The following is a 72,089-nucleotide window of genomic DNA, read 5'->3' as shown; positions in this document are numbered from 1 at the left end:
GCATTCATATTAATAACATTCCCATTAGCATGCATATAAAGTTCCATGTGTTTTGTAATTCTCTCTTCAAACACATCATGTCCTAATTCAAGATAAAGTTCATAAAGATCTCCCATATTTTTGTTGTTTTCCATTATGCCAAACTAGTGTAAAACAAGAAACAAAAAGATGCAATTGCAGGATCTAAAGGAAATAGCTTCGAGTACTTACAACGGCGCCAGAAAATAGCTTAGTAGCCGAGATCCGGAGTGTGAGTACCTTTTACCTTTCCTCCCCGGCAACGGCGCCAGAAAAGTGCTTGACTGCCCAGGACTGGCGCGTAGTTGACGAGGGAGGAAATGGTGTAGCTTTCCTTCGTTCCCCAGCAACGGTGCCAGAAAAGTGCTTGATGTCTACGGGTGCTTCTATTCTTGTAGACAGTGTTGGGCCTCCAAGAGCAGAGGTTTGTAGAACAGCAGCAAGTTTCCCTTAAGTGGATCACCCAAGGTTTATCGAACTCAGGGAGGAAGAGGTCAAAGATATCCCTCTCATGCAACCCTGCAACCACAAAGCAAGAAGTCTCTTGTGTCCCCAACACACCTAATACACTTGTCAGATGTATAGGTGCACTAGTTCGGCGAAGAGATAGTGAAATACAGGTGGTATGAATAAATATGAGCAGTAGTAACGGCACCAGAAAATAGCTTGATGCTACAACTGGCGTGTGGTTGATGGTGGTAATATTGCAGGCAATACAGATGCAGTAAAACAGTAAACAAGCAGCGATTTCAGTATTTGAGAACAAGGCCTAGGGATTATACTTTCACTAGTGGACACTCTCAACATTGATCACATAACAGAATAAATAGATAAATGCTATACTCTACACTCTCTTGTTGGATGATGAACACCACTAATTGTGTAGGATTACACGAACCCTCAATGCCGGAGTTAACAAGCTCCACAATATTCGATATTCATGTTTAAATAACCTTAGAGTGCACGATAGATCAACACAACTAAACCAAGTACTAACATAGCATGCACACTGTCACCTTCACACTATGAAAGGAGGAATAGACCACATCAATACTATCATAGCAATAGTTAACTTCATAATCTACAAGAGATTACAATCATAACCTACGCCAAGTACTACACGATGCACACACTGTCACCATTACACCGTGCAGGAGGAATAGACTACTTTAATAACATCACTAGAGTAGCACATAGATGAATAGTGATACAAAACTCATATGAATCTCAATCATGTAAGGCAGCTCATGAGATCATTGTATTGAAGTACATAGGAGAGAGATTAACCACATAGCTACCGGTACAGCCCCTTAGCCTCGATGGAGAACTACTCCCTCCTCATGGGAGACAGCAGCGGTGATGAAGATGGTGGTGGTGTCGATGGAGATGCCTTCCGGGGGCACTTCCCTGTCCCGGCGGCGTGCCGGAACAGAGACTCCTGTCTCCCAGATCTTGGCTTCGCGATGGCAGCGGCTCTGGAAGGTTTCTCGTACCGTGGCTTTTCCGTATCGATGTTTTAGGTCAGGGATCTTTATATAGGTGAAGAGGCGGAGTCGGAGGGCTGACGAGGCGATGACACAACAGGGGGGCGCGGCCCCCCTCTGGCCGCGCCGGCCTACTGTTTGGTGGGCCTGTGGCCCCCCTCTGGCGGCTCTCGGGTGTTCTGGAAGCTTCGTGGGATTTTAAGATCTTGGGCGTTGATTTCGTCCAATTCCGAGAATATTTCCTTACTAGGATTTCTGAAACCAAAAACAACAGAAAACAGGAACTGGCACTTCGGCATCTCGTCAATAGGTTAGTTTCGAAAACGCATAAAATCATCATAAAGTGTGAACAAAACATGTAGGTATTGTCATAAAACAAGCATGGAACATAAGAAATTATCGATACGTCGGAGACGTATCACCCCATATAAAAAAGATATCGGATGATTATGACAGCTTGCAGAAAATATCGACAACGAAAACATTCGAGTAGTACAACTTGAGTCTACACACGGTTGCAAGCATCCGTGCCTAGACTCGAGGGGCAACTCCCATCGGGAGTGCTGGGCGCGCACCCGATAAATATGAGATTTTGGTTTCAAAAGATCAAGACCTTCTGGTAATTATGAAGTTATACAGAAGACAATTTTAGTCCCTGCCCGAAACTTTACTTCGGCCAGTCACTCGGGGGCTACTGATGTGGGAATTTCCCTTCGGGTAACCAAAGTTATGCTACCTCCTACGACCCAACCAGGGGCCCATGAAGATCATCCATCGATCAAGGTGGGCCGATACGTCGGTTCCAGAGAAGGATTCTTGATGAACAAGGCAAGAAGACGAAGAACAAGGAAAATTTAGACATATAACTCTTTGTAAACTAGTCGATCCTATATAGAACTCTCGAGACCGAGGGACACACAATCACCACAGCCAGATTGACCGCAAGTCTAGAGCTAGGTCATTAGAAATCTTAGCCTCTCGATGAGATCTTAGTCTTAGCCTTTGGCTACCCCATTGTAACCCGATAATTTTGATAATCAAGATCAGACAAGCAGGAAGTAAGGGTTTTACCTCATCAAGGGCCCCGAACCTGGGTAAATATCTCTCCCTGTCTGTTTGGTATCCGATGTCTCGTGTCAGCCTGCAGGATTCCATCAACCCTATGCCTCAAAAGGTGGGCATTGCCGAGGAGCACCCTCGTCAAAGGGTGTGGTCAAGAAGCCAATTAAATGAAATTTGCAAGGTAGACAATGTAACAAGTAACCTTGCAGAGAGTTTCAATTCAAGGTCCAGTAATTGAAAGGGCTTATGTTGTGGAAAATATTTGATAAGATCAGGCAGATAACCATGATAAAGATCGATTTGCATCAAAGAATTGCACCAACAAGATATGTTGGCCATATCTCATGCTCCCATATTTGATTAAGGCTTTGCATCCCAGGGCAAAACAATTGAAGATGAAATGCATTAGAAAAGGAATGGAGGCTGAGGTAACATATACTGATAGTAAAAACAGGTAGTGGAGGTTTCCAGTGAATTTGTTGATTGGATATGCCATTGTAGGCAATGGAAGATCCGCGGGAAACCTGTAGACATGCATTATTTTCATGGGAATTATAGGGGGTGATGAACGTGAAGTTGATCCGTACGTGTCACAGTATTTCTCCATTGCCAAATTTAGAGCAACATATGCTCAGAATGTTCCTACCTTCTTGGGAAAAGACCAGGATGCAAGTCGATCTAGGCTTCAAGCTATACGCTCCAGTTTTGACTAGACCAGTAGGTACACCAAGGAAGAATAGGACCAGAGCTAGTTCAGAGGATGGTGCACCACCTCACGTAAGTCCAAACATTATGTAACCCTAGGGCACATTGATAGGCTTTGTACAAATGAAGTGGACACAACTTTTGGAATGGATGTTCAGGCGGGAGCAGCAAATGCAGAGGAGAATGAAGCAATTGAACGAGAGGAGATAGAAGCAATGCAACAACAAGAGATTGAACTACTGGACCGAGTGGAGATTAAACCATTGGATCAAGAGGAGATTGGACCAAATGTACATTAGATTGAAGCAATGGATTCATTGCACATTGAACCAATGGAACGAGAGGAGATTGAGCCAAATATACATCACATTTAAGCAATAATGGATTCATTGCAAATTGAACCAGTGGAAATTGAAGCAAATGCAGAAATTGAAGAAAATGCATGGGATATCGAAGAAAATACAGAGGGGATTGAAACATAGGACATGCACGAAAAGTGTATGTCGATCTTGGTCAAGAAGTCTAGAGTTGAACCCATAGATGATCGTCAGTTCATCATCATGTTGGCACCTCCACCACCACAAATCGAAGAGAATAAGAACAAAAGGAATAAGCTGCTGGTGGACTCCAATATCCCAGCGAGGATCACCCGGAGCAAGAACCCAGGAAAAAACACCAGGACTAAGAAAAAGATTTAAATTTGAACTATTAATTTTAACTTGTATGATGGATTGGAACTATTTTCAATGTTTATATTCAATTCGAACTAGTGTGACGCTCCCACGTTCGTATGTTGAATAATCCCAATAATGTATGTGTTATTGCAAGTTTTCTATGGTCATGCACCTGGTTGCTTAGCACTTATCAGTTTTACCCTCGACGGGTGGTCAACGGATGGTGTTTAGCTAGTTCATGGCTTAAACCATAGCAAACGTCGACCAATATATCCAAATTTTGGCACACACGTGTATCTTGGATTGATCCACCGTATGATATTGGAAATTTTGGATTTACTTGTAATCAGTGTAACAACCCAACTTTTTGCACTTAGGTTTAATTTTTGGAATGCAAAATTTAAGGCCAACAATTTTTTTCTATCTTTATTTCTTGCATGCATGATTGATCTTGCACTTGTTTGTTGAGTGTTTGTGTGTTTGCTTTGTGAGAGTCTCCACTTAGGGGCAAGTCCTGAAAACCCTAAAACCCTATTTACATTGGACCCCTCTTTTATTTCTTGTTTCCTTGAGGGAAACCATGCTAAACCCTAGGACTTGATTTATTCCTAGATCTTGTTTGGATCTTGTAAGATCAATTTCTACTCCTTCTTGTTTTTGGCTTTTCTTTCTCTTCCCTCAACAAAATTTTATTCTGAAAAATTCCATAGCCTTGTGCTAACGACCTCATCCCATCTTTATCCTTGTTTTGACCTATATCACATGAGGTTTGTCGAGCCATAAATCCAAAACTTGGCTTTGAGTAAGAAATGGTCACATAGACCATGTGCTAGCTATTTTGTTCCTCGCTCCTATTCTTTCTTTTTTTTCTTTTCGGCATATCCTTCCCTCTCAACTCCCTCACTCTCCACACCCCTGCACACATGGGCTTGCATGCTATTTTTCCATCGGGTGAGTGAGAGAGAAGTGGAGAGAAGGGGATGACCGGGGCTGGTTGGAGGCATGTAGCTCCTGGGCTCGGTTCCATCCAGATGAAGCCAAAACCCCGAACCCCTGCACCAGGCCTTCTCTCCCTAACCTTCCACCCTTTCTCCCTCTCACGTGCCCTCCTTCTGGCATCACCTAGCAACCTAGAACTCCCTCTTGTCCCCTCCTTTTTCTTGGAAACATGCGGGGAACCTGAGCACCTCCCTCTTGCCCTCTCACCCTAGCCGGCCATCCCTCGAACATGGAGTGTCTCCACGCCCTTCCCTCACTTCCAGACACACGCGCACGAGCTCCCCTTTGCAGACCCGCACCTAGGGACCCCCTATGGCCGCCGAACACGTCCTTTTGGACACGGCCAGGTGGATGACTCCACGGTGCCTTGCGGTGCCCATTGTTGTCGTGCGGTGGATGAGGAGGCTGCTATCCTCTCACCCACGCGTGGACGAGCGCCTCCCTGAACCCCACTGCACTCACGTGAGCTAGCCCTATGATGTCTACGCACGCTTCTATTCCTGTAGACAGTGTTGGGCCTCCAAGAGCAGAGGTTTGTAGAACAGCACCAAGTTTCCCTTAAGTGAATCACCCAAGGTTTATCGAACTCAAGGAGGTAGAGGTCAAAGATATCCCTCTCAAGCAACCCTGCAATTAAGATACAAGAAGTCTCTTGTGTCCCCAACACACCTAATACACTTGTCAGATGTATAGGTGCACTAGTTCGGCGAAGAGATAGTGAAATACAAGTAATATGGATGATTGTAAGTAGTAATTGCAATCTGAAATAAAGATGGCAGCAAGCGAACATGTAGCAGAACTTGTTGGAAATGGTGTTTCAATGCTTAGAAACAAGGCCTAGGGATCATACTTTCACTAGTGGACACTCTCAACATTGATACATAACTGAATAATAAATGCTACTTTCTACACTCTCTTGTTGGATAACAAACACCATTCATTGTGTAGGGCTACAAAAGCACACCTCAAGCCGGAGTAAACAAGCTCCACAACATCCAGAGTTCATATTTAAGTAACCTCTAGAGTGCATAATAGACCGTTGCAATTTAGACCGAGTACTAACATAGCATACACACTGTCAACAATAGCTATGAAAGGAGGAATAGATCGCATCAATACCATCATAGTAATAGTTAACTTCATAATCTACAAGAGATTACAATCATAACCTACGCCAAGTACTACATGATGCACACACTGTCAACATTACATCATGGAGGAGGAATAGAATACTTTAATAACATCACTAGAGTAGCACATAGATTAATAGTGATACAAAGCTCATGATCACATAAAGATCACACCATGGGAGAGAGATGAACCACATAGATACCGGTAGAGCCCTCAGCCTCGGGGGAGAACTACTCCCTCCTCATCATGGGAGACAGCAACGACGATGAAGATGGCGGTGGTGTCGATGGAGATGACTCCGGGGGCAATTCCCCGTCCCGGCGGCGTGCCGGAACAGAGACTTTTGTCCCCCGAAATGGAGTTTCGCGATGGCGGCGGCGCCCCTGGAGTCTTTTTGGAGTTTCGTCAATTGGTATAGGGTTTTTTACGTCGCGAGGGGTTATATAGGCGAAGAGGCGGCGCAAGGGGGTGTCTGGGGGGCCCACACCATAGGCTGGCGCGCCCCCCTTCCAGGCCGCGCCGCCCTGTGGACTGGAGCCCTAGGCCTCGCCTCCGGCTCTCCATCGGTATTCTGGTCCGTCTCGGTGAAATATGATGTTTGGCCTTTGTTTCATCGAATTCCGAGAATATTGCCCGAACAGCCTTTCTGGAACCAAAAATAGCAGAAAACAGGAACTGGCACTTCGGCATCTTGTTAATAGGTTAGTTCTGGAAAATGCATAAAAATGATATAAAGTGTATATAAAACATGTGAGTATTGTCATAAAACTAGCATGGAACATAAGAAATTATAGATATGCTTGAGACGTATCACCCTACCACTAGCATTTCATCGAGCAGTTGGCATACTGACGCGAACCAACCGTGCATGCCAATTCTCTCCCGCTCCCGATGCCCACATCCCTCCAAAATCCTAAACCACTGCTAGAATGAGCGGAAGCATAGCGCCTCTCCACCAGTCCGTGGCTGCCGCCCCTTATCCACCCACGCAAGGACGCGGTGCACCCGTGCGCCGGCTATAAAAAGGGCACCGGCCCTTTCCCTTAGTTCCCCTTCGCACAACACTTCCCATCCACCTCCACGCCATCTCTAGATCGGAGAGGAGCTCCCCCTCCTCCATGCTGCCCGAGCTCCACCTCACCGCCCATAACCCACGGTGGAGGTTGACGTTGCTACAGATCACCGCACCCCTCCTCTTTTCCCACCTCTGGATGCACCCCATCATGCTGTTTCTGACAACCCTTTTTCCATGTCATAGGTCGCTCAGAAACCATCGCTAGCCGTTCCTCGCCGACACCGATGAACTCGTCCGCACCGTCGCCTGAGGCCACCGCTGCCGGAGTTGTAGCTGCTGATCCGTTACCCCGGACCGCCGCCTCTACCTCGACCACTTAGAGCCTTCCCCGAGCACACCTCGGTGAGCACCGCACACTCCCAGTAGATAGGGTTCCCCCGCTACCCATCCACGACGCGAGGAGGAAGAAATCCCGCGTGCCGTTGGATCTTGATCCAACGCATGCATGCGGGACTCCTCCGGGCCCGCGAGCCAGCGTGGACGCCACGCCGGGCCGTTTTCAAACGGCGAATTCCCGCGCGCGTCCGCGGAGAACTTGGGCCGGCCCATGATTACTCCAGCTAGCTAGGGTTTCGGCCCGAATCTTTTTCTTGTTTAAATCTGCTGTATCAGACCAACTTTGTTAATCAAATAATGTTGCTAAGTTGTCATGTGCATGCATGCATTTGCATTTAAAATTTTGAGAAACTTTGCACTAAAATATGTTGAAACAATGTTGCAAATAGTGGTAGTTTGCTCTAATAAAAATTTGTGCAAAAATCCCCTCAAATTTTGGGTCAAAACACCCCAAAAATCATCAAAGTTGGCCCTGTTTTTCTTTTTCTGGGAAAACCCTGAAGACCAGGGGGGTTTTCGCAAAACCGCCCCTTGTCTTCTTCCCCCACGCAGGCAGCCAGGCAGCTGCCTGTCGCTGCCGTGGCCGTGGATGGAGCCGGCCGCCCGGATGCCTCCCGCCGCCCCCGGCGGCTTATAAAGCGCCGCCGCGCCAGGGGAGAACCCCCATTTCGCCACCGCCCCTCCTCCCCTCTCCTTCTCTGCAAGCCGGAGGAAACCCTAGCCCCGGCCAACTCGCCGTCGCCGCCGTTCTGCGCCGCCCCGCGCCAAGCCGACGCCACCATCCACTCCGCCGTGATCCCCTCGTTCTTCTCCACCCTGCAGCAACCGCCGGGGAGCTCCCAACCGGCCCAATCGACGGGAGCCCGACCCGCCGGCCTCCGCCGCTCGCCGGAGCTCCGAGCCCCCCCTCGCCTCGCCGTCGACACGAGGAGCTTCGCGGTGAGCTCCTGAGTCGATTGATGCCCTCCTCCTCCCCGGATTCTTCCCCTAGCTCCGCCTCCACGCGAGCCTGCACGCGCGGCCGTCGGACGTCGTCGCCGGCGACGCTCCGGCGACAGTTGGTGGGCGGCGCAACCACCATTTGGCTCGCCACGTCGAGCCGAGCCCGTTGCCCCCACGCGCGCGCCCTAACTCGGCCCGAGTCGGCCGATTGATTCTCCACCAGCGAGCTCAAGGTCGTGCTGACGTCATCATGACGTCAGCATGACGCAATAAATCCTTTTATGTTTTCTGTTTATTTCAGTAATTCATAAGTAATTCATATTAATTCAGAAAAATACAAATTTATATATCGTTTCGATCAGAAAAACATTTCCTATTTACCTATCCATGTTTCATACATGTTTGAAACAATTAAATGTGGAGCTTAGTAGAAAACCCTAATACACCCCTCTCATATGGCGGTGTCCGATGTCGGAACCCCCTTTAATTTGACGATGCACCTAGGGTTGCTCAATTCCATTCACATGACATGTCATTCATATTATATGCGCATTGCATTATGCCATGTCGTGAATGTTTGTTTCCCTTTCCGGTATTTGGTTCTTCGCGATAGGATCTGAGTCGGAGACCGACGTCAACGCCACCGAAGAACAGTACTCGTCAGCTGAGGGACAAGGCAAGCCCTAACCTGGTTCATCTATGTTTTCAAAATGCTTTTATCTGTGGTTCCTACATATCTCATACGATTCAACTGTCTTTTATCGATAGATAGAGTTACCCTATCTGTTGCATGTCCGACCTTTGTAGCCTCGATACCCTGATCCACTGCTCCTAGCATAACTAGGTTTGGCATGTGTGCGTCGCGAGAGCCTTTATCTCTTATGCTTAGCCATGCTTAGTTTGTTACGCTACTACTCCGGTATTCGGACTGGAGCCTCACAGTGAAATGAATCTAGCATGACAGGTTGATGTGGTAAGTATAGAGATGATGATAAACATGATTAAAGGCTCAGACGAGAGGCCACATTGGGATGTGGTGGGTTGTTTCGTTTCTGCCGACCCTAGGAACCGAGTTCTCGCCTCTTGAACCAAGACCGAGCGTACAACCACACAAGGCCCTATTATGGTACCCTCTCGACTCACTAACTTGCCTAGTAGATTCCATGAGTCACATAGTTTGCGTGTTACCTGGTCATATGCATTGCATTTTGCTTGGGGTTCAAGGTACATAACAGGTAGGTAAGCGTGGCCGTGGTGGCTGGGGGTTGCGGCCTCTGGGGAAACCCACCTCGCCTCACATCGTTAAGGACCGACTTCGGGACTTGACCCGTTACGGCGGAACAATCCTTAGCGCGTGACTCATGGTCTCGGCGACAGCAAGGTAAAGGTCGTGGTCGACCACCCTCTGCCGGCTCTCCAAGGAAGAGAGCTAATATATATTGGCATTAAGAGTCGGTTGGCACGTGTGGGTAAAGTTGTGCACCCCTGCAGGGTTAAATCTTTTCGAAAAGCCGTGTCCACGGTTATGGACGACTTGGGAATGGATTCTGTGATCATAGACAACTTTAACCTGATCGTAAAACTTGGCAAACAATGTGTGCTTACGGACACCTTCTTCGGGTGTTGAGGGGGTGATCCAAGGATAGTGGTTCGAGATGATGAAGTTTGGTGGATACAATATGATGATCAATAGAGATAGAGATGTCGCTCTCTTATCCCCTTTCAAAGGTTCTGAGTAGTCGAGCTTCTCTTCTCTCTTATCTTACAAAGGAAAACTGGCTTTACGCAAAAGAAGATCTACCAGAAAGCCCGCATACCCGCTTTGCTAAAAGGTTGTACTAAGTCTTGCTGAGTCCCTGTACTCAGCTTTGCATGCTTTTGTTTCAGATGAAGTCGCTACAGCCGAAGGTGGTTTCTACGTTAACATCGACGGTTAGTTTGGAGTTCCCAGGCAGCAGCCTGCGACTTATGGGCTGGGACGTCGCTTTATGTTATGGCTTCTTAAGCCCTTTGCTATCTTGTTATTTAGAATAACATAATTTGCTTCCGTTGCTTGTTGAATGTTGGATCAGTGACCTCTGCGTGTAATAATTTGGATCTTACTCTGCTAAGAGTTGTAATATATTCTTTTGAGTCGTAGAGTCACTGTTGTGTTACCGATTCCCTCACTGTAGTCTCTCGAGCTCGAGGTTAGGCTTATGTCAGACGAAGATCTGGTATTTGTCTAACCCTGATCCCGGGGGTGCCACAGGTTTTGGTATCAGAGCAGGACTGACTGTAGGAAACCCTTGGTAACTGGTCGATGTTGAGTCTAGTGGTTGCGAAAACTATTTGAAAGCTAAAGTTTACTTGCAAAACTCTGAATAGGATTCTTTTTACTCCTTACCTGGTGTCACTCTAATGCTGAGTCATCTTACCTGGTTTTGATTGGAAAAAGATTTCACTTCTTTCCTCTCAATTCAAATCTCTAGGATACACGGGTTTGGGTTATTTTTCTCCAGTACTCCGTATCTGGTTGCTTGTCTCAGAGTTTCCAGAATGCCTAAGTTAATCTGAAGCATTGTTCCTTTACTCTTGTTTCGGGTGCTTAGCATCCAATTGTTTGCCTTTGTGTGACATGGTGATTGTATGTCATCTTTGCATTCCATCTTCATGGTTTGTGAGTCGGTTAGTAGTGTGTACATTTTGTATGCTTGTTCAACTACTATGATCGATACGATGATATATCCTCATATCACATGTCTTGTCCTTCAGCACGCACATTGCATTCGGTACATGCTATCCTTTTGTTAAATCCTTCTGGTGAATCCATGTCTCATGGTTTTTGTTTCCTCCTCAGGATGTCAGGCGGTACTAGAAGTGGTGCTGGCCGTGGTCGTGGTCATGGCCGTGGCAATGGTCGTGGAGATGGCCACGAGGAGAATCCTGACCTTCCTCCTCCTCCTTCTATGGTCCAACTTATGGCCATGTATGAAGCCAATCGCGCAGACAACATTAGGCTCCTTGAAAGGATTGAGCGTAACACAGCTCAGCGTCATGAGGAACAAGTGGGGATCCGAAGCTTCATCCGCCTCACCCCACCAGTGTTCAGTTATTCCACTGAGCCACTTGATGCTGACTACTGGCTCCGCACCATCGAGCGCAAGCTTGAGGTTGCCCACGCTGCTCAAGCAGATTGGGTGAACTTTGCCACCTACCATCTTGAAGGAGCTGCTGGTTCATGGTGGGAAAATTTCCTGTTGATGCAGCCTGCTGGTCATGTCGTAACTTGGCCAGAGTTCAAAGCTGCTTTCCGTGCATATCATATCCCAGAGGGTCTGATGGATGAGAAAAGAGAAGAGTTTCTGAAGCTGACGCCGGGCAGTGGTTCTATCTGTGATTATCAAGGTAATTTCTATCGTCTTGCTCGCTATGCTCCCCGAAGAAACTTCCACTGATGCCAAGAAGCAAGCCTTGTTCCGCAAGGGACTTGATCCTGATCTTCGTCGAGATCTTCATCTCCTGGACTTCCCAACCTGCCAAGATCTTGTCAACAAGGCTATGAAGGCAGAAAGAGGAAAGGTGGAGTATGAGGAAAGTCGCAAGCGCCCTCGAGATAATTCTCAGTCTTCTGGATCAGGCAATCAGCGTCGTCGTGTTTTCATTCCATACGATCTTTGTGCCTCGTGCTCCTAATGCACCGAAGTCTTCTGGTTATGCTCCTCGCCCACAAGCTCCAAACAATGTCGGCGGAACAAACTATCGTCCCGCTATGGGTACTCCAGGCAGTGGTGCGTGCTTCACTTGTGGTCAACCTGGTCACTACATGAAGGAGTGCCCCCACAATACTTCTGTTCGTGGTGCTCCACCACCAAAGAAGTTTACTAAGCCTCCAGTTGCTGGTCATGGTCGTCTGACCCATGTCATCGGCTTGAAGAGGTGAAGCAGATCCAAGCGTCATAATGGGTACGCTTCGAATCAACTCCATTATAGCTACGGTTGTTTGATTACGGAGCATCGCATTCATTCATATCCCAAGAGTTTGCCCAATTGCATGGGATAACCTTTGTGAAGTTGCCTACTACTCTAATGGTTCAGTCCCCGGGTTCCACTTGGCGAACCAATATGGTTAGTCATGGGAATAAAATCGAGATTGGATATCTTCTTTTTCCAATTCCCCTCATTGCCCTCAAGTCAACCGACATTGATATCATTTTGGGCATGGATTGGCTAGCTAAATATCAGGCTGTCCTTGATTGTGCAGCCAGGTCTCTTACTCTGACCGATCTTTCCGGAAGCTCCATTCTGTATTGGTCTTCGGCAGCAACATCTCCATCAGCAGTACACATTCCTGATGCTGAGTTGTATGCCCTTGATGTCTTACCTCCGCTTGAAATTTCTGATGTTCCGATGGTTTGTGACTTCCCTGATGTCTTTCCGGAAGAATTACCTGGCATGCCACCTGATCGAAGCGTGGAGTTTGTCATCGAGCTGGTTCCTGGAACTGCTCCTGTTTCTCGACGACCTTATCGTATGCCTCGAGAAGAGTTGGTTGAACTGAAGAAGCAGTTGGAAGAGTTAGAAGGGAAAAGGTACATCCAACCTAGTACTTCTTCTTGGGGATGTCCTGCACTTTTTGTCAAGAAGAGGGATACCAATGTTCCGCGTCTGGTTGTTGATTACCGGCCGCTCAACGCAGTAACCATCAAGAACAAGTATCCTCTACCTCGAATCAATGATCTTTTTGATCAATTGAGTGGTGCCACAGTCTTTTCTAAGATGGATTTGAGATCAGGCTACCATCAAATCAAAATCCGAACGGAGGACATTCCAAAAACGGCGTTCATGACTTGTTATGGTCTTTACGAGTACACCATCATGTCCTTTGGCCTCACAAATGCTCCAGCCACTTTTATGCGACTCATGAACTCAGTGTTTATGGAGTATCTTGACAAATTCGTCATTATCTACATTGATGATATTCTGGTCTACTCCAAAACCGAAGAAGAACACACCGAACACTTGCGTTTGGTGCTGACCAAGCTTCGTGAACATCGTCTCTATGCCAAGTTTTCTAAATGTGAGTTCTGGCTACAAGAGCTCATCTTCCTAGGCCATGTGGTCTCTGCAAAAGGTGTTGCAGTCATTCCAGATAAAGTTCAATCCGTTCTTGACTGGAAGACTCCTAAGTCAGCCAAAGAGATTCGGAGTTTTCTTGGATTGGCGGGTTATTACCGTCGATACATCGAGAATTTCTCCAAGATCGCCAAACCAATGACTGATCTTCTGAAGAAAGATAAGAAGTTTGAGTGGTCAGAAAAGGCTGAAGAAAGTTTTCAGACACTGAAAGTAAAGCTGACTACCGCTCCGGTACTTGTCCTTCCAGACACAAGCAAAGACTTTGTCATCTTCTGTGATGCCTCTCTTCAAGGGCTCGGATGTGTGTTGATGCAAGATGGCCATGTAGTGGCTTATGCCTCTCGACAATTGAAGCCACATGAGCTCAATTATCCAACTCATGATCTAGAGCTTGCAGCTGTGGTCCATGCTCTTAAGCAATGGCGACCTTACCTTTACGGTAATCGTTGCGAGTTATACTCGGATCATCAAAGCCTGAAGTATCTCTTTACCCAACCGGATCTGAATCTCAGGCAGACAAGATGGTTGGAACTCATCAAGGACTATGATTTGGGTCTTAACTATCAGCCCGGCAAGGCCAACGTCGTTGCTGACGCGCTAAGTCGGAAGTCATATTGCAACAATCTGATGCTCAAGCAATGTCAACCTGCCCTCCATGAGGAATTTGCAAGACTCAATCTTGAAGTTGTTCCTCAGGGATTCCTTGCTAACTTAGAGGTAAAACCCTCTCTTGAAGACCAGATCAAAGCCGCTCAGAAGCGTGATTTGGGTATCACTAAGATCAAAGAGAACATTGCTAGCGGAGATACTAAATGTTTCTCCGTCAACGATCAAGGTGTTGTCTACTTTGGTAACCGCTTGGTGGTGCCGAAGAAAAAGAATCTGAGAGAGCTTATCCTCCGAGAAGCTCATGAGTCTCCTCTTTCTATTCATCCTGGAAGTACAAAGATGTATCAGGATCTTCGCCAAAGGTTCTGGTGGACCCGGATGAAAAGAGAAATTGCTCGCTTCGTAGCTGAATGCGACGTTTGCCGTCGTGTGAAAGCTGAGCATCAAAGACCAGCTGGTACTCTTCAACCTCTATCTACTCCTGAATGGAAATGGGATGAAATTGGTATGGATTTCATTACCGGACTTCCCAAAACTCAGAAAGGAAGCAATGCTATATGGGTAATTGTTGATCGCCTATCCAAGGTTGCTCACTTCCTTCCTATCCGAGAAGACATTACTGCTAGCAAGTTGGCAGATCTGTATGTTTCTCGAATAGTATCTCTTCATGGTGTTCCAAAGAAGATTATCTCTGACCGAGGAAGCTTGTTTACTTCCAAGTTCTGGGCCAGTTTCCAACAAGCTATGGGAACTCGTCTTTCCTTCAGCACGGCCTATCATCCTCAAACCGGTGGTCAAACCGAGAGGGTGAATCAAATCCTTGAAGATATGCTCAGGGCCTGTGTTATATCCTTCGGCAAGAATTGGGAAAAGTGCCTTCCATTTGCTGAATTCTCCTATAACAACAGTTTTCAATCTAGCCTGGGCATGGCGCCTTTTGAAGCTCTATACGGACGGAAATGTCGAACCCCTCTGAATTGGTCAGAAACCGGTGAAAGACAGTTCTTTGGACCGGACATGATCAAGGAAGCAGAAGATCAAGTTGGCATTATCCGAGAGCGTTTGAAAGCTGCTCAGTCTCGTCAAAAGAGCAATTACAATCGTCATCATCAAGAAGTTCGCTATGAAGTTGGCGAGCAAGCTTATCTTCGAGTCACTCCTTTAAGAGGTGTCCATCGTTTCGGTATAAAAGGAAAACTAGCTCCTCGCTATGTTGGTCCTTTCCGCATCCTTGCAAAACGAGGTGCACTTGCTTACAAGTTGGAACTCCCTCCAACTTTTCCTGAAGTTCATGACGTCTTCCATGTCTCCCAACTCAAACGTTGCTTCAAAGATCCCATCCGTGGTGTTGATCACGAAACACTTGATCTTCAAGAGGATCTGACTTATCGAGAACATCCTGTTCGTATCCTTGATGAAGCCGAGCGTAAAACTCGACGTCAGAGCATCAAGTTCCTGAAAGTTCAGTGGTCTAATCATTCTGAGCAAGAAGCAACCTGGGAACGAGAAGATCGTCTCCGATCTGAGTACCCTGCCTTCTTTTCTAAAACTTAGGAATCTCGGGGACGAGATTCTTGTAAGGGGGGTAGAGTTGTATCAGACCAACTTTGTTAATCAAATAATGTTGCTAAGTTGTCATGTGCATGCATGCATTTGCATTTAAAATTTTGAGAAACTTTGCACTAAAATATGTTGAAACAATGTTGCAAATAGTGGTAGTTTGCTCTAATAAAAATTTGTGCAAAAATCCCCTCAAATTTTGGGTCAAAACACCCCAAAAATCATCAAAGTTGGCCCTGTTTTTCTTTTTCTGGGAAAACCCTGAAGACCAGGGGGGTTTTCGCAAAACCGCCCCTTGTCTTCTTCCCCCACGCAGGCAGCCAGGCAGCTGCCTGTCGCTGCCGTGGCCGTGGATGGAGCCGGCCGCCCGGATGCCTCCCGCCGCCCCCGGCGGCTTATAAAGCGCCGCCGCGCCAGGGGAGAACCCCCATTTCGCCACCGCCCCTCCTCCCCTCTCCTTCTCTGCAAGCCGGAGGAAACCCTAGCCCCGGCCAACTCGCCGTCGCCGCCGTTCTGCGCCGCCCCGCGCCAAGCCGACGCCACCATCCGCTCCGCCGTGATCCCCTCGTTCTTCTCCACCCTGCAGCAACCGCCGGGAGCTCCCCAACCGGCCCAATCGACGGAGCCCGACCCGCCGGCCTCCGCCGCTCGCCGGAGCTCCGAGCCCCCCCTCGCCTCGCCGTCGACACGAGGAGCTTCGCGGTGAGCTCCTGAGTCGATTGATGCCCTCCTCCTCCCCGGATTCTTCCCCTAGCTCCGCCTCCACGCGAGCCTGCACGCGCGGCCGTCGGACGTCGTCGCCGGCGACGCTCCGGCGACAGTTGGTGGGCGGCGCCACCACCATTTGGCTCGCCACGTCGAGCCGAGCCCGTTGCCCCCACGCGCGCGCCCTAACTCGGCCCGAGTCGGCCGATTGATTCTCCACCAGCGAGCTCAAGGTCGTGCTGACGTCATCATGACGTCAGCATGACGCAATAAATCCTTTTATGTTTTCTGTTTATTTCAGTAATTCATAAGTAATTTATATTAATTCAGAAAAATACAAATTTATATATCGTTTCGATCAGAAAAACATTTCCTATTTACCTATCCATGTTTCATACATGTTTGAAACAATTAAATGTGGAGCTTAGTAGAAAACCCTAATACACCCCTCTCATATGGCGGTGTCCGATGTCGGAACCCCCTTTAATTTGACGATGCACCTAGGGTTGCTCAATTCCATTCACATGACATGTCATTCATATTATATGCGCATTGCATTATGCCATGTCGTGAATGTTTGTTTCCCTTTCCGGTATTTGGTTCTTCGCGATAGGATCTGAGCCGGAGACCGACGTCAACGCCACCGAAGAACAGTACTCGTCAGCTGAGGGACAAGGCAAGCCCTAACCTGGTTCATCTATGTTTTCAAAATGCTTTTATCTGTGGTTCCTACATATCTCATACGATTCAACTGTCTTTTATCGATAGATAGAGTTACCCTATCTGTTGCATGTCCGACCTTTGTAGCCTCGATACCCTGATCCACTGCTCCTAGCATAACTAGGTTTGGCATGTGTGCGTCGCGAGAGCCTTTATCTCTTATGCTTAGCCATGCTTAGTTTGTTACGCTACTACTCCGGTATTCGGACTGGAGCCTCACAGTGAAATGAATCTAGCATGACAGGTTGATGTGGTAAGTATAGAGATGATGATAAACATGATTAAAGGCTCAGACGAGAGGCCACATTGGGATGTGGTGGGTTGTTTCGTTTCTGCCGACCCTAGGAACCGAGTTCTCGCCTCTTGAACCAAGACCGAGCGTACAACCACACAAGGCCCTATTATGGTACCCTCTCGACTCACTAACTTGCCTAGTAGATTCCATGAGTCACATAGTTTGCGCGTTACCTGGTCATATGCATTGCATTTTGCTTGGGGTTCAAGGTACATAACAGGTAGGTAAGCGTGGCCGTGGTGGCTGGGGTTGCGGCCTGCGGGAAACCCACCTCGCCTCACATCGTTAAGGACCGACTTCGGGACTTGACCCGTTACGGCGGAACAATCCTTAGCACGTGACTCATGGTCTCGGCGACAGCAAGGTAAAGGTCGTGGTCGACCACCCTCTGCCGGCTCTCCAAGGAAGAGAGCTAATATATATTGGCATTAAGAGTCGGTTGGCACGTGTGGGTAAAGTTGTGCACCCCTGCAGGGTTAAATCTTTTCGAAAAGCCGTGTCCACGGTTATGGACGACTTGGGAATGGATTCTGTGATCATAGACAACTTTAACCTGATCGTAAAACTTGGCAAACAATGTGTGCTTACGGACACCTTCTTCGGGTGTTGAGGGGGTGATCCAAGGATAGTGGTTCGAGATGATGAAGTTTGGTGGATACAATATGATGATCAATAGAGATAGAGATGTCGCTCTCTTATCCCCTTTCAAAGGTTCTGAGTAGTCGAGCTTCTCTTCTCTCTTATCTTACAAAGGAAAACTGGCTTTACGCAAAAGAAGATCTACCAGAAAGCCCGCATACCCGCTTTGCTAAAAGGTTGTACTAAGTCTTGCTGAGTCCCTGTACTCAGCTTTGCATGCTTTTGTTTCAGATGAAGTCGCTACAGCCGAAGGTGGTTTCTACGTTAACATCGACGGTTAGTTTGGAGTTCCTGAGCGGCAGCACTGCGACTTATGGGCTGGGACGTCGCTTTATGTTATGGCTTCTTAAGCCCTTTGCTATCTTGTTATTTAGAATAACATAATTTGCTTCCGTTGCTTGTTGAATGTTGGGTCAGTGACCTCTGCGTGTAATAATTTGGATCTTACTCTGCTAAGAGTTGTAATATATTCTTTTGAGCCGTAGAGTCACTGTTGTGTTACCGATTCCCTCACTGTAGTCTCTCGAGCTCGAGGTTAGGCTTATGTCAGACGAAGATCTGGTATTTGTCTAACCCTGATCCCGGGGTGCCACATCTGCCAGATGTTACTACTGTAGGTTTTGTAATAATGTAAATTCATCTCTTATCCAAATTTGCTGATTCAAAATCCTGGGTGCTCCAATACAAAAGCGTGACCACATAAAAATGCTTGCATGTGATGTATTGTTATAGATATGTGCTGATAAATCAAACCCTAGAATGTTACTGTATTGGTATTTTATTTAGTGTGTGTTTTGTATAAATCCTGTTTGCATGAGGTAAATTTTTCTGTGCAGTAGATGTAAATACACTTCTTTTGGCATAGGCCCACATGTTGATCTGCAAATCAAATATTGTCCAGAGAGCTCTTCCTTGAATTTTATTTTGAAAACTATAATTATTTTTCGAGCAGACCAAAGTGCTACTGGTAGATACCATGATAGGGTACTTTTGAGCCAAAGGAAATAAGTTTTTGAGTGGTAGTTTATCTCTGAGGATTTTAGTACTGAAGCAAGGTAACTTTTCAGTATCTGATTTTTGTAAATTATTTTACAAGTCAGAAAAATGCAAACCAGTTTTTCTAGATCACATTTAGTAGCAAATATACATTGGTATGGTTGTCTCTGGTTGGTTGTGCTCTGGTGCTTGTGTGCTTAGGAATTGGATTGGTCTAGCTTCTGTGTTGTTTAGTTATTTAAAATTATTTAAAAATTTATTTGTGTATGATTCCAGTGCAAGTGTATTCTGTATGTTGATAGCTTCCAGTAGGTATGCTGCATGCATTTTTGTAACTCACATAAAGCTTTAGGCCATTTAATTGGTTCCTAAGTCATTTCTGGTTGTATACAAATCGTAACTTTTGTTTTAAAAACCCTAAATTAGTAAATCCACTTGCAGCAGCTTCTTAAAGTAAATATATATACTCTGGGAATTTATAGAAAAATGTGTGAACTATTCTGGAATGTCTTGTTGATTTGGTATGGTTTGTTTCTTTTATTTTGCGACGCCAGATTCAAACGCCGCCGGAAACGAAGGAGGAGGTGACTTTGGGGGATTTGAAGAGGAAGACCTGGGACACTTTGCTGATCAAAACAAAGCTAACTCTTGATGCATATCTCACACTAAATTATCTTGCTCTTGCATTATTAGTTGTTTTACAAAATTGCATGGTTTATTTATTTATGTGGGTGGTTATTGCCACCCGAAGTTTTATTATTCCACCCTTTGGTGCAATCTCATTGGTACCTACTGATCAAACCCCTAGTAGTGATATGGTGCTTACCACCCTATCATCCTTGTCGCCAATTTTCAAGAAAAGATGGACTTTAGGTTGGGATTCCTTTCAGAAAGGTTTTGGGAAAATGTTTCCGAGAAAGAAGTTTTTCGAAAACCTTTGGAATGGGGTAACCCTTCCCAAGTGGGAGTTTTTGAAATAAAAAGTGTGTTGAAACAGAGAGTTTTGCTGGAGGCAAGTGGAGATAATTTTTTTTTGAAAACTTCGGTGCATTGGGTACTTAACCTGACCAATTAGACAGTGCAACCATATTTCCCCAAAGTGGGCACGGGGCGTAGCGTAGTAGTTTCGCTCGCCTTAGTTTGAGTCCTGCAAGTCTAGTGGCAGTCCGACCATGGACGCTTCGACCGAGGTTCTTCCCATGAGAAGGGACGCAACCCATTTGCCTGTTTAGGTATGTGGGGTACAACTTATGAGCTCCCATTGAAAGATGCCTAAGAGGTTGGATGGAATTCCGGAGGGTCGGGTGTGCTGGGGACCTTGCTACTCCTGGACAGCCCCCAGCCTCTGGTGTTGGGAGTTATATCTCATTCATCATGTCTTAGACTAAGGCGAGCAAGCGAAAAACTGCGATCGATTATCCGAGCCTCCCGTTTTGACGCTTGGTGAACCAGGGATGATTGATACGTCCAATTTGCATCACCATTTTATATCATAATTTGCTGTTATTCATTGATATATTTCATATTTGGAGATGATACTTATGTTATTTCATCTATTTTGCATGTTTCATGATTATTGGAGGATCGCGCACCGGAGTCAGGATTCTGCTGGAAAAAGCGCCGTCAGAATGCAATATTTCGGAAGATCAACAATTGACGAAAGTTATATGAAAAATCCTATTTTTCCAGAAGATGACGAGAGCCAGAAGGAGGAGCCGAGGAGGGCCACCATGGGCTCCCCTCACAGGCCGGCGCGGGCCCTGCCCTGGCCGCGCCGCCTTGTGAGGAGGGGGCCCACAGCCCCCTCTGGCCTCCTCTCCTTCGCGTATTTCTTCGTCCCGAAAACCTAAGCCCGAGGGAGTTAGTCGCGAAGAGTCACAGCCGCCTCTGCGGGGCGGAGAACACCAGAGAGAAAAGAGCTCTTCGGCAGGCTGAGATCCGCCGGGGAAATTCCCTCCCGGAGGGGGAAATCGACGCCATCGTCACCATCATCGAGCTGGACATCATCTCCATCACCATCGTCATCATCTACATCATCATCACCGCCGTCTCCACCGCTGCACATCGCCACCACCGTAACAATTTGGGTTGGATCTTGATTGTTTGATAGGGGAAACTCTCCCGGTGTTGATTTCTACTTGTTATTGATGCTATTGAGTGAAACCGTTGAACCAAGGTTTACGTTCAGATTGTTATTCATCATCATATCACCTCTGATCATGTTCCATATGATTTCTTGTGAGTAGTTCGTTTAGTTCTTGAGGACATGGGTGAAGTCTAAATGTTAGTAGTGCAGTATGGTTGAGTAATATTCAATGTTATGAAATTTAAGTTGTGGTGTTATTCTTCTAGTGGTGTCGTGTGAACGTCGACTACATGACACTTCACCTTTATGGGCCTAGGGGAATGCATCTTGTGCTCGTTTGCCAATTGCGGGGTTGCCGGAGTGACAGAAACCTGAACCCCCGTTGGTATATCGATGCAGGAGGGATAGCAGGATCTCAGAGTTTAAGGCTGTGGTTAGATTTATCTTAATTACTTTCTTGTAGTTGCGGATGCTTGCAAGGGGTATAATCACAAGTATGTATTAGTCCTAGGAAGGGCGGTACATTAGCATAGGTTCACCCACACAACACTTATCAAAACAATGAAGATTAATTAGCCGTATGTAGCGAAAGCACTAGACTAAAATCCCGTGTGTCCTCGAGAACGTTTGGTCATTATAAGTAAACAAACCGGCTTGTCCTTTGTGCTAAAAAGGATTGGGCCACTCGCTGCAATTGTTACTCGCGCACTTTACTTACTCGTACTTTATTCAACTGTTACATCAAAACCCCCTGAATACTTGTCTGTGAGCATTTACAGCGAATCCTTCATCGAAACTGCTTGTCAACACCTTCTGCTCCTCGTTGGGATCGACATTCTTACTTATCAAAAATACTACGATACACCCCCTATACTTGTGGGTCATCAAGACTATTTTCTGGCGCCGTTGCCGGGGAGTGAAGCGCTATTGGTAAGTGGAATTGGTAAGGGAAACTTTTACTGTTTGTGCTGATTTTATTTCTGCCTGCTGCCATAATTCATTAGGGAGAGATCTTCTCTTGAGTTTTTATTTGGAAAATCTACTACTACTGCAAAGGTAGTGGATGAGGCGCCAGGTGAGGAAGAAATACCATACAAAATACCTATGAAAATTATTGAACGTGTAGTGGATAACCGTTATACAGGGGATGGAACTGTCCACCCTGGAGATCATTTACTGTTCTTACATGAATTATGCGGTTTATTCAAGTGTGCAGGTATTGCTATGGATGAAGTAAGGAAGAAATTATTCTCTATATCGCTGTCTGGTAAAGCGGCGCATTGGTATAAATTACTGGATAATGGGGATTCTCTTGAATGGAATGATATTGTGCCCCGGTTTTATTCTAAGTTCTGTCCTCCAAGTGAAATTCACAAGGATCGGAACCGCATATATAACTTTTGGCCTCATGATGGAGAGAGTATTGCCCAAGCGTGGGGGAGATTGAAGTCTTTAATGCTCAAATGCCGCATTCATGAGCTTCCTGGTAATGTTATTATTGATAATTTCTATGCAAGACTTTCTTTTCAAGACAAGACCTTGCTGGATACTTCTTGTTCTGGATCATTAACACGCAACAAAGAAGAGTTTAAAAGGAACCTTCTTAATCGGATCCAGGAGAATACTGAAGGATGGGAAAATGACAATGATAGAGAATCAGGTATAAATTATGATTATAAATGCATTGAAGCTTTTATGGATACTGATAAATTTCGTAATATGAGTGCTACTTATGGTCTTGATTCTCAAGTTGCTGCAAATCTTTATAAAGCTTTTGCCTCTCATTATGAATTGCCTAAGAAGAACTTTGATAAGTATCATGAACCGTATAAAGATAAAATTGATTCATCTATAAATAAATGTGTTGTAGTTGAAACTGTTGATCATGTTATTCCTGAAGCTTATATTGAAAAAACTCCTTTTCCTGCTAAAATGAAGGAGTACTCTGTTATAAATAGTGCGGTTCATAAAAGTGAAAAGAAACCTATAGAACCTGAAGAACAAATAAAAGTTGAACCTGCTGTTGCAATTGTTAAAGATCTTGTGACTGAAAATGTGGAAGATGGTCATATTATTTTCTGTGAAGATGCTTCTAATATTGTTTCACATCCTAATAAGTCTAGGAAAGCTAGTGTTCCTATGCTATCTGTTAGAATTGGTGATCATTGTTATTATGGTTTATGTGATATTGGTGCAAGTATTAGTGCTATTCCTTATGAGCTTTACACGGAGATTATGCACGAAATTGGTTCTTGTGAACTTGAAGATATTGATGTGGTTATTCGGCTGGCTAATAGAGAAACTATCTCTCCAATTGGTATTGTTCGAGATGTGGAAGTTCTATGCGGTAAGATTAAATATCCTGCTGACTTTTTGGTACTTGGTTCTGCTGCTAGTAAATATTGTCCTATCATTTTTGGTAGACCTTTTCTAAATACTTGTGGAGCTGTTATAGATTGCAAGAAAGAGAAAATTTTGACTAAATTTGCTGGTGAATCTTATGAGTTTAACTTCTCTAAATTTGCCAAAACTCCTTATAAAGCTGATTCGCCTAATAATGATTTTAGAGTTGAACAGTGTGCATCTATTGCTCTTGCTCCTAATAATCCTTTGCAGCAACATTTGGAGAATAGTGAGAGTGAAGTTTTTAGGGAAGAAAGAAATGAGCTTGATGAAATTTTCCTTCGTCAACCTATTCTTAAGCATGATTTACCGGTAGAAGTTCTGGGTACAACACCATCACCAAAGGAAGATCCTGTCTTTAATTTAAAACCATTGCCTGATAATCTTAAATATGCTCATATTGATGATAAGAAAATATATCCTGTTATTATTAGTTCTAAGCTTTCAGAGTTTGAAGAAGAAAGGTTATTGGAAATACTGAAGAAGCACCGAGGAGCTATTGGCTACACTCTTGATGACTTGAAGGGGATTTCTCCCTCTATTTGCCAACACGCCATTAATATGGAAGATGATGCAAAGCCTGTTGTTGAACATCAGCGTCGTCTAATTCCTAAGATGAAGGATGTGGTAAGAAATGAGGTATTAAGACTCCCTGAAGCTGGTATTATATATACTATTGCTGATAGTAGATGGGTTAGTCCTGTGCATTGTGTTCCTAAGAAAGGAGGAATGACTGTTGTGCCTAATGATAATGATGAGCTCATACCTCAAAGAGTAGTTGTAGGGTATAGAATGTGTATTGATTATCGAAAAGTTAATAAGGTTACTAAGAAAGATCATTACCCTTTTCCTTTTATTGATCAAATGTTAGAAAGGTTATCCAAAAATACTCATTTTTTGCTTTCTTGATGGTTATTCTGGGTTCTCACAAATTGCTGTTAAAACTAAGGATCAAGAGAAAACCACTTTTACTTGTCCCTATGGAACTTATGCTTATAGACGTATGCCTTTTGGTTTATGTAATGCTCCTGCTACTTTTCAAAGATGCATGTCTTCTATTTTTCATGGTTTTTGCGAGAGTATTGTAGAGGTATTCATGGACGATTTTTCCGTCTATGGGAATTCTTTTGATAATTGCTTGCGGAACCTTGATAAAGTTTTGCAGAGATGTGAAGAAACTAACCTTGTTCTTAATTGGGAGAAATGCTACTTTATGGTTAATGAAGGAATTGTATTGGGACATAAAATTTCCGAGAGAGGTATTGAAGTTGATAGAGCTAAAGTTGAAGCAATTGAGAAGATGCCCTATCCTAGGGATGTTAAAGGTATTCGTAGTGTTCTTGGTCATGCTGGGTTTTATAGGAGGTTTATTAAAGAGTTCTCCAAGATTTCAAAGCCTCTTACTAATCTTCTTCAAAAAGATGTACCTTTTGTTTTTGATGATGATTGTAAGGAAGCTTTTGAAACTCTAAAGAAAGCCTTAACAACTGCTCCTATAGTTGAACCTCCTGATTGGAACTTACCTTTTGAAATTATGTGTGATGCTAGTGATTTTGCTATAGGCGCTGTTCTTGGACAGCGAGTAGATAAAAAATTGAATGTTATTCATTATGCTAGTAAAACTCTTGATGCTGCTCAAAGAAATTATGCTACTACTGAAAAAGAATTGTTAGCTGTAGTCTTTGCTTGTGATAAGTTTAGATCTTATATTGTTGATTCAAAAGTTACTATACATACTGATCATGCTGCAATCAGATATCTTATGCAAAAGAAAGATGCTAAGCCAAGGCTTATTAGATGGGTACTTCTGTTGCAAGAATTTGATTTACATATTGTAGATAGGAAAGGTGCTGATAATCATGTTGCTGATAACTTGTCTAGATTGGAAAATATTGCTTATGATCCTGTTCCTGTTAATGATAGTTTTCCAAATGAACAATTGGCTGTAATAAAGGTGAGCTCGCGAGACAGTCCTTGGTATGCTGATTATGCTAACTTTATTGTTTCCAAGTACTTGCCTCCAACCTTTTCAGCTCAGCAAAGGAGGAAATTCTTTTATGACTTGAGGCATTATTTTTGGGATGACCCACACTTATATAAAGAAGGAGTGGATGGTATTCTGCGAAGATGTGTTTCGAATATGAACAACAGGAGATATTGAGTAAATGTCATGGTAGTGCTTATGGAGGACATCACGCCGGAGATAGAACTGCGCAAAAGGTTCTACAATCAGGTTTTTATTGGCCAACTCTCTTCAAAGATGCAAGGAAGTTTATTTTATCTTGCGATGAATGTCAAAGGGTTGGTAATATCTCCAGACGCAATGAAATGCCTATGAATTATACTCTTGTTATTGAACCGTTTGATTGTTGGGGATTTGACTTCATGGGACCTTTTCCCTCTTCAGAAGGTAACACTCATATACTTGTTGCTGTTGATTATGTTACTAAATGGGTGGAAGCCATACCTACAAAAAGTGCTGATGGTGAGACTTCTTTAAGAATGCTTTTAGATATTATTTTTCCTAGATTTGGAGTTCCTAGATATATTATGACTGATGGAGGTTCTCATTTTATTCATGGTGGTTTTAGGAAAACTCTTGCTAAATATGGTATTAATCATAGAATTGCTTCCGCTTATCATCCTCAAACTAGTGGGCAAGTAGAACTATCAAATAGAGAAATTAAATCTATCTTGCAAAAGACTGTTAATAAAACTAGAAAGAATTGGGCTAGTAAATTGAAGGAAGCACTATGGGCTTATAGAACTGCTTATAAAAATCCCATGGGTATGTCACCTTATAAAATGGTTTATGGAAAAGCTTGTCATTTACCTTTAGAACTAGAGCACAAAGCTTATTGGGCTGTAAGAGAATTAAATAAAGATCCTAAACTAGCCGGTAAGAAGAGGTTGCTACAATTGAGTTCTCTAGATGAATGGAGAAGTGAAGCTTATGAAAATGCTAAACTCTTTAAAGAGAAAGTTAAGAAATGGCATGATAGAAGGATTATCAAAAGAGAATTTAATATTGGGGATAAAGTCCTATTGTATCGGTCTCGTCTCAGATTCTTTGCAGGGAAATTACTCTCGAAATGGGAAGGACCATATCTTGTTGAGGAGGTGTAACGTTCAGGAGCAATTAAAATTAGCTCTCTCCAAGGCAATGCCACACAAGTGGTGAATGGACAAAGACTCAAGCATTATATCTCAGGTGATTCTTATAATGAAGATGTTGATGTTATTCGAGTGGAAACACCGGAGGCTTTCATCAAAGGTCAAATTGACAGTTCGCCAGAACTCGACTTTGAATAGGTAACAATACTGGTAGTAAAAAGTTCGCGATTTACTTTCCGAACAATGTTTTTGCTGTTTTTGGAAAATATGAAAAATTACGAGATCGAAACAGAGTGGAGGAGACGCACGAGGGCGTGCCCCCATAGGCCAGCGCGGCCAGGCCTTGGCCCGCGCCGCCCTATGAGCTGGCCACCTCGTCGCCCCTCTCCGACTCTGGTTCGACCTGGTACTTTCCTTATGACATACAAATTCCTGCTATATAATCCCCCGGACCCTTGGAGGTCCGTATATCGTTTTCTCGACGTGTTTTGTTTCGAGTTGTTTCTGCCAGGATTTGCTTCGGATCTAGAGCCATCATGTCTTCGTCGGAAACTCCAAAAGACAGCTCCTGCAAGGACGTTGACAACTTGTACATGAACGAGCTGAAGATGCACCCCAAGGAGTTGCTGCTCGTTGATGGAGAGCTGCAGATCAAAGAAGTCCAGGGTCCTAAAGGAGAAGGAAGCTTGGAAGACAGGATGGAGAAGCTAGAACAAGAGGTCTTCAACTACAAGAAGATGGCTGAGCGTGAGGTGGACATCTTCCACAAGATTGTGTCTGAACTCATTGATGCACACGAGAAGGAGACTGCAAAGCTATGGGGCGACATCCTCTCGCTTCACGACACCACCAACAAACTCCAAGCTCAACTCTATGACGTTCGTAATCGAACCGTGAGTATGAAAACAGGTTTAAACACATAAGCTATGCTGCTAGTTTCAGGATTCCCGAGACCAAGATGTCGTTTGTTGATGGAGAGCCTCTTCCTTGGAAGTCTGATGATGGGAATTCATCACCACCATCGCCGAAGGAGTAATTCATCATCGGTATTGGCATCCCCTTGGTTTGTTCCAAGCTTGGGGGAGTGCCGCAGTATCACATCATCACTATCTTTTACTTTTTACTGTCAAGTAGTGTCATATCATGAGTAGGGAAGTTATCATATAAGATGGGTTGCAGTGTGGAAGTATCTCTCCTTTAGTTGGTTGTCTATGTATCCCTTGGTGTGAGTTATCGTTATGAAGCATTAATGAGAAGTCTTATCATTTACATATTGCACATCTTATTTTAGTTTGCAATCTCTATTATATGATTGATCTTGTTATTAGTATTGGTATCACTTTGGGAGCATTGAATAAATCTATTTGGTTTTGGCAAACTTAGCATTGGTCAATAGCAATAACACTTTGAGGTTTAAGTAGAAAAGAGAAATACATGTAGTTGTTTCATTGTCTTCTTTTCTTGTTAGCTCATAGCTTATTATTCTGAAGTTAAAATTGTTTGTGCTTACAAGGAAGATGCATGATTGTTTCTATCACACGTATATTTGTTTGTTTCCCTCAACACTTGTGCCTGCTAATTAACCTTGCTAGCCAAAAACCTGTACTGAGAGGGAATGCTTCTCGTGCATCCAAACCTTAACCCGAACCTATGCCATTTGTGTCCACCATAACTACCTACTACATGGTATTTCCTGCCATTCCAAGTAAATACTTCGTGTGCTACCTTTAAATAATTCAAAATTTACTATCTCTTATTTGTGTCAATGTTTTATAGCTCATGAGGAAGTATGTGGTGTTTTATCTTTCAATCTTGTTGGGCAACTTTCATCAATGGACTAGTGGCTTCATCCACTTATCCAATAACTTTGCAAAAAGAGCTGGCAATGGGGTTCCCAGTCCCAAATTAATTAACCTTCATAATTTTACAAATAGACACTCCTCCATGGTATGTGATTGTTGGAAGGCACCCGAGGATTCGGTTAGCCATGGCTTGAGAAAGCAAAGGAGGGGAGGAGTGTCATCTAAATAAAACTAAAATAAAAGGCACTCCTTCATGGTATGAGATTGTTGGCAGGCACCCGAGGATTCGGTTAGCCGTGGTTTGTGAAAGCAAAGGTTGGAAGGAGTGCCAACCCAAAATAAAACTTTATGGGAGCCGCTCTTCGAGAGTTTGTCTAGCAAGGGGGTTAGAGTACCCGCTACCAGTCGTTGACAACAACAAACACCTCTCAAAATGTTACTTTTATTCTCTTTATATGATTTCAAAACTGAAAAGGCTCTAGCACATGATTTAATCCCTGCTTCCCTCTGCGAAGGGCCTATCTTTTACTTTATGTTGAGTCAGTAAACCTATTTCCCTCCATCTCAAGCAAGCATTTGAGTTGTTGTGATCAAACCATTATATTGTGATTTGCTTCATCATGTCTTTTACTCTTCCTTGTTTAGTATAAGTTTTATCTGAATGAATATAGCTTTGAAAGTTATCAATGATCATGAGGAGATTATTATGATTGAGTATGCAAGTTGTGCAATATAAACTTTAACATAAGAGCGCTGCTCGATAGATAAGTATAACCTGTTAATTGTTCTCTGACCAAGAACGAAGTTTGCCATCACCAACTATGATTTCTTATGCACCTTTATTTGTGATTACCTTATACTTGTTTCAGATTGAATTATATGAGGAAGTTGTTTACTAGAATGTCTTGTGTGAATGAATATGATGTTTCTTGTCCGTATTTTATTTATCGACTCTTCACTCCATAAACATGTGGTCCTGTTTACCGAGTTCAGTTTCGCCTGGGGACAAGCGAAGTCTAAGCTTGGGGGAGTTGATACGTCCAATAAGCATCACCATTTTATATCATAATTTGCTGTTATTCATTGATATATTTCATATTTGGATATGATACTTATGTTATTTCATCTATTTTGCATGTTTCATGATTATTGGAGGATCGCGCACCGGAGTCAGGATTCTGCTGGAAAAAGCGCCGTCAGAATGCAATATTTCGGAAGATCAACAATTGACGAAAGTTATATCAAAAATCCTATTTTTCCAGAAGATGACGAGAGCCAGAAGGAGGAGCCGAGGAGGGCCACCATGGGCCCCCCTCACAGGCCGGCGCGGGCCCTGCCCTGGCCGCGCCGCCTTGTGAGGAGGGGGCCCACAGCCCCCTCTGGCCTCCTCTCCTTCGCGTATTTCTTCGTCCTGAAAACCTAAGCTCGAGGGAGTTAGTCACGAAGAGTCACAGCCGCCTCTGCGGGGCGGAGAACACCAGAGAGAAAAGAGCTCTCCGGCAGGCTGAGATCCGCTGGGGAAATTCCCTCCCGGAGGGGGAAATCGACGCCATCGTCATCGTCATCGAGCTGGACATCATCTCCATCACCATCGTCATCATCTACATCATCATCACCGCCGTCTCCACCGCTGCACATCGCCACCACCGTAACAATTTGGGTTGGATCTTGATTGTTTGATAGGGGAAACTCTCCCGGTGTTGATTTCTACTTGTTATTGATGCTATTGAGTGAAACCATTGAACCAAGGTTTATGTTCAGATTGTTATTCATCATCATATCACCTCTGATCATGTTCCATATGATGTCTTGTGAGTAGTTCGTTTAGTTCTTGAGGACATGGGTGAAGTCTAAATGTTAGTAGTGAAGTATGGTTGAGTAATATTCAATGTTATGATATTTAAGTTGTGGTGTTATTCTTCTAGTGGTGTCGTGTGAACGTCGACTACATGACACTTCACCTTTATGGGCCTAGGGGAATGCATCTTGTACTCGTTTGCCAATTGCGGGGTTGCCGAAGCGACAGAAACCTGAACCCCCGTTGGTATATCGATGCAGGAGGGATAGCAGGATCTCAGAGTTTAAGGCTATGATTAGATTTATCTTAATTACTTTCTTGTAGTTGCGGATGCTTGCAAGGGGTATAATCACAAGTATGTATTAGTCCTAGGAAGGGCGGTACATTAGCATAGGTTCACCCACACAACACTTATCAAAACAATGAAGATTAATTAGCCGTATGTAGCGAAAGCACTAGACTAAAATCCCGTGTGTCCTCGAGAACGTTTGGTCATTATAAGTAAACAAACCGGCTTGTCCTTTGTGCTAAAAAGGATTGGGCCACTCGCTGCAATTGTTACTCTCGCACTTTACTTACTCGTACTTTATTCAACTGTTACATCAAAACCCCCTGAATACTTGTCTGTGAGCATTTACAGCGAATCCTTCATCGAAACTGCTTCTCAACGCTGTAACGGCCCAGGATAGCACCCCTAATTAAAATTGTTTGTTGTTTTTATTTTGTGCATCATCATGCATCATGCATCATATCATCCATGGTTTCACAAAATAAAATAAAAACTATTTTATAAACCCTAACATATTTTGTTTCGCTCTTGTATGGTTTATTTAATAAACCTCCCCTTGTCTTTTTCATTCAACAAACCCTAACACCAAAACTATCTATCTTTCAAAATAAAGTGGTGCTATTGTGGTATGGTTTCAATTTGGTTTTCAAAACAGTTTGAAAAATAAAAGAAAAGGATTTTCGAAATAAAAACAGAAAACCCTAACCCATCTAACCAGGCCTCTCTCTCTACAGGCCCATCCCTCTCCCTTTTCCCTCTTCCCACCGGAGGCCCAGCGCCCACCTCCTCTCCCCATCCCAGCTTTCTTCCCTCTCTTCTTCTGGCCCAACACCGCACCTAGCCCATACCCCTTCAACCCGAGCAGCCCTGCATACCCCTTGGCTCCTCCACTCTTCTTCCTGTTGTCGTCTTCTTCGGTAGAGGCACGAGCCTCTCGTGCTCGCCTTTCCCCGGTCGCTGTCTCCCCCACAACCACTCCCTCCACCTCTCTTTTAATCCCCATCCGAGCCACAGAAACCCTAGTGTTTCTCCTCCCTCGCGCCGCCGCCTCCCATCTCTCCTCTTGTTTTGTTTCATCTTCTCTGTGACCAACGAAGAACACTGCCACCATCCTCCCCGCCATGGCGCCGCCGCTTCTGCACCGCCCTCGCCGAGCTAAAACCACCGTTAGATGCGCCTCATCGTTCTCTTCGTCTGGGTATAAGGAATCGAGCCGGGAGCCCTCTAATCAAGCGCACGGTCGCCGATTCTCCGCGCCGGTCGGTGTGCTTCTTCTTCGATTCCGGCCGCCCTCGTCCTCCTCTGGCCAAACCGAGCTTACCTCCGGCTGTTCCGTGACCAGGCGCACCCTCGACGCTCTCGCGCTCGTCCTGTTTCGCACGCAGCCGTCAAGTTCTTCTTCAACCAGGGCCTCCGCCATGAACGCCATGCCTGAGCTCTGCCTCCGCTTGGTTCAACTTGCTCCGCACCTTCCTTTTGACACGAACCTAACACCAGCTCAATGGTTCGTCCTCTACTCCTCGATCTGTACATCTTTGGTTCGAATCCTCACCCTGGCGAAATAATCCAACCTTTTTCCTTGTTTTTACTCCAGATCTAGCGCAGAGAGAAGCTTCTTTTTGCTTAGGGCCTCTCCAATTTCAACATCAGCAAGCAGCCTAGCTGGTTCGTTCCCTTGACAGCCCGTGGAGATCCTGGGTTCAATTCCCACTTCTGGCTAGTTAAGCCTTTTTCTTTTGTTCTCTTGTTTCTTGAATCAGATCTGGCAGCACCGACGGGCCTCGGCCCAGATCCTCCGTCCCTGATCAACGCCCAGTGCGGCCCAGCCCAATCTCACGCCAAAGCTGACCAGTTCCGGCCCAGGACAGCGCAGGTCCGACCCAGTTCGTCCTGGCCCTTTTTTCTGTTTTTCCTGAAAATTGCTGCACATATTTATATCTTGCAAAAATCATATCTCACAAACCGTAACTCGAAATAAAATATATTTTATATGAAAATTGATCAGAAAAACATAAGGAACATGAATATGTCATCCATATGCCTGTTTGCATCTTGCATCATGTCGAGACGTGATAGTTCGTGCATACCACCTAACATATATGCGGAGTATTTTGGACGCCGACTATGGTTTCCCCGCTCCGTTTAACTTTGAAGTAGCGCACCCTTGCCATGTTGTACCATGCTAATCCACCCTTAAATTTGACGATAGAAAATGCAACTCCAACCTAATTTGTGTGTCCGGGGTTCCGACTTCGATTAATTTGGATAAGTTGCATCGCCGCATCATGTTTGCCATGTCATGCATGCATACCATATCAGCATGCCGATTCTTCTATCGTAGTAGTAAGATTTGCATCCGATGTGTGTTCCAGCATTTGCTTCTTCCCGGATAGGATCACGAAGTGGTGCAGTGAGATACGCCAAGTTCTCCGGATGTCCCTCGGCAAGCTTTAACAGGCAAGCATTTCCCTTATACTCCTGCCCCTGCAGAAGTCGCTCACCTATTTTATTTTGCCTTCTCCCTCATGCTATCCTTAAGTTGCGTTCTTGTCACGTGTCCTTTCCACTTGTTACCTCAAGCAGCCCATATTGCCACCACCACCTCCTACGGCTATTGTTTGGTTATCGAGTCTGCCCTTGCGAGTCGTAGTGCATGCTAGTGCTGTTTTATCTCGTTACCTTTATTGTTATCTTATCGGGTTATATGTTGGGAAGAATCATGGTTACTTTAGTTGTTGATAATTGTTTAGCGGAGGCATCGGTGGGTCAGCTGCTCGTTTTGTGACGGCTCACTTGTGTTTTCTAAATATCTTAGGACCCCGAGTTCTTGTTATCTGTTCCGAGACTGAGCGCTCTAACCACACGTGGGTATGCTTACCGGGTCTCCCCTCGACCACTGCTGGAATCTACATCTTTGTCCAGTGGCCACAACTAGTTTGAAGGTTTTGTTTCTCCCGGGCGTGCAAGCTTGTTTCTCTGTGGTCAGATGATATGATGTTAGTTTTGGGGAAGCTATGTGCCTTGTAACCCCGTTGTCTCTTGCACGCTCGTAGGATGCGGTGCCACTGCGAAGTGGTCATCCCGCTGGGCACTGTCCACCTAGCACGCAGTCGCAATAGCTGAGTCCGCTTCGGAGCACGGCCGGACTCTGATACGGGTTTAACTTAGTTAGGTGGCTTCCTGGACATTGTTGTAGTGAAGGAGAGTGCGTGTCGTGATATCCACCTGTCGTAAGTGGGTTGAGCGTGCGTGTGGGCACATTTGGGCACCCCTGCAGGGTTACAATCTTATCGATAAGCCGCGTCCGCGGTTATGGACGACTTGGAGCTGTATGACTTGACCATAGACAACTTACACATGTTGTTTCAATCATAATAACTTGTGTAGTAAGTTAGCACAACTCCAATAATAAATGGTTAAAACTTGACAACCGTGTGGGTGCCTTTGTAAGTACTTCTTTGCGAAGGGGGAAAGTATCGGCTGTGTTATGTTTGCAGAGTATAGAACTGTTAGTTGTGCGCTCTCTCACCTTTTCTGATTAGACGAATGTTGTAGAGTGTCTCTATAGGTTTTTAGTTCTTGCGCGCTGCCGCTTAACCCCACCATATTGCCTATGACGTTCCTCTTGCGTCCTCTAAGTCCCCTGAGTGCCTCAAGTACAAAGGACGACTGGTTGACGAATGCTTATACGTCTTGAAGTCTTGTTAAGTACGAACCCGTACTTATTGCTGCTTCTACGAGATATAACCGGGCAGGTATGAAGATATGTTCGATGAAGACGGCGTTAGCAAGGTTACCCTTCCGGCTTGGCCTGGGCAGGGTTATGGACGCCATCGTTTATCTTCAGGACTCTTAGTCCAATTTGTATCTTGTCCGTACTTGGACGTATTCGATCTTCTGTATGATTTGGATCTTTGTATTGTATATTTGTATCTTGACTCGTGGAGTCGTTGTTGTAATATATGTTCTTGTGGGCTCTATTGTAAACCTGTTGTAATGTTACTACTCGTGGTAATTCCTCTGGCATCACGTGTGCTTTGTCGCGCACGTCGTGTCGGAGGGCGTGTCGGAATCGATATCGTGCGGATTTCGGCGGGTTCGCTGGGATCCTCAGGGTACCGGTTCCGGGGCATCACAAGTTGGTATCAGAGCCTCAGGTTGACGATACCCCACTAGTCCAGCCTGTAGGATAACCTTGCCAGCGGACGTTGTGTCTAGTGTCAAAACTATTTTCTGAAAACTCGTTGGATAGATCTGATTAGCTCTGTTTTTCTCCTTATCTATATTCTTTCTCCTCTTACCTTTGCGAGTTTTGAGTCTTCTCTCTTATCTGAGTTCTCTGAGTCTTAGGTCTCTATGCGGGTTGGACGATCTTTGCCTTATCCTAATAGGTCCGATCTTCGGAGGATCCCGATGGAAGCGCATCATCAACAGCGGAACAACGACTTCTTGTCGGTGGTGTTGCCGATCAGCCTGGAGCAAGAATTCTTGTTAGTGGTGTCGAGGAGCTCGACACGTCGCCTGAAGACCCGATAGTTCACCTCTCTCCCCCGTACCTTGAGGTGGAACCTCGCGGCGAGGTTCCTTGTTAGTGGTGTCGATTGTAACGGCCCAGGATAGCACCCCTAATTAAAATTGTTTGTTGTTTTTATTTTGTGCATCATCATGCATCATGCATCATATCATCCATGGTTTCACAAAATAAAATAAAAACTATTTTATAAACCCTAACATATTTTGTTTCGCTCTTGTATGGTTTATTTAATAAACCTCCCCTTGTCTTTTTCATTCAACAAACCCTAACACCAAAACTATCTATCTTTCAAAATAAAGTGGTGCTATTGTGGTATGGTTTCAATTTGGTTTTCAAAACAGTTTGAAAAATAAAAGAAAAGGATTTTCGAAATAAAAACAGAAAACCCTAACCCATCTAACCAGGCCTCTCTCTCTACAGGCCCATCCCTCTCCCTTTTCCCTCTTCCCACCGGAGGCCCAGCGCCCACCTCCTCTCCCCATCCCAGCTTTCTTCCTTCTCTTCTTCTGGCCCAACACCGCACCTAGCCCATACCCCTTCAACGGGTCCTCCTCCCTCGCGCCCGCGCGCCCTCTAACCTCTGCTTCGCTGAAGGATTTTTTAACTGGGCCTCTATTCGCGGCCCAGCTCGTTCCCGCTCGTTTGTTCCGCGCGCGTATGGTTTTATGTTCCAGGCCTGGTTCCTTCGTTCCGGGCCCTGTTTTGCGCGTTTGGGCTGCTCGTGCTGACATTGGAGGTCGCTCGGTATATAAACTGGTCGGAATTCGTCTCAGCTTCCGAGGTGGGACTATTCTTCCGGGATTTGTTCGGTAACAACCGTCCGCTTCCGGAATAGTTGATTGGGCCTCTGGAGAATCTAAGCCCATCAAAGATTAACGCGTAAACTGCTGGCAAACATTATCTCGCACGCTCTACTTTATCGATAAAGACAGAGGCATGCATGCTCCTGTCTCGCTACACTGAATAAAGTGCTGCTGCCGCAGCATGCATGCACTCGATCATGTGCAGCGCATATGGTCGCGTTTGTGTTGCTGATTTTTTGGCTGTTGTGTATCGGTACATGCATGCAGCAGCTAGCTATTATTTTATGGTAAACTATGATTTAGAAATAACACTAGCTAGCTTTCTCGAACGAAAAAACTAGTGCAGCGCGTGTTTTGCTTTATGTAGTGGACGAGGTGTACGTGATGCTAGATTAGTGCAGCGCGTGTGTTGCCTGGTAGGAAAATAATAGTACGATACGATCTGTTTGAAAAACAAAATAGTACGACACGATCACACGCGGCCACGCCGAAGTATAGAAAAGAAAGACATATCGAGAATGGGACGGTGCCGTGCAGATCTGACTACATACTTAATGATTGGAGAGATTAACACATATATAATTTGCACACACATGGAAATAAAAATAGCGTGGATCGCTAGCTAGACTAATCTGTACGAAATGAAAAAAGAAAGACCGGCATAAAACAGAAAAATAAAGCTAGAAGTCTGGATTAAAAATTGTTCAACACAGGAATCTCATGGAACGAGAATTTGTCGTCCGAAAAAAACAAATATTGTTCAACATCGTAGACGGTGGGGAACAGGAGCCTGAACGGAGGGGAACAACTTCCTAGATGGAGGGGAACAACATTGTAGATGGTGGGAACAAGAGCCTGGACGAAGGGGAACAACTGCCTAGACGGTGGGGAGCAGGAGCCTGGATGAAGGGGAACAACTGCCTAGACGGAGGGGAACAACATCGTAGACGGTGGGGAACAGGAGCCTGGACGGAGGGGAACAACTGCCTAGACGGAGGGGAACAACATCGTAGATGGTGGGGAATAGGAGTCTGGACGGAGGGGAACAACTGCCTAGACGGAGGGGAAACATCGTAGACGGTGGGGAACATGAGCCTATACAGAGGGGAACAACATTGTAGACGGTGCGGAACAAAAGGAACCAAATTTTCAGAACAACTCACTCTACACTAGGGAACAACGAAAATAGACGGAGAGGAACAACACACTAGAAAGATGGGAACAACAACCTAAACGGGTGGGAACAACAAAATAGACGATGGGGAACGACACACTAGAAAGATGGGAACAACAATCTAGACGGGTGGGAACAACAAAATAGACAGAGGGGAACGACACACTAGACAGATGGGAACAACAACCTAGACAGATATGAACAACAAAATAGACAGAGGGTAACTACACAGTAGACAGATGGGAACAACAAATTAAATGGAGGGGGAACAATAGATTACATGGTGGAGAATAACAACCTAGATGGAGAGTAACAAGAGACTAGACACAAGGGAACAACGACCTAGACGGAGGGGAACAACGACCGACACAAAGGGGAACAATGGCATAGAAAAAGGGAAACAATGACCTACACAGAGCGGAACAATAACCAACACGGAGCGGAACAACAACCTACACGGAAGGGAACAACGGCCTAGACGGAGAGGAACATCGATCGACACGGAGGGAAACAATGTACTAGGAAAAGGGAAACAACGACCTACACCTGAGTTTTAACAACGACCTACACGAAAGAGAACAACGACCGAGACGAAGGGGAACAACGACCAACACAGAGGGGAACAAATGTCCTAGAAAAAGGGAAACAACGACCTACACGGAGCGGAACAAACGACCTACACGAAAGGGAACAACGACCTAGATGGAGGGGAACAATGGCCTAGAAAAGGGAAACAACGATCTACACGGAGCGGAACAACGACCTACACGAAGCGGAACAACGACCTACACGGAAGGGAACAACGAACTAGACGGAGGGGAACAATGATCGATACGGAGGGGAACAACGACCTACACGGAGCGGAACAACGACCTACACAGAAGGGAACAACGGCCTAGGCGGAGGGGAACAGCGACCGACACGGAGGGGAACAATGGCCTAGAAAAAGGGAAACAACGATCTACACGGAGCGGAACAACGACCTACATGGAATAACGGCCTAGATGGAAAAAAGAAATAAAACAAAAAAATAAAAAATTAGAAAAGAAAAATTAATAAAAAAATGTAAGAAAGAAGAAATAAAATAACAAGAAGTTGTACATTTATAAAAGAATGTATAGTAAGAAAGAAGAAAAAAGAAAAAAATAAAGGAAAGAAGAAATGAAACAAAGATGAATGATAACATGAAAAAGAAAAAGAAATGAAAGAAGAACAAAAAAGAAAAAAATAAAGACGTACATGTAGTGGTAGAATGAAAAAGGGAAGTCAACCAACGAAACCGCACAGGGAACAGGCATGCACGTACGGGGATTCATTGCTTCAAGGCACAGCGGCCAGCCTGGCAGTTTGTGCGCTCGCTCATGAATCGTGATCAACTCTGGCTCCCTCGTTCGCGATTAACGGGCCAAGCCCACGGTAGGAAAGCTTCAGCGAACCGTATGTACGGAGCGCGCGCGCGCTAGGGAGCATTCTCCCCTTCAACCCGAGCAGCCCTGCATACCCCTTCGCTCCTCCACTCTTCTTCCTGTTGTCGTCTTCTTCGGTAGAGGCACGAGCCTCTCGTGCTCGCCTTTCCCCGGTCGCTGTCTCCCCCACAACCACTCCCTCCACCTCTCTTTTAATCCCCATCCGAGCCACAGAAACCCTAGTGTTTCTCCTCCCTCGCGCCGCCGCCTCCCATCTCTCCTCTTGTTTTGTTTCATCTTCTCTGTGACCAACGAAGAACACTGCCACCATCCTCCCCGCCATGGCGCCGCCGCTACAGACCGCCCCTCGCCGAGCTAAAACCACCGTTAGATGCGCCTCGTCGTTCTCTTCGTCTGGGTATAAGGAATCGAGCCGGGAGCCCTCTAATCAAGCGCACGGTCGCCGATTCTCCGCGCCGGTCGGTGTGCTTCTTCTTCGATTCCGGCCGCCCTCGTCCTCCTCTGGCCAAACCGAGCTTACCTCCGGCTGTTCCGTGACCAGGCGCACCCTCGACGCTCTCGCGCTCGTCCTGTTTCGCACGCAGCCGTCAAGTTCTTCTTCAACCAGGTCCTCCGCCATGAACGCCATGCCTGAGCTCTGCCTCCGCTTGGTTCAACTTGCTCCGCACCTTCCTTTTGACACGAACTTAACAGCAGCTCAATGGTTCGTCCTCTACTCCTCGATCTGTACATCTTTGGTTCGAATCCTCACCCTGGCGAAATAATCCAACCTTTTTCCTTGTTTTTACTCCAGATCTAGCGCAGAGAGAAGCTTCTTTTTGCTTAGGGCCTCTCCAATTTCAACATCAGCAAGCAGCCTAGCTGGTTCGTTCCCTTGACAGCCCGTGGAGATCCTGGGTTCAATTCCCACTTCTGGCTAATTAACCCTTTTTCTTTTGTTCTCTTGTTTCCTGAATCAGATCTGGCAGCACCGAGGGGCCTCGGCCCAGATCCTCCGTCCCTGATCAACGCCCAGTGCGGCCCAGCCCAATCTCACGCCAAAGCTGACCAGTTCCGGCCCAGGACAGCGCAGGTCCGACCCAGTTCGTCCTGGCCCTTTTTTCTGTTTTTCCTGAAAATTGCTGCACATATTTATATCTTGCAAAAATCATATCTCACAAACCGTAACTCGAAATAAAATATATTTTATATGAAAATTGATCAGAAAAACATAAGGAACATGAATATGTCATCCATATGCCTGTTTGCATCTTGCATCATGTCGAGACGTGATAGTTCGTGCATACCACCTAACATATATGCGGAGTATTTCGGACGCCGACTATGGTTTCCCCGCTCCGTTTAACTTTGAAGTAGCGCACCCTTGCCATGTTGTACCATGCTAATCCACCCTTAAATTTGATGATAGAAAATGCAACTCCAACCTAATTTGTGTGTCCGGGGTTCCGACTTCGATTAATTTGGATAAGTTGCATCGCCGCATCATGTTTGCCATGTCATGCATGCATACCATATCATGAGCATGCCGATTCTTCTGCCGTAGTAGTAAGATTTGCATCCGATGTGTGTTCCAGCATTTGCTTCTTCCCGGATAGGATCACGAAGTGGTGCAGTGAGATACGCCAAGTTCTCCGGATGTCCCTCGGCAAGCTTTAACAGGCAAGCATTTCCCTTATACTCCCGCCCGCAAGTCGCTCACCTATTTTATTTTGCCTTCTCCCTCATGCTATCCTTAAGTTGCGTTCTTGTCACGTGTCCTTTCCACTTGTTACCTCAAGCAGCCCATATTGCCACCACCACCTCCTACGGCTATTGTTTGGTTATCGAGTCTGCCCTTGCGAGTCGTAGTGCATGCTAGTGCTGTTTTATCTCATTACCTTTATTGTTATCTTATCGGGTTATATGTTGGGAAGAATCATGGTTACTTTAGTTGTTGATAATTGTTTAGCGGAGGCATCGGTGGGTCAGCTGCTCGTTTTGTGACGGCTCACTTGTTTTTTCTAAATATCTTAGGACCCCGAGTTCTTGTTATCTGTTCCGAGACTGAGCGCTCTAACCACACGTGGGTATGCTTACCGGGTCTCCCCTCGACCACTGCCGGAATCTACATCTTTGTCCAGTGGCCACAACTAGTTTGAAGGTTTTGTTTCTCCCGGGCGTGCAAGCTTGTTTCTTTGTGGTCAGATGATATGATGTTAGTTTTGGGGAAGCTATGTGCCTTGTAACCCCGTTGTCTCTTGCACGCTCGTAGGATGCGGTGCCACTGTGAAGTGGTCATCCCGCTGGGCACTGTCCACCTAGCACGCAGTCGCAATAGCTGAGTCCGCTTCGGAGCACGGCCGGACTCTGATACGGGTTTAACTTAGTTAGGTGGCTTCCTGGACATTGTTGTAGTGAAGGAGAGTGCGTGTCGTGATATCCACCTGTCGTAAGTGGGTTGAGCGTGCGTGTGGGCACATTTGGGCACCCCTGCAGGGTTACAATCTTATCGATAAGCCGCGTCCGCGGTTATGGACGACTTGGAGCTGTATGACTTGACCATAGACAACTTACACATGTTGTTTCAATCATAATAACTTGTGTAGTAAGTTAGCACAACTTCAATAATAAATGGTTAAAACTTGACAACCGTGTGGGTGCCTTTGTAAGTATTTCTTTGCGAAGGGGGAAAGTATCGGCTGTGTTATGTTTGCAGAGTATAGAACTGTTAGTTGTGCGCTCTCTCACCTTCTCTGATTAGACGAATGTTGTAGAGTGTCTCTATAGGTTTTTAGTGCTTGCGCGCTGCCGCTTAACCCCACCATATTGCCTATGACGTTCCTCTTGCGTCCTCTAAGTCCCCTGCGTGCCTCAAGTACAAAGGACGACTGGTTGACGAATGCTTATACGTCTTGAAGTCTTGTTAAGTACGAATCCGTACTTATTGCTGCTTCTACGGGATATAACCGGGCAGGTATGAAGATATGTTCGATGAAGACGACGTTAGCAAGGTTACCCTTCCGGCTTGGCCTGGGCAGGGTTATGGACGCCATCGTTTCACTACTAGGAAAAAGCCTATAGGTGGAGGCAATATGTGCCGGCGCACCACCTTGCACGTGCGCCGGTGGGAAGTGTTGCCGGCGCACCCCTTTTCCGCCGCGCCGGCGATGGAGGCATACTGCCGGCGCACCTTCGGAAATGACGCGCCGGGGACAAAGTTTGGCGGTGGGCTCGCCGGTTCGCCAGGCCCAGAACATTGCGCGCACAAGACCGCCTCAGGAGCGCGCCGGCGGTAAATTTCTATTGCCGGCGCGCTCCCGGGCCGGTGCGAAGTTGTTTCTGGCCCGGCTCGGCGATAGAGCCGGATCGGCGACATCACGGCGCACCCGTGCCATGGTGCGCCGGCGCAGAACTGGCGCTTATTTCGCTCAACAACCACTCCCCCCACTACTACCACTCCACTCCTCCACACAACCCGACCCTTCTCCCAACCCACCTATTTTTTGCCCATTTCTATCCCAGATTTAGCCAATTTGACCAAACAAAATTATATTTTTTTACCAAATCTTCCCTTCCTACATGCATCTCCCACATCCCCCTATGTAGATCTAGATCTACTATCCCGCATTGACCGCTCAATCTAGATCTAGATCTAGAAAGTCGGCTTCCATACGCCGTGGTAGCGGCGCGACGTCTCGATCTTGTTGACGAGTATATCAAACCAATAGGTGATTAATGAACAAATTGAGGAATGAAATCAACGTATATTGGACATTAATTTGAAGCAAAGCTCGTGTGTGGCATATATATATGTTGTGTTTGTGCTTGTGCTTGTGTGTGTTGTTGGCGTTGAAAATGAGTTGCCAACGTTGCGCCGAAATGTTGATTCTTTAAGTTTCCGTTTCGGCACATTTCTGGCGCTCCTGTGTCCTACCGTGTAGGAAGGTCATGCCGAAATTTTCCGTGAAAACTATACCGACGAATGCATGGTTCTAATCAATTATGTAATCTTACCACGCAGGCGATAATGGTTATCGAGATGAGTGAAAGCATCGTGATGAGATATCTGAAACACGCGATCATCGACATGTATGAAAATAACCGCACGGAGGTATTGTGTCCGTGCCGGAGATGCAAACGAGGGAAATGGGTTGACCCGTATTCAGGCAAATTGCGTGGGCACCGCTCACTAATGGTTTCATGCATGGACACACTCAATGGATGAGTGATGATGGCGCGGAGGTCAATGGGGCGACGGCAGCAGTGGTAATAATGGTCAAGAAGAAGGAGGGCATCATGATATTGATGACGATGAAGAGCTTGTCGCACAGGACGATAACCTTGACGACGACAATAACCTTGACGACGATGAAGAGGTGCCGCTAGCTTCAGCCGTGCGGGACCCTCATCTTCAAGATCTGCTTCTCGAAAAGACGAAAGGCGCCAAGCGGAAATCAAAGCTTGAGCAACTCGAGATAGACTCGAATACTCCGTTGTACGACTCAGGTCGCGGGTTGGGGGAGTCTCGCTTGAGAGTAGCTCTCGATGTGCTGCAGATGAAGGCGAAACACGGATGGACAGACACAAGCGTCGACGACATCCTGGAATACGTGAAAGATCTCCTTCCTGCCGGGAACACGTGTCCCGGTAGTCTAGCCGAGGCCAAGAGAATCACGTGCCCTCTCGACTTACCCCACGAAAAGTATCACGCCCGCATCAACGACCGTATCATGTATCGCAAGGAGCACATGGACAAGACCAAATGTCCCGTGTGTGAAGCTGAACGGTACAAGAAAGGGAAGAAGAAAGCTCCTCGGAAAGTTGTGTGGTACTTCCCGCTCGCCCCGGCTTCAACGGTTCTACGCGACCGCAAGGAAGCAAAGCTCATGCGCCGGCACGCAGAAAGAAAGGAGGCGTGTTGAATGATAAAGAGCGGATTGAGCACCCAAGGCCGATGCACCCTTCGGATGCAAGCTGGAAAGCATTAGACAATGAATTCGGAAGTTTTGGGGCAGATCCCGAAACATCAAAGTTGGGTGCGAGCACGGACGGATTCAATCCGTTCGGAAACCGTAGCAAAGACACATAGCACATGGCCCGTGTTTGTATGGATCTACAACCTCCCGCCCGGCCGTGCATGAAGAGGAAGTACATACAGATGAGTATGCTAATTCAAGGGCCAACACAAACCAGGAAACGATATCAACATGTATCTCGAACTATTAAAGGAGGAGCTTGAAACGTTGTGGGCGGAGGAAGGGGTAGATACATGGGACGCCGTCGCGGAAGAATATTTCCCTTTGAGAGCCGCGTTGATCACGACGGTGCAGGACTACCTCTGATACGGTTACATTTCGTGCCGGGTGTGCCATGGACACAAGGCATGTGTCGTGCATGGAAGAGACGATGTTTTTGCGGCTTGGTAAGGATCCCGCTCTTCGAAAACAGCTTTACATGGGGCATCGAAGGTGGCTACGTAAAACCGACCGTGGAGAAAGCGTGGAGATCCGTTCGATGGTACAAATGAACCCCGAGGACCTCCACGTAAGAAGAGCGGCGAAGAGATCGATACATTACCGAAAGGTTGGAAGGAGTGCTCGCGCCGGAAAGATTCGTCAAAAGCCCGGAGAGAAGAAGAAGAAAAAGGAAACGACGCCGCTCATTGGTGTATGGAAAAGGAGGTCCGTGTTTTGGGACTTGCCGTCTTGGAAAATTCTCGATACACCTCACCGCCTTGATGTCATGCATATTACAAAGAACGTGTGCGAGAGCTTGCTTGGCACTCTTCTCAACATGCCGGACCGGACCAAAGATGGGCCGAAAGCAAGACACGACATTCGAAAGTTTTGGACATCGTGGAAGAGCTTCATCCCGCCGGCCCAAGAGGGACAATCGGAGGAGGAGGCGGACGGCGGTCGAAGCGCAAAAGGATTAAGCGGCCAGACTATTACCGTCCCCCTCCCCGCTTCACTTTTAGTCCCGCCGAGGTCGATCAATTTTTCAATTGCCTTGTAGGAGTCGAGTGCCCTTCTGCTACTCCGGGCTAATAAGCGGATACATGGACCCCAAGAAACGAAACTTCGCGGCATGAAGTCTCATGACCGTCACGTGATGATGACGCTGCATTCTTCCAGGTTGCAATCCGAGGTATAATGGATGACCATGTCCGTGCAACGCCGATCGGGCTCGTAACTTCTTCGACGTCATAACTCTAAGTCGATAAGCGTGAAGAAACTCACAAGGCTCCAGGAAGAGATCGTGGTGATCCTATGTGAGATGGAGATGTACTTCCCGCGCATTCTTTGACGTGATGGTCCATCTCGTTGGTCCATATCATGGATGATATCGTCGATCTAGGGCCGGCATTCTTACACAACATGATGCCGTTTGAAAGAATGAATGGGGTCATTAAAGGATACGTTCGTAACAGTCACATCCGGATGGAAGCATCGTACAGGTACGGCTCACCGAAGAGTGCATCTCTTTACGCATGAATTATCTAGACATCGAGGACCCCGTTGGTTTGCCTCAAAACAAGCACCTCCGCAGTTCGAGGGAGTAGGCCACAAAAATGGAAGGAAGGAACCGCACGTGCACATGTCCAGTCGGACTTCCGACTTTGACAGTGGCCAACTTAGTAGCGCTACAACACATTGACTTGATCGATCCTTGGTTGAAAGAGCACAAAACCATGATAGAGAACAAAGTGGCAAGCCGATGATGACGGAAGGTAAATATACAGAGAGCACAACTCCTCTTTCGCGCCGGTTCAAAGACCACATTGATGCTAATCCCCCACCAATGGATTCGACAAGGATAAACTAGTATTGGCCTTGTCACATGGCCCCGCGCCCAACATCATGACTTACCAAGCGTACGATATCAACGGTACACATTCTACACTAAGAAAAAGACAAGAACAAGTGTTTACCGTAACTCGTGGGTAACGATGGATTCCTGGACGGGTGACGTAAAGACTAGATACTACGGAAGAATCGAGGAAATCTGGGAGCTTAGCTAATGGGGAGAAAGTGCCGATGTTCCGTATCAGATGGGTTAAGAGCGTCCGAAAAGAAGACCGGTATTTCACCACCATGTTTCTACCCGAAGCCAACAAATCAAAGTCCACGAACGCCACCGCGCAGAATGAGCCATGGGTACTGGCAGAACACGTGCACCAATGCTTCTTCATAACCGACCCATCCAAGCCTAGCCGTGTTATCGTGAGGAGAGGCAAGAGGACCATCGTCGGAATGGATGGAGTCGCCAACGAGGAAGACTTAGAAGGACAAGTCGGAGACCCAATGATGGAAGAATCCGAGGACGAAGAGACAACATACACCACAAGAAGAAGCAGGACCACGCTACCGAGGTCAGGTCGACCCTTCAAAAGAAGAAGTCACGACACGGGGCTAAATTATTCAACGACGAGCAAGAAAAGCAAGAAGAAAGCGAAACACTCTTCTCAATCGATGATGTAAAACTTTATTTGCAATCTATAACTCATATTTTGTGTAATTCATAACTACTCATATGGTCATGGCCAATATATAACTAATATTAATGTTGTGTTAATGTTGTGTTTGTCAACATGTATAACTCATATTTTTTGCAATGCATAACTCATATTTTTGTAATGCATAACTCATTTTTGTATAGGATTTGGGGGAAAAGAAAAGAAACATAAAAGAAAGTGAAAACAAATAAAGAAATGAAGAAAAAGAAAATAAAAATAGAAAAGTAAATGGCCATCCAGTGGGGGACAAGTCCCAGTATAGTCGGATCGATCTTATTGCCGGTGCACCACCTGTTTGGTTCGCCGGGGGTATGATTGTCCCCGGCGAACCAAACAGCTGGTGCGCCGACAATAAGGTCGATCCGGCTATACCTGGGACTTAACCGCACCACACGACCCTTCTCTCCCTCCCAGGTATAGCCGGATCGATCTTATTGCCGGCGCACCAACTGTTTGGTTAGCCCGGGGTAAGATAGTCCCCCGCGAACGAAACAAATTGGTGCGCCGACAATAAGGTCGATCCGGCTATACCTCGGGACTTAACCGCACCACACGACCCTTCTCTCCCTCCCCAATTCCCAATCGAGACGAACCCTACCGCGCCATCGTCCGATCTCTCGCTCCGCCACCATCGATCCGCCCTCGCGCCGTCGTCCCACGCCACGGAGAGGAGCTGCCGCGCAAGGAGGAGAGGAGCCGCCGCGCAAGGAGGAGGAGAGGAGCCGCCGCGCAAGGAGGAGGAGAGGAGCCGCCGCGCAGGGAGGAGAGGAGCCGCCATCGATCCGCGCCCCTTCGCCGTCGTCCCACGCCACTGAGAGGAGCAGCAGGGCGTCGCCACCATCACCGTTCGTAAGAACCCCTCTCCCTTCCCCGACCTCTTCCTTCCCCTCTCCATCCCCCTCTTCCTTCCCTCTCTCGCCCTAATTCTAGTTCTTCAAGTAGCTCCCTTCTTGCATTAGTTCTTGCGTAGCTCACCGAAAATTTGTACATAGAATTGCTTGCGGAAGAAAAATTAAAATGAAAATCAAATGAAATGATGCTCGTATGCTTGCCAATGCTTGCATTATGAAAATAAAATGGGGCATTTACCTATCGCTAAATTGGTTTTGCTATTGAATTTGATGCTTAGATGCTTGCAAATGGGGCATGTACCTAATGCAATTTTTTAAAAAATGTTGTAGCTACCGGTTTAGTGTAGGTTTCATTCTCTCGGTTCATTTCAAAAATGATGAAATGAGCACTTTAGTGTTTAATTCATTCTCTCGTTCCCCTATTTGGATGATTTTATTCATCCACACATATTTAGTGTGTTACGAATTAAACCAAAGGTGCATCTATTGATTATGGAGGAGCTCTGGCATTCTTTCAATTATCAAGTCCATGATTATGGACGAGCTCTGGCATTCAATCAAACAGAAGTGCTATTTTAATTTCACATTTTTCTTTAGTAAGAAGCTCATGTGGGCCTTTGTGCTATTTTAATTCATGGTTGGTTTAAGCAATGAGATAAAACTGCCATCGCTTATTGGTCCTCGTGGGCATGCCGATGCTCATAACAATAATAAAATGCAAAAAATTGTAAATGCCGCCAAGTTGGAGGATTCATTCTCTCGGTTCATTTAAAAAAGTGATGAAAAATGGTCATGCTACTCCTCTTGGTTGATTTAGTTGGTTAATCAAAATGCTTGGTATCTCAAGTTGAGATTTTGCATGCTCTGGTTCATTTTTGCATGCTCATTTTTTTACAGACTAGAATACATGGTGAAAAAAGAAAATGAAATGATTGTTGGAGAAGAACTAGGCACTAGGCAGTATGTTAGTTTTTCATTTCATTTAAATGAAAATGAATAACCTGTTGGAGAATAACATGTATTTCTAATGCACCTAGTTCATCTACAGAGCCATCTCACAAATGCTTGGTTCATTTAACTTGTTGGAGAATAGATGTTCATCCTATTCTATAAATTCTATAGATGTTTGGTTGGCTGAAATTTCGGTTCAATTCATTCTTTTAAGTGTCGATGTTGATGATGTGCTACCACTAGCTAGCTAGTGGTTAAATCTTGTAAGTGCTATTTCGGGATCATTTTCTTGTGGTTTGGCATCATAATAAAATGCTAGCAAGTTATTGATGGTTATGATGAAATGAAAATGAAAATCAAGCTGCTCCCCTACCGTAATATAAGTGATTAAGTTGACTCGGTTGAGAGTTATTTTGTATGATCTTCAAGTGATTTATTTTGACATAAGTTGGTCCCTACCGTTTTTTGCTCCCGTACCATTTGGAAGTATGCCTTGTCTTGTCGGCAAGTATTGTGCAATATGGAGAAAGACCAAGACGTGTTATAAATGTGTAAATTGCTGCCGAAATGATGCAAAACGCACAAGTGGTCAGCTAAAGATGTTAGAAATCAAAATGTCCGAACAAATCAATTTGCATGTATTTCTTTCTTATTTGTATTGACTGCCTGATCGGATATCAAGAAATAGGTTGTGTCTTGCGTACAATAACTTCGTGTGGGAAATAATGGTGTCGTTGCTTGCACTCTTGTGTAGTTATGTGTATCATCGTATCGCTTCTTTATTTGTTTTCTTTGCTTTTTTCCCTATATTCAAGTGCTTCCTTTTTTTCAATTAATCATATTGATGTAAGGTTGCTTCACTGCTTCGTAGGGCTTAGGGGACAGATAAATAGGAGGTTAATAACTTTAGAAGAAGTTAAACAAAGATACAAACTAAATCACTTATATTATGTCAAAATAAATCACTTGAAGATCATACAAACTAACAAACCGCAATAGTAGTTATTATTATGTATTATGATGGTTATGGTGAAATGAAAATGAAAATCAAGTCGCTCCCCTACCGTAATGGTCAAGTTATATTGTCTCTCGTTTATGGTGATGGTTATGGTGTTCATGGCTATATATATGTGAATTGCATTTCATTACACGTGGATTGAGTTGCTATTGAGTGCCGAATGTCGATTCATTTCCGTTCCGGCAATTCTAGCACTCGGCATGACCAATTTTTAGCAAAGGTCATGCCGAATTTTTCCGTGAATTCTAACTCTTTTTCATCTTCTATTAGTGCAAGCCACCATGTCGTCTCAAGAAGAGTTAGAGGAGCACTACAATAGGCACTTCTTTAGGACGGAGGAGGATGCCGAGGCCGCCGGTGTTGGCGGCGACGAGGACCATGAGATGGAGGATGCCGCCGGGGGTAGTGCCGACGAGCCGAGCGGCAACGAGGCAAGCGATGCCGCCGGGGGTAGTACCTACGAGCCTAGCGGCGATGAGGCAACCGGCGCCGCCGGGGGTGGCGGCGAGACAAGCGGCGACGATCCTAGCGGCGCCGCCGGGAGTAGTGGCACCGGGACAAGTGGAGCCAAGAGGCCGCGGAAGGCAAGGCGCCAAAACACGGTCGGCACCGGCAGAGACACAATCATAGAGGTGGACCCCGCCGCTGGTTTGCCGGTGGAGCCTAAGGATGTTGCCAAGGGGTACGGCAACCAATCGGCATGTATCCTCCGAGAGGTCGTCAATCTCAACGAGACGGACCTCCGAGCCGAGAGCAAAGCGCCTTTGCGAGCCCGGCTCATTGCGAGGTTGCACGCACGATACAAGTTCCTAGGCGACTACGCCTCCGGTCATCAAACCAACAACATTGTGAACTCACAAGCCCTCCGAAGTTCACCAAACACCTCACAGCCTATAAGTACATGGTGCGGAAGCTGATTGCTGAGGGCAAAGGTTTCGAAGAGGTCCACTCCGCCTTTCCGCATGTCACCCAGGCGGACTTTGATGCTTTTGTGGCCAATGAAGAGCTACAAGCAACCAAGAATCGCGAGTTGTGGGGGAAGGAAATGCGGGAGCTTAACATCGGCAACCACAACCTTGGGAGCCGTGGGTACGAGGGAAAGGAGTCCTATTGGGCGAAGGAGGACGAGGCGTATGTAAATGCCGGCATTGAGAACCCCTGGCTCAAGTACAAGGACCCGCTTGAAAGAAGATTCATCAGGTCCCGGTACCATAAGAAGAAACTAACCGGGGAACTTGTCACGGACCCGAAGGTCGTAACCGACATAATTTGGTTCACGAACGACCGAAGGTCCTCGGCGTTGGAGAAAACTGGTAAGCAATTTACCGGATTAATTAGATCAAGTATCGTTCATATAATAGTAGCAACATTTCTAAATGGTTCGCGTTTCTTCCGCAGGAAGAAGAAAGACAAAGACTTTCTCAAGGTGACGAAGGCTCCTCGTCCCAGGCGTCGACGGGCAGGGTAGCATGGGACAAGCCTCTCGTACGGGCGCTAAACATCGTTAATGAGCATTCACCGACGAGAAGGCCGCATAGAGGCCGTGTGGTCGGCGCCTGCATTGTGCTACAAGCATGGTCACTATGGCTTGTCGTCTGCGGCCGATAAAAATGCGCGTAATGAGAGGAAGCAGCGGGAGGCTTAGGAAATGAGGGAGTCAATCCTAGCCCAAGTCCAAGCTGGTTTGGTACCGCAACTGGTACCGCAACTCAAAGCTACACTCGTACCTGAAGTCAAAGCTAAAGTCGCCGCTTCAGTCCAAGCAGATTTCAACGCTCTACAAGCGTGGTATGAGGGTGGCAAACAAGGCCCCCCCCCCGAAAATGCAAGTGGTTAGCTTCAACTACAGAAGAACTCGATGGTGCCGCCGTCACGCCGCAATGACAATGTTATAATGGAGACTCCTCCCGCCGCCGGCAATGCCGCCGGGTGCTAGGGATTCACCGTCCATGCCGGGTAGCAGCCCCTCCGCCACTTGCACGCCCGCCGCCGCATGTGCTGGCCCGTCGACATTAGCCGAGCTCAACGCCCTCACGGTAATTAACTAATGTGTACATCAAGTTAATATATTAGTTTCGTCATCCTTGCCCTCTCTCTAACGCCATACACATGTTCTCGCAGGCGCTCTCGACGCCATGCACCTTCTTGATGAGAGTAAACGACGAACTCAAAGACGTCGCGAGGGGGTCCATCCTTCGGCCCCTGGATAAGAAGTGGCACACACGAGATATCGCGGATGACGTTTACCAGGTTGAAGTGGATCGGGCGTTACCGGGCTATGAGGATTTGTTTCCTCCTAATCAACCGCATGGTGCCGATGACGATAGCCCGTTGAATCTGGCCTCACTGAAGGGTTGGGCATCGCTATGGCCGAAGACCCTAATTCGGATCAACACCTACTCGGGGTCGACGGCAAGCAAAGACAAGCACCTTGCGGCGCCACATGTCGCCGTCCCTCCACGACAGCCCGGCCGGCGCCCGTGGTCATCGCCCCACCGTAACGGCCACCGCGCCGAGAGGTCGGGCCGCCCCACCACAACAGCACTGCGCCGAGAGGCCGAGGAATACGAACGTGACAACTTCCAATGGGATATTCCTACGTCTTCACAAGTTGTCCATGAGGATGCGCCGGCTTGAAATATGTGTGCTACAAGAAGTCGTTCGATTCTCAAGAAACTACCGAGGAGGAAAATCCCGAGGAGGTCGCCACCGCCACCGTCAAAAAATATGTTGAGCCCAAACACACACCGTGCTACGGCCACTACGGCCATGGAGGGTCCATCAGTACAACCCAAGAAGAGGAAGAGGCAAAATAAGAAGGACGCCCAAGACAAGGCGGCGGCGGCCAAATCCAAGGACAAGGTCCCACTCCTTGACAAGTTGCGAAACAATTGGCGACCTCTGCATCACTTGGGTCAACCGATGCTACCGGAGCATGTCGTGAAGAAACTCACCCCGGATATGAGGAGCTTGCATGAGACTGTCTTGCATGTGGAGAACCTTCTTCTCAAATCAAAAGATCCTGGTTACCCTCTCTTGGTGGCGAAGGTGCCAACTGGCATGAACTTCGTCGAGAAGTACCCCGCGGACTTGTGCTTCATCCGGTTCAACGACATCTTCGCATCTATCGCATGCAAGCGCTCCACTTTAGTGTGGTTCGCCTAGTTGCTCTTAGCTTGTCTCGCCCGCATTGTTAAGGAGGAGACGCCGACCATCGCGATAATGGACCCCTTCTATATGCGGGAGAGCATCATCTCGCAACGCCGGGGATCGGCGATTGCCACCCAACAGTCGAGGATTTCATGCCGGCGAACATTAAAAGGGCGCCATTCTCATCCCTTACTTCCCCGAGTAAGTAATCACTCGCTAGTCCCCCATTACCATTCTATCCTATATCTCCATTTGCATTTCCAAAGGTTAATCCGTGTGTTTTCCGCAGAGACAAGTTCTGCACCCTCATCGTCGTGCACCCGCAACACTCGCATGCGCCTATCTCGACTCGGGTAGGGACCACAAGAAAGACTACACCCACATCAATGCCCTTCTCAATGATGCTCTCACCGGCTTCGCCAACAAGGCAGCCCCTCAAAGTAGAGAGGAAATCCCGAGGAGGCTTGGTCTTAACCCACACAATCAACTTCCCCGCCTCGTGCGCCGACACCCGACAATGGGATGGACGCGTGGTACGCCATCCTTCGAGATGCAGGAGTACATAAAGTACGCAGATGACATGTTGCCGCAGAGAATCTCGTAAACAGGTTTGCAAACATGGCGGATGTCCCCGATAGAGAGATTAGAAAGAACTGGGGTCGCATCCACAGCTTCATTTGCACGATAATCCCGCAGGATGTCAACAATAGGTGCAGCGAGTTCTTCTACGGCTACGGTCTACCACCTAATGACGAGATAGAACTCCGCTTGGAGATGTCGCGTGCTTTGAGAGGCCGTTCAACTCGCTTGATGGCCGCCGTCCATTCCCCCTAGGCGTACAACCCGATCCTACGACGGGAACACTTGCTAAAGCTTGAACGATATGTCCTTGAACTTCCGTACCGTAATAATTGCTATATATTCCCATAGAATCGACTAGTTGCTTTTATTTAGTTGTATGAATGTGCATGTGAACATGTGTCTATAGTTTCATTTACTTTGCTATATATTTCAAGATTATGGCGTACATGGCTTAATAATTATTTGCATTTACTCGACCACTACTTGCCTCGTATTTGGAGTTCTCCGATGATTAGAATGTTCGGTCACTCGTACACTCGGGGTGGAGCCGTGAGCCTTGGTGCGACGGCCACAAGTATCAATCTATTGTGCATCCTACCTAGCCTCACCGACTCCATCCCCGGATGTTAATATTTGTTTCGACCGACAAAGTATGAGGCACGCTATTTAATTCGTACTACTTGTCTTCTATTTGAGTTCGCACTTCTTAATTGCATTGGCCGATGATTAAAATGTTCGGTCACTTGTACACTCCGGGGTGGGGCTAGTGAGGCTTGGTGTGATGGCCACAAATATCAATCTATTGTGCATCCTACCTAGCCTCACTGACCCCATCCCTGTATGTTATTATTTATTTCGACCAACAAAGTATGAGGCACATGCTATTTAGTTCATACTACTTGTCTCTTATTTAAGTTGGCACTTGTTCATTGCATTGGTACTAACGTTTTACTTGTCTTGTGAATGGAGATGCCGACGACATATGTCGTGTACAAGGGGAGGGTTCTGGAGTCTACGACGATCGGGAGGACCGTCGGAGACAGGTGCACCGTTTCGGGGCAACAGCTACAAGGGATACCCCAGTAGGGTGGAGGCGGAAGGAAGATACGCCCGTTATCTAGCGGGAGAGATGAGGGACATGAGGAGGAACCGGATGAAGACCATGGCCTTCGTGATGATGGTCATCATGACCATGTTGGTCATGTTCTATGTGATTGTAGTTTAGGTTAGGACCTACATTGTGAGGTGTATGACGATACTTGTGACGACTATGTACCGAGACTTCTAACTTTGTGAAACTTCGTCGTTCGGTGTTGCATATGCACATGTGTTGTATGAATCAACACATTCCGGAACGAGACTTGCGTAATTGTGTATTGATACCGAAATGAAACTTGGCTCTCTATGTGCTTCTCATATTGCATGTAATGCTGTCTAAATATGAACTGCGTTGTAAATATATACTGCTGTCAAATATGTATTGTAATATGCTAGAAAAAAGCTGTAATATGAATTTTTGAATATAATTACCGGCGCACCTAAATGCCCTACTACCGGCGCACGTGGCATGCGCCAAAGGCCGGAAGACCTATCGCCGGCGCACCGCACGTGCGCCGGTGGAATTTGGCTTTGGGCGAAGCTTGGGTGGTGCGCCAGCAAGCCGACATATCGCCGCAAGATCGCTCGGTGCGCCAAGAAGTGGCCATTTATCACCGGCGCGTTCGCACCGGCGGGCTCGTGGTGCGCCGGCAATGGGCCTTTTAGGTTCGCCGGCGGTAGGCCTTTTCCTAGTAGTGTTTATCTTCAGGACTCTTAGTCCAATTTGTATCTTGTCCGTACTCGGACGTATTCGATCTTCTGTATGATTTGGATCTTTGTATTGTATATTTGTATCTTGACTCGTGGAGTCGTTGTTGTAATATATGTTCTTGTGAGCTCTATTGTAAACCTGTTGTAATGTTACTACTCGTGGTAATTCCTCTGGCATCACGTGTGCTTTGTCGCGCACGTCGTGTCGGAGGGCGTGTCGGAATCGATATCGTGCGGATTTCGGCGGGTTCGCTGGGATCCTCAGGGTACCGGTTTCGGGGCGTCACAAGTTGGTATCAGAGCCTCAGGTTGACGATACCCCACTAGTCCAGCATGTAGGATAACCTTGCCAGCGGACGTTGTGTCTAGTGTCAAAACTATTTTTTGAAAACTCGTTGGATAGATCTGATTAGCTCTGTTTTTCTCCTTATCTATATTCTTTCTCCTCTTACCTTTGCGAGTTTTGAGTCTTCTCTCTTATCTGAGTTCTCTGAGTCTTAGGTCTCTATGCGGGTTGGACGATCTTTGCCTTATCCTAATAGGTCCGATCTTCGGAGGATCCCGATGGAAGCGCATCATCAACAGCGGAACAACGACTTCTTGTCGGTGGTGTTGCCGATCAGCCTGGAGCAAGAATTCTTGTTAGTGGTGTCGAGGAGCTCGACACGTCGCCTGAAGACCCGATAGTTCACCTCTCTCCCCCGTACCTTGAGGTGGAACCTCGCGGCGAGGTTCCTTGTTAGTGGTGTCGATTGTAACGGCCCAGGATAGCACCCCTAATTAAAATTGTTTGTTGTTTTTATTTTGTGCATCATCATGCATCATGCATCATATCATCCATGGTTTCACAAAATAAAATAAAAACTATTTTATAAACCCTAACATATTTTGTTTCGCTCTTGTATGGTTTATTTAATAAACCTCCCCTTGTCTTTTTCATTCAACAAACCCTAACACCAAAACTATCTATCTTTCAAAATAAAGTGGTGCTATTGTGGTATGGTTTCAATTTGGTTTTCAAAACAGTTTGAAAAATAAAAGAAAAGGATTTTCGAAATAAAAACAGAAAACCCTAACCCATCTAACCAGGCCTCTCTCTCTACAGGCCCATCCCTCTCCCTTTTCCCTCTTCCCACCGCAGGCCCAGCGCCCACCTCCTCTCCCCATCCCAGCTTTCTTCCTTCTCTTCTTCTGGCCCAACACCGCACCTAGCCCATACCCCTTCAACCCGAGCAGCCCTGCATACCCCTTCGCTCCTCCACTCTTCTTCCTGTTGTCGTCTTCTTCGGTAGAGGCACGAGCCTCTCGTGCTCGCCTTTCCCCGGTCGCTGTCTCCCCCACAACCACTCCCTCCACCTCTCTTTTAATCCCCATCCGAGCCACAGAAACCCTAGTGTTTCTCCTCCCTCGCGCCGCCGCCTCCCATCTCTCCTCTTGTTTTGTTTCATCTTCTCTGTGACCAACGAAGAACACTGCCACCATCCTCCCCGCCATGGCGCCGCCGCTACAGACCGCCCCTCGCCGAGCTAAAACCACCGTTAGATGCGCCTCGTCGTTCTCTTCGTCTGGGTATAAGGAATCGAGCCGGGAGCCCTCTAATCAAGCGCACGGTCGCCGATTCTCCGCGCCGGTCGGTGTGCTTCTTCTTCGATTCTGGCGCCCTCGTCCTCCTCTGGCCAAACCGAGCTTACCTCCGGCTGTTCCGTGACCAGGCGCACCCTCGACGCTCTCGCGCTCGTCCTGTTTCGCACGCAGCCGTCAAGTTCCTCTTCAACCAGGGCCTCCGCCATGAACGCCATGCCTGAGCTCTGCCTCCGCTTGGTTCAACTTGCTCCGCACCTTCCTTTTGACACGAACCTAACAGCAGCTCAATGGTTCGTCCTCTACTCCTCGATCTGTACATCTTTGGTTCGAATCCTCACCCTGGCGAAATAATCCAACCTTTTTCCTTGTTTTTACTCCAGATCTAGCGCAGAGAGAAGCTTCTTTTTGCTTAGGGCCTCTCCAATTTCAACATCAGCAAGCAGCCTAGCTGGTTCGTTCCCTTGACAGCCCGTGGAGATCCTGGGTTCAATTCCCACTTCTGGCTAGTTAAGCCTTTTTCTTTTGTTCTCTTGTTTCTTGAATCAGATCTGGCAGCACCGACGGGCCTCGGCCCAGATCCTCCGTCCCTGATCAACGCCCAGTGCGGCCCAGCCCAATCTCACGCCAAAGCTGACCAGTTCCGGCCCAGGACAGCGCAGGTCCGACCCAGTTCGTCCTGGCCCTTTTTTCTGTTTTTCCTGAAAATTGCTGCACATATTTATATCTTGCAAAAATCATATCTCACAAACCGTAACTCGAAATAAAATATATTTTATATGAAAATTGATCAGAAAAACATAAGGAACATGAATATGCCATCCATATGCCTGTTTGCATCTTGCATCATGTCGAGACGTGATAGTTCGTGCATACCACCTAACATATATGCGGAGTATTTCGGACGCCGACTATGGTTTCCCCGCTCCGTTTAACTTTGAAGTAGCGCACCCTTGCCATGTTGTACCATGCTAATCCACCCTTAAATTTGACGATAGAAAATGCAACTCCAACCTAATTTGTGTGTCCGGGGTTCCGACTTCGATTAATTTGGATAAGTTGCATCGCCGCATCATGTTTGCCATGTCATGCATGCATACCATATCATGAGCATGCCGATTTTTCTGCCGTAGTAGTAAGATTTGCATCCGATGTGTGTTCCAGCATTTGCTTCTTCCCGGATAGGATCACGAAGTGGTGCAGTGAGATACGCCAAGTTCTCCGGATGTCCCTCGGCAAGCTTTAACAGGCAAGCATTTCCCTTATACTCCTGCCCCTGCAGAAGTCGCTCACCTATTTTATTTTGCCTTCTCCCTCATGCTATCCTTAAGTTGCGTTCTTGTCACATGTCCTTTCCACTTGTTACCTCAAGCAGCCCATATTGCCACCACCACCTCCTACGGCTATTGTTTGGTTATCGAGTCTGCCCTTGCGAGTCGTAGTGCATGCTAGTGCTGTTTTATCTCGTTACCTTTATTGTTATCTTATCGGGTTATATGTTGGGAAGAATCATGGTTACTTTAGTTGTTGATAATTGTTTAGCGGAGGCATCGGTGGGTCAGCTGCTCGTTTTGTGACGGCTCACTTGTGTTTTCTAAATATCTTAGGACCCCGAGTTCTTGTTATCTGTTCCGAGACTGAGCGCTCTAACCACACGTGGGTATGCTTACCGGGTCTCCCCTCGACCACTGCCGGAATCTACATCTTTGTCCAGTGGCCACAACTAGTTTGAAGGTTTTGTTTCTCCCGGGCGTGCAAGCTTGTTTCTTTGTGGTCAGATGATATGATGTTAGTTTTGGGGAAGCTATGTGCCTTGTAACCCCGTTGTCTCTTGCACGCTCGTAGGATGCGGTGCCACTGCGAAGTGGTCATCCCGCTGGGCACTGTCCACCTAGCACGCAGTCGCAATAGCTGAGTCCGCTTCGGAGCACGGCCGGACTCTGATACGGGTTTAACTTAGTTAGGTGGCTTCCTGGACATTGTTGTAGTGAAGGAGAGTGCGTGTCGTGATATCCACCTGTCGTAAGTGGGTTGAGCGTGCGTGTGGGCACATTTGGGCACCCCTGCAGGGTTACAATCTTATCGATAAGCCGCGTCCGCGGTTATGGACGACTTGGAGCTGTATGACTTGACCATAGACAACTTACACATGTTGTTTCAATCATAATAACTTGTGTAGTAAGTTAGCACAACTTCAATAATAAATGGTTAAAACTTGACAACCGTGTGGGTGCCTTTGTAAGTACTTCTTTGCGAAGGGGGAAAGTATCGGCTGTGTTATGTTTGCAGAGTATAGAACTGTTAGTTGTGCGCTCTCTCACCTTCTCTGATTAGACGAATGTTGTAGAGTGTCTCTATAGGTTTTTAGTGCTTGCGCGCTGCCGCTTAACCCCACCATATTGCCTATGACGTTCCTCTTGCGTCCTCTAAGTCCCCTGCGTGCCTCAAGTACAAAGGACGACTGGTTGACGAATGCTTATACGTCTTGAAGTCTTGTTAAGTACGAACCCGTACTTATTGCTGCTTCTACGGGATATAACCGGGCAGGTATGAAGATATGTTCGATGAAGACGACGTTAGCAAGGTTACCCTTCCGGCTTGGCCTGGGCAGGGTTATGGACGCCATCGTTTATCTTCAGGACTCTTAGTCCAATTTGTATCTTGTCCGTACTCGGACGTATTCGATCTTCTGTATGATTTGGATCTTTGTATTGTATATTTGTATCTTGACTCGTGGAGTCGTTGTTGTAATATATGTTCTTGTGGGCTCTATTGTAAACCTGTTGTAATGTTACTACTCGTGGTAATTCCTCTGGCATCACGTGTGCTTTGTCGCGCACGTCGTGTCGGAGGGCGTGTCGGAATCGATATCGTGCGGATTTCGGCGGGTTCGCTGGGATCCTCAGGGTACCGGTTCCGGGGCGTCACACACGCCCACGGGCACGCACAGCAGACATGTCGCCTCGCCACCTCGCGCCACCCCTGGACCCTCTCTCTCGCGCAGCACCTCTTCACGACACCGCGAACCCACCAGACACGCTCGCGACGCCGACCCCCGCCCGCCGTTGCCGGAGACGACGACCGCCTCCCGCCACTGCCGCGCAGTACTCCGCGACCACCCAACAGCGTTGGGCACCGCCTAGCCTAGCCGACGCTGCCCAGAGGACCGCCTGGACACGCGGAACAGGACGCCGCCCTCGCCTACATCCCTACGCCGTCGGAGAACCCACGCCATGGTCGACTTGCCGCAACACCCACGGCACCACTCAGCCATTATAAATAGAGCACCTCCCTCGTCGATTTCTTCACACCACCGCACTCACCTCACCTCCCTCGACCTCCTCGACTACTCCCCCGCCTCGATTAGCCACTGGAGCCACCCAATTTCATCACCACTGCCGTGAGCCGCCGCGGAAGCTCGCCGTCGATTGGAGCCCTCCCCGGAGACGCCGCCGGTACCCGGAGCTTCGCCGTCGACTACACCTTCACCGCGCACACTGCCCACCCTTGCTAGAGCCACGGTGAGCCCTCTGACCCCCTACCTGCGCTGCGCTAGTGAGGTCTTCTCGCCGGCGACGACGACGAACGAGATCCGTCGGATCTGGTTCTAATCCAACGCCTCGCAGCCCTCGTACCGCTTCACGTGCTAAAGAGTGGCTGACGAGTGGCCCCCACCTATCAGGCAGCCCACGCGTGCTGGACGCGTGGTGGGCTGGCATTTGTGCTGTTTAAATGAATTAGGCCCAGTTAGTTTTCCCGCCGGCCCGTTTAATTCAAATCCTATTTTCTGTTAATTCAAAATTTGCTTACATATGCTGTGTTCAAATTTGAATAAAATCAAATTGGCTCAACAAAATTTAATGAACTGCATATGGTTAAAAAGCTAGAGAAAATATCTATCCAACTACACTGGTCTCATCAGGAGATTCTTTGTAGAATTAATGTTACAAAAATAACAAGGCAGAGACTTTTGCAACTTCAAACAATTATTAAAAATCAACCAAAAATGCTATTGAGTTGATTTCAACTCTCATAGATCAAATTTCACATACTCTAACTGATTATGTAAAAATATGGCATGGTTACTTTGTGTGATCATGGCCTAGTTGAAATAAAGGACTATATGGCTATTCTAGTCAAATGATATTGTCCAAAACTATATAATAAATCATATGAGGTGTTTGCCCTCATTTAAATCTTGTCCCAAGTAACTTCATATGAGGTTGTGACCTTGGTATACTTACTCTCACACTGAATTACTTGGTGATGTTAAATCTTAAGTGGTATGGTTAAATGGTATGAGGTCTTCTACCTCATTTAAATCATTTCCCCAAATGAGGATTATGAATGGTTGACCTTAGTCAACATGGGTTCATACATCACTCATTTGAGGAGATTAAATCTTAACAAGCTTCAATGAGAGGAAATTAATTCCTCCAAGAACTAAATAGAAACTTTAATCTATATTTATAATGAGAGGAAATTATTTTTCTTAAAGAAGGAAAACCAATTCAACTAATATGTTAGGTGTGTAATGATGCTAGAATAGTTTGTGTGGATCCATTGTGTGCTTAGTCTAGCTATTGAACCTTGTTTGGTGATTGTTACCTCGTATCCGTTTTTAGACGCTAGTACTGAGGAGTACCAGGAGGAGGAGGTCTACTACCAGGAGGAGGAAGACCACTTTGACCAGTACACCAACCAAGGCAAGCTAATATTCTTGCAAGTGCAAAGCTCTCTTGAGCAAGGCACCACTCCACCTTACCTTATGTTTAATGATCCCATCCCAAGTTTTTACATTGCAAGCTTTTACTGTGTTTATTTAAAGCTTACTTTTATAGTTAACTTTGGTCTAAGTATAGAGTAGAGCAAGAGTATCAAACTTAGCCTAAGGAGCTTATGAGTTAACTAGCATCCCTCATGACTAGTTGCTAGTGCTAACAAATAAAATTGACTACTCTAGATGGGAACTTGTGAATTTGAAAACCTTGGAATGATGAGTCATTCTATTGAAAGATTTTGAAGGTGAATATGATTTGTGAATGATATGGTGAACTTTGATAAAACTGATGGTTGGTTTGAATGCGATACCTTTCCAATATTTGAGTACCCCCACAATACCTGATTATGGGTAGGGCTTAACTGGAAGTTTATGCATCTTAGTATGGGTTCCCTCTGAACAAGCATCATAGGGGTTATGCCGAGGCTGCCTCCGTTAAAAGTGATATGATGTGAAATGAGGTGAATTGTCCGGCCCAAGCTCGTGCGCTCCTGTGCCGACGGTTTGTCTTCACTGGGAGGCCAAGCTCATGGGGAGAGGTACCTATACTAGGGTATGTAAGTGAAAGGTTATGGTTGATGATCCGCGTACTAAGTTACGATGATCCAGGGTTATCCCTGACGGATGTAATCAAATGTTGTGGCACAAGTGTGCAACCTCTGCAGAGTGTAAATCTATTCGAATAGCCGTGTCCACGGTTACAGACAGTTGGAAAGGCCATACTGTTACCGTTGTCAAATGATTCTTTGAAAAGGGTTGATAAGTTGAATGGTGACTTGACTTAAATCACAACTGAGTTGTGGGAATGACACTAATGTTCCCACTTGAGTTAGTTAGCATATGAAAGGATCTTTTATCAAATGCTTGTGAACTAAAATTGGCTTTATGCAAATAAACTAGAGCTTAGCATCCCATTACTAGAATTTATAGTACTTACACTAGTATTAGTTTGCGAGTAATTTAAAGTACTCACGGCTGTGTCCCTGGCTATTCCAATGGCCAGAGTATGAAGAGGAGCAGCAGTACGAATATGACGGTCAGCAGGACGTCTACACTAACTAGGAGTTCTTCTAACGTCAAGTGTTGGCCTGTGGACTAGATAGTCCCCTTTTATTACGCTTCCGCTATGTAATGTGTTCGTTGATCGTTAGATCAACTATTTTTGTAATATTAGATCATGTGATCCGAAATTGGTAAGATGACTATGGTTTGTAATTAATGATGAATTATGATATCGAATGTTATATCTCGGAACAACAATCTTCCTGGAATTGCGATGTATGGCATAATAGGCATCTGGACTTATAAATCTGGGTGTTGACAAGTTGGTATCAGAGCCATTGTTTGACCTTTGGAGACCCTAGTTAGAATGGACGTCTGAAAAACTTAGTTTCCAAAAATCAAATGAAGTGAATACTTATGAAAAATTATTCACACTCTTTTCTTTAAGCTCTTTTCAAATTGATAAGTCATGCTCTTCCTTATGAATCTACATAAAATTTTGACACACTTGTTCACTCTCTAACTTACTCATCCAATTCACTTTCAGATGGTGCCAGCCAACACCAAGTTTTACCAACTGGGGAATGGCGGGAGCCTGATTTTCGAGAGGGACCTAGATGCCCTGTCGGAATTTCTTGGACGCCCGCACCCAGAGTTTCACGGAGTCGAGGTCAACGACCAGCCCGGAGGGGAACTTCAGTGGATCATCACCGCTGACTTGAGGGGCAAGATGGAGCCTCCTACTTCTGAGAGGATCCTCTTCTCCTTCAGGGAAAGCAACTGGCTGGACGGACTCGCTCGTGCTCTTCAGGAAGCACGTGCCCGTCTGTGCGGGCAGAACATGGTGGCAATCTTAGCGTCTCGCTATGATCACCTCGTCAGGCGTGATTCCGCCGGAGTCCCCATGGAACTGCAGCCCTACCCCGAGCTGAGGCACCACGCTGAGCATCTGGACTTCATACTGTACCAGACTCAGCAGGAGCTGGACAACTCCCGCGCCTACACCAACCAGACTCACCTTGCACTGGCTCAGCATGCTGATGCAATCAAGATGCTTTCCAAGGACCGCAAGTCACTCCGCCAGTACCGTGGCAAGAAGGACGCTACCATTGCGCGCCTTCGCGCCAAGATAGCATCCTTGGAGGCCACTATCAAGGCCCAAGAGGACCAGCTGAGAGAGATAGAAGATGAAGGTGAAGACATTCAGGGAGGAGGAGCCTTCCTGAGTGATGACAATGACATCAAGGAAGACGAGAACACTGATATTGAGGACTACGAGTTCCTGGAGGCCGGAGCCGATGACTTCGTCCCGATCGATGTGGATGATGGGGAGTAGTTGCACTAGATCACTTATGTAGATGTGAGTTGTATCCCATCCCTTGTATCGTAGCGCGAGAAAAATGGTTCTTAAAACCATGGAAGTGTTAGCTTGTAATATGTGATGTTGGAATGAATGAATGTGTGTTTGTCTACATCAAAAGAATTCAAGTTTTAAAATTTTGAACTTACCCAAAATGAGCCATAGAAAATTCCCTCTTATCTCATGATCTATCTCAATGTTCAGATGGCCCCTCCCACTCGCAACACCAGCCAAGAAGCCATGATGCAACTGCTGCAGACCTTGATGGAAGATCGAGAGAATGAAAGAGCTGAAATAAAAGCCAACATAGCTGCAATGCAACAGATTGCTAACAATAACCACGGCCATGGGAACCATGATCACCCCGGTCAAAACTCAAGAACTTTCAGAACACCAATCCTCCGGTGTTTAGCAAGACAGAAGAGCCACTCAATGCCGATGATTGGCTCCAGACCATGGAGAACAACTTAGAAGTAGCGGGAGTCGAAGCCACAGAGAAGGTCTTGTTTGCCACTCATTACCTTGCAGGACCAGCCCGAGCTTGGTGGATCAGCACCCGCGCCATGAATGCGGGACAGATCATGACTTGGGCAGATTTCAAGCTCAAGTTCAGCAAGTATCATGTGCCCCCGGGTCTAATCAAGAAGATGAGGGATGAGTTCCGGGAACTCAAACAAGGTAGGATGTCGGTGGTCGAATAATGCGACAGGTTTCTCACACTGTCAAGATATGCCCCCGATGAGACCGATATCACAGAGAAGAGGAAGGAGAGGTTCCTGAACGGACTGCATGATGAGATGCAGACTGTGCTAGTCAACATCCCCTTTGCCAACCTTGAAGCCTTGGTGGACTCCGCCATTCAGATGGAAGGGAAGCTCAACCAAGCGAACGAGAACCGCAAACGCCGCATGATGCACCAGAGTGGGCCCAGCAATACTCCGAAGTATCGCCCCAGCTCAAGCGGAGGTTTTGCCCAAAGAAACAACAAGCCCCAGATGCAGACTTCACGTCTGGGTTTTCAGAACCGGAGTGGAGGAAACCCCAGGCCAGGAGGCCACAACAACTACAACAACAACCACAACAACAACTTCAACCGAGCCCTGGCAACAGCCCCCAACAACAACAACACCAACACTGCTCCGAGGACTGGGAGCAACGCTATCCCCGTCGCCCCCAAGGACAAGTCCACCATCACTTGTTATGAGTGTGGAGTGGTGGGACACTACTCCAATGAGTGCCCCAAAAGGTTAGCCAAAACTGCCACGAACACCGCTGCACCTGCTCAACAGCAACGCCATGTCTCCACTGGCAGAAAGTTCGCCCCCAACAACACCAATAACCGCAACGGCCGTCTCTTCCACATGAACGCCGAAGAAGCCCAAGAAGCACCAGATGTTGTACTGGGTATGTTCTCTGTTAACTCAGTACCTGCAAGAGTGTTGTTTGATTCTGGAGCATCGCATTCATTTGTCACTGAAGACTTTGCATGCACAAGTAAAATTCAACCCATCAGTTTGAAGCATGTCATGATAGTTCAAATACCTGGTTCAACAACCAAAGCAAGAAAATTTTGCAAAGATGTGCCTATCAGAATCCATGAAGTAGATTTTTATGCCAATTTGATTGTTCTGGGAACCAAAGGATTGGAAGTCGTGCTAGGAATGGATTGGATGTCAAAACACCATGGATTGATAGACTGTGCCAAGAAAGCCATCACCATGACTAGTAGCACCGGTATGTTAGTAGAACACATATCTAAAAGGTTTCCCAGAAAGTTTACCTTCAACCAAAATGTAGCAAAGCCAACTCCGAATCAGATCAGGGTCGTTTGTCGCTACCCTGATGTGTTTCCGGATGATCTACCCGGTATGCCCCCTGATCGGTATATCGAGTTTATCATCGAGTTAATCCCCGGAACATGACCTATAGCCCAGATAGCCTATAGCATGAACCCAACATAACTAGTGGAGCTGAAGAAACAACTTGATGATATGTTAGCCAAAGGTTTGATTCAACCAAGTGCCTCACCCTGGAGATCACCAGTTTTGTTTGTGGACAAGAAGGATGGTGCCACTCATTTATGTACGGATTATCGTAAGCTTAACGATGTCACCATCAAGAACAAGTACCCCTTACCCAAGATAGAAGACATGTTTGAACAGTTGATCGGTGCCAAAGTGTTCTCTAAGATTAATCTTAGGACTGGTTATCATCAGCTGAAGATCCGTGCAACGGATATCCCAAAGACTGCCTTCACCACCAGATATGGGTTGTATGAGTACAACATCATGTCGTTTGGATTAACCAATGCCCCAGCTTATTTCATGAACCTCATGAATAAGATCTTCATGAACTTTTTTGATAAGTTTGTCATTGTCTTCATCGACGACATCCTTATCTACTCCAAATCCGAAGAAGAACATGAGCAACATTTGGAGGTTATCCTGGAAACCCTTAGACATCACAAGTTGTATGACAAGTTCAGCAAATGCGAGTTTTGATTGAAGGAAGTAGGATTCCTGGGACATATCTTGTCCGCAGGAGAAATTGCCGTAGATCCTGCCAAGATCAAGACCGTTACAGAATGGCAAGCCCCAACCACCCAGACCTAGGTCCGCGCTTTTCTTGGATTAGCCGGATATTACCGCAGATTTGTTGTAGGCTTTTCAAGCATAGCTAGACCAATGACCCAACTGTTGAAGAAGGACAAGAAGTTCGAATGTACTGATAAATGTGAAGAAAGTTTCCAGCAGCTCAAGAGTAGATTGACGTCAGCCCCAATTTTGATCATGCCAGACATCACCAAGCCCTTTGACGTCTACTGCGACGCCTCCAAGATTGGTCTTGGATGTGTGTTGATGCAAGAAGGCAAGGTGATATCATACCTATCGAGACAACTGAAGCAACATGAGCAGAATTACCCGACCCATGACTTAGAGCTTGCAGCCGTAGTCTTAGCCTTAAAAGTTTGCCGTCATTACCTCATGGGTAATCGATGCGAGATCTATTCAGATCACAAGAGCCTGAAGTATATCTTCACACATAAGGAGCTGAATATGAGGCAGCACAGATGGATAGAATTGATCAAGGATTACGACATGGAAATTCACTACCACCCCCGCAAGGCCAATGTGGTAGCGGATGCCCTGAGTAGACTGTCGTGTCAGTTGAACTCCATGATCGCAATAGAGCAACCCAGCCTGTTTCAAGAATTTGAACAGTTTAGACTTGAACTAGTTAGTGAAGGATTCCTAGCCAGCATAGAGCTTCAGCCCACCCTGACTAGCCAAATCAAAGAAGCCCAGAAAGGAATTGCTAGCATCGATGGAATCAAGAGCCAAATAGCTGCAGGGAAAGCACCGGGATTCACCGAAGATGAAGCAGGAGTTCTTTGGTACAAAGGACGCCTATGTGTACCAGCAGATTCTGAGTTGAAGCAAGTCATCCTGAAAGAAGCCCATGACACCCTTTACTCAATCCATCCCGGAGGAACCAAGATGTATCAAGACTTGAAGGAACAATTCTGGTGGCATGGAATGAAGAGAGAAATTGGAAGCTACATCGCCAAGTGTGATATTTTTCAGAGAGTCAAGGCGGAACATCAGCGACCCGCAGGCTTGCTGCAACCACTACAGATTCCAGAATGGAAGTGGGACTCAGTAGGAATGGACTTTATCACAGGGTTTCCCACATCCAGCAAAGGAAATGATTCTATTTGGGTAGTGGTTGATAGATTGACCAAGGTAGCCCATTTTATCCCCGTCAAGACCACATACCAAGGCCCAAAGTTAGCCGAGTTATACATCTCCAGAATAGTCACCCTGCACGGAACCCCAAAGTCAATTGTGTCAGATAGAGGATCACAATTCACCTCAAGATTCTGGCAGAAAGTACATGAAGGACTAGGAACCCGGCTGAATTTCAGCACCGCCTATCACCCGCAGACCGATTGACAGACTGAAACAGTCAACCAGATACTTGAAGACATGTTGAGAGCCTGTGTACTGGAATATGGATCCAAGTGGGAAGACTGCCTGCCCTACGCCGAATTCTTGTACAACAACAGTTACCAAGCCAGTTTACAAATGGCCCCCTTTGAAGCCCTGTACGGAAGGAAGTGCCGTACCCCTCTGAATTGGTCGGAAGCCGGAGAGAGCCAAGTCTTTGGACCAGATGTTCTTTGAGAAGCCGAAGAGAAGGTGCACAAGATCCACGAATACCTCAAGACGGCGCAATCAAGACAGAAGAGTTATGCCGACAAGAGACGTCGAGAGATGACCTTCGAGATTGGAGATTTCGTCTATCTTAAAGTATCCCCCTTAATGGAATGCAGAGATTCCAGCTCAAAGGAAAGCTTGCACCCCGATATGTCGGACCCTTCAAAGTTCTGAGTCGTCGAGGAGAAGTATCTTATCAACTGGAACTACCGGAGGAAATGTCGGCTGTGCACGACGTGTTTCACATCTCACTACTCCGGAAGTGTCTAGAAGTGCCCGAGAAGACCGAGGTTTTCAAGAACATTGATCACAGATCGGTGGATATCAACAAGGACTTGATGTATCGCGAAGTGCCTATTCGCATACTAGAAGAAGCTTTCAGAACCACCCGCACCAGGAGTATCAAGTTCCTGAAGATTCAATGAAGCAACCATACCGAAGACGAAGCCACTTGTGAGCGTGAAGACTATATGAAGAAGGAGTACCCAGATCTCTTTAGTACCTAATTTTCTTTACGATCTCGGGACGAGATCTTTTGTAAGGGGGAAGGGTTTGTAACATCCCAATTTTTCAATTCAATGAAGAAGAAGATTTCCAAAGACTCAAAATTTAGAACCAATAAAAACTTTTATTTGCATATAGTGCCATGCATAAGGTTGTGCATTATTTTGTGAGATTGCCATGATGATTGCTTGAGTGCTTACTAGCAAAAGTGCCCGTGCGTTGCATCGGGAGAAACGCCTGATATTGATGTCTCGTGAGTTGCCACGCCTATGACAAGTGCTGAATGCCCGGTCGACAAAGACCGCTGGCGCCTCCCTCCTCCTCTACGACATTTGGCCGCGCCGCTCCTTGAGTTCTCCTCCCTCTTCCTCCCTGAAATTATATTTTCGGTACGGTACAACTGAACTCAGATCTATAATAGACGTTGTACATGCTGAAACTATATATTTTCAAGTAATGCTAGTAAAGTTCTCTCTAAAAGAAAGATAGTCTAAAGAAGCGCAAAAAAAATGGTGTTTGGTGTTGGACGATGCTCTTCCACAGACTTCCTCTGCCTCTATAGAAACATAAATCTAACATATGATTTCCGAAATAGCCACAAACCCTTGCACACTAAATAATATGAATAACATTGCGATCTAAATGATTTAAATGGCATTCACTAATCCAATTCTTAAAAATTCAGTTATACAAGTTTTTTGTTTTTGCCCCATATTGGTATGAGCACTTCTGCAGTCTATTCCAGAATTATATTTTTAAAACAGTTGCAAATAAATAAAATTTGTTGGTAATATATCTACAACATGGACGGATTTTGTGTGTATATGCAAAACTTGTTAGTAAAAACCTGAGATCAAATCATAATGTCATGATATAAAATTATAAATCAACAAACACTCTTAGCCCCCGATCAGTTAAATGAAACATATTAAAGATGCAAAACGGGAGAAAGAATATATGAAACAAATAATTAAGCTGGAAAGATTAATACCTCTTAAACTGGGTTCTGCTCATCAGCCCCAATCTCATGGTCCTGACCATCTGGCTCCGTCATGATGCGTGAGAATAGATTATTGCTCTTGGCCACGGTTCATGTTCGTCTCATGTATAAGTACTGTTTACAAGATTGTACCATCTTAGCAGTTAACGATAATAAGTTGATGACACAATTCTCGTCGGACACGGTGACGTCAGGTGACCCATATGAGCACATCCACCATAACAAACATGAGGATCATCACCTAACCACTGGAAGCATGTTGTCTTCGAGGAAAAGGAGCTGAGTGAACTTGATCCACAAAAGGGCAACAGAAAAACACTACTTTCTCTGTATCTTGCACGGATCGGTTCATTGGTAGGCTACTTTCCTTCAGCTGAACGTGCTAAGTTAACTATCTAGTCTGTCGGCTCTTATTGCAGCTTCACGTGCAATTAGGAGAACCAGCACAGTAAGAGGATAGACAGTATACTCATTTTTTCATCTTGTACAACCCTCAACTTTTCATGCTTTGTCTTGCAACATCAAAAGAAAGTGATAATAATCAAACATAGCACTGATGACAACTTCCGCTTTGACAATAGCAAAATCAGTGAGATCAGTCAAAGAATTGTTCGGTAAAACTGATTGCTCGTGTGGATAAGAATAATGAGAGCATTAAGGCAGAGACTTAGCCAACTTTGCAAACAATGGGGACGTACATCATGTAGTGAACTTGTGGGCGTATTGAGTTCTACATATGCAGATGAGTTCAGCATATCAATATCATTGGGGCGACTTGGATGACGCACTTCCATCGGTCAGCGCAGACGTTGTCCTAGACCAACACAGCTGAGGCGGTCGAAGATGTAGAGCAAATCAACTTCACCAGGGCATGGGAACAGCTGAAGACCCTGGAGCTCGTCGGGGCTCGGGACACGCTACACATCAGAGGACGAATCAGCGGTGCCGGCCACCTTGACGATGCGACCTCTTCCTCGCGAACACGATCTGCAATACGGTAGGTGGGTGAATCGGTGAAAGCTACTGATGTACGTACTCCACGAATCTTTTTGATCGATCTCATGGTCTTGGTATTCTTGCTCGATCTCTTTCTACGCTGCGGATAGACGGCCATATATTGGGTAGTTTTGGGTCACAAATCTTCTTGGTCGGTCTGCCGAGGCGGAGCACAAGGTGCAGCCCGCAGCTTCGGCTCCTTGTTGGCTTGTTGCCTCCTTCCAGATATTGTAGTGCCAGCCTCAACGCGTCTGTCATCCAACTGTCAAAGAGATCAAATAGTCGACAAAGACGACCATGCGGACGAGCTCGAATACGGCGGTTTCCGGTGTTAGCAGCCGATCTCCACGTTCGTAGCAAAATTCGACGAGGATGGTGCGCGCGTCCAGGATAGATCGTCTGCAGCGTTATAATTTCAGGCTCCTATCCCGTCTGGCTCCTGCGGTGGCGTGAGATATAATATAGGGTAGGTGAGAGCCACCCAGGAGTTTCTATACAACACGGAGACAACACAAATCGATCGGAATTATGAGTTCTGTAGGACGTATTGGCTGGGACGGACGAACGACCAAATCAAACGGACCGAACCACGGAAACACTTCTCCCTTTATAGATAGGTATAGATGTGTTACACCTTAAAACCCTAACTTAATCCTTGTAGATCACAAAGAAAATCAAAAGGGAAGAAAAGAAAGTAAATAGAAAAATCACAAAACCCTCACATATGGTTTATGCCATTTTTGCAAATCTTTAACCTAGACCATTTTGGCTTGCACCATTAGTTGTATTATGTTACTAAACACTTATTAGCACTTTTGGAATCAAAGAAACTCAAATCAAATCAAATTTGGAATCAAATGGTGCTCACATGCACTAATGGTCAAATCTGCCAATTTTAATCTGGTCACTACTTTGAGCCTCTGTATTTAGAGATTTTCAAACCAAACAATTCCAACTCTTTGCACCTCATCCAAGTACACATCAAGGTGAACAACTCTGGTAAAGAACACCAGTACAAATTCATCCTAGATCAAAAGTTATGCTCAAGCCAAGATGAGACTTTGAAGCAAAACTAAGATCATCCCATTTTGCAACTTTTGCAAATCTTTTTATTTTTGAATGCCACCACCACCAATGTGTGTTGTTGATCATTTGAAGCAAGACCAACAAGTTTCATTCAAAATTTTCAAATTTGCATCCATGCGGCCATTTTCACAAACACTTGGTGAGCAAATCTTGTTGATGACCCACAAGTATAGGGGGTGTATCGTAGTATCTTCGATAAGTAAGAATGTCGATCCCAACGAGGAGCAGAAGGTGTTGACAAGCAGTTTCGATGAAGGATTCACTGTAAATGCTCACAGACAAGTATTCAGGGGGTTTTGATGTAACAGATGAATAAAGTACGAGTAAGTAAAGTGCGAGAGTAATAATTGCAGCGAGTGGCCCAATCCTTTTTAGCACAAAGGACAAGCCGGTTTGTTTGCTTATAATAACCAAACGTTCTCGAGGACACACGGGATTTTAGTCTAGTGCTTTCGCTACATACGGCTAACTAATCTTCATTGTTTTGATAAGTGTTGTGTGGGTGAACCTACGCTAATGTACCGCCCTTCCTAGGACTAATACATACTTGTGATTATACCCCTTGCAAGCATCCGCAACTACAAGAAAGTAATTAAGATAAATCTAACCACAACCTTAAACTCTGAGATCCTGCTATCCCTCCTGCATCGATATACCAACGGGGGCTCAGGTTTCTGTCACTCCGGCAACCCCGCAATTGGCAAACGAGTACAAGATGCATTCCCCTAGGCCCATAAAGGTGAAGTGTCGTGTAGTCGACGTTCACACGACACCACTAGAAGAATAACACCACAACTTAAATATCATAACATTGAATATTACTCAACCATACTTCACTACTAACATTTAGACTTCACACATGTCCTCAAGAACTAAACGAACTACTCAAGAGACATCATATGAAACATGATCAGAGGTGATATGATAATGAATAACAATCTGAATATAAACCTTGGTTCAACGGTTTCACTCAATAGCATCAATAACTAGTAGGAATCAACACCGGGAGAGTTTCCCCTATTAAACAATCAAGATCAAACTCAAATTGCTACAGCGGTGACGATGTGCAGCGGTGGAGACAGCGGTGATGATGATGAAGATGATGATGATGGTGATGGAGATGATGTCCAGCTCGATGACGGTGACGATGGTGTCGATTTCCCCCTCCGGGAGGGAATTTCCCCGGCGGATCTCAGCCTGCCGGAGAGC

General features: G+C 46.1%; 3 long non-coding RNA genes across 4 annotated transcripts; all 3 read left to right on the top strand.

Moving 5' to 3' along the window:
* Positions 1 to 31,768: 31,768 nt before the first annotated feature.
* LOC127314747 (uncharacterized) lies at positions 31,769 to 35,352 on the top strand. The gene is made up of 4 exons (XR_007859851.2): positions 31,769 to 32,064; positions 32,155 to 32,225; positions 32,321 to 32,433; positions 32,933 to 35,352. It is a non-coding gene; the product is annotated as an uncharacterized lncRNA (long non-coding RNA).
* Positions 35,353 to 38,575: 3,223 nt separating this feature from the next.
* LOC139834020 (uncharacterized) lies at positions 38,576 to 41,697 on the top strand. The gene is made up of 5 exons (XR_011749396.1): positions 38,576 to 39,201; positions 39,292 to 39,362; positions 39,458 to 39,570; positions 40,073 to 40,157; positions 41,452 to 41,697. It is a non-coding gene; the product is annotated as an uncharacterized lncRNA (long non-coding RNA).
* Positions 41,698 to 55,603: 13,906 nt separating this feature from the next.
* LOC127314748 (uncharacterized) lies at positions 55,604 to 58,867 on the top strand. 2 transcript variants are annotated; one of them, XR_011749116.1, is made up of 5 exons: positions 55,604 to 56,228; positions 56,319 to 56,389; positions 56,485 to 56,597; positions 57,100 to 57,184; positions 58,483 to 58,867. It is a non-coding gene; the product is annotated as an uncharacterized lncRNA (long non-coding RNA). The 2 variants fall into 2 exon arrangements; XR_007859852.2 differs by having other exon boundaries at positions 57,100 to 58,867.
* Positions 58,868 to 72,089: the final 13,222 nt, after the last annotated feature.

This window comes from Lolium perenne, chromosome 7, assembly GCF_019359855.2.
Source record: "Lolium perenne isolate Kyuss_39 chromosome 7, Kyuss_2.0, whole genome shotgun sequence".
Taxonomy (NCBI): domain Eukaryota; kingdom Viridiplantae; phylum Streptophyta; class Magnoliopsida; order Poales; family Poaceae; genus Lolium; species Lolium perenne.
Note: the sequence above shows the minus strand (reverse complement) of the source record. Positions and strands in the feature narration are given on the sequence as shown.